Below are 59,223 nucleotides of genomic sequence, written 5' to 3' on the forward strand. Positions count from 1 at the left end.
AAGCACGTACAAACTCCAAAACACTTGCAAACTCCAAAACACTTGCAAACCCCAAAACACATGCAAATTCCAAAACACAACGGAAGTGCTCCAGGACGCTAGGGGCAGTGTTGAGCTTTTGTTACCTAGTAACTACATAAGCCAGGAAGTACCAATGACTGGATTTGGACTGTCTGCAGCCTTTTTTTTCTTTTTTTTAACTTTATTTATCACATTTTAGACATACAGTCAAGTAAAACAGGAATCACATAAAAGATAACATTGTGGTAGACTGTCTGCAGCCTTAAAGGCCGCATTTTAAGGCCAATTACGTCACAGTGACACGACGAAGGCTGTCCCAATTCAAAGGCTGCTCGAAATACGGCCCTCAAATGCGTCCTTAATTTCCCTGAATTTTAAGGATGGGTTGGTGTAGCCTTCATGGCCCAACATATCGCAGATTTCATAGCCCGGCGGTGGTGTGGATAATTTTGTAACTTTCAGAAGTAAGTACTGAATATTATGTCACTTATTTATGCGCGAATGTTTTTATAATGAAGAACATTAAAACATTACTGTTGGCCACATGTCGGGAAAGTTATGTGACTTTAGCGATGTTTGTACTAACTTGGTTTTAAAGCCTTTACTTCAAAAATATATGCCGTTCAATAGTTGACTTTAATCTTACAGAGAATCTGATGATTTTATGGATAATTAAAGTCAGTCATATATCCACAAACACAACAAGCTAAAATTCAGTGATGCTGCTCGGTTTGCAGTCCTGAATATCACAGCACAAGCAGGATTCACTGCACTGTTAATGTTAGCTATATTATATTGCTGCCTCTGTTCGGTGGTGTCGAGCCAAACGGACTTTAACGTGTGTTTGAATGAGCTGATGGTTCACTCGTTAAGCTGAAAGAAAGATGCTTTAATCACAGCAGTCACACATGTGTCCACTGTACCATCTGGGAACTCTTCTTGTTTCATAATAACACAAACACTGAATTCTCTTGTGCTGTTTTGTAGCAGTGTATACACCTGAGACTGTCACCTGTCTGTCTGTCCTGCATTCACTCTCTGTTTCTTTCTCTCTGATTGTGGAATAAAAGTATAAACATGTATTTACAGTGGGGCATGGATTTTTCTTTCACATTCTTTCTCTCACAGTTGAAGTGCAAATTACTGACCTCTGTCATCATTTTAAGTGGGGGAACTTGCACAATCGGTGGCTGACTAAATACTTTTTTGCCCCACTGTATAACTTACACTTGTGTTTGAATTAGAGATGGCACGATACCACTTTTTTATGTCCGATACCGATACCGATATCATAAATTTGGATATCTGCCGATACCGATATGAATCCGATATAGTGTTTTTTAATCAACAAAACTGTTTTTTTTAAATATCTTGCTGCATTTTGTATAAGTTCATACTCAAGTTTAAAACAACAACTACACTAAAGCTATTCTGTTATACCTGTATGCAAAAAAAAATGTTTCATAGTTCAGCAATACTGATCAATCTAATAAACTTAAACCTACACCATCCTCCCTATTCTGGTATTTTAAAGAGTACTTAGCAGAAATATTAAGCAACCTAACTAATAGGGTTCCAACTCCCAGCAACAAAAATAAATAAATAAAAAATAGGGAACCACCCCTCACGCTCCACCTCATGATGCTTAATCGACGTAATCAACCTTAATTTGATGCAGTGTTAAAAAAAATGCACAGAAATCAATTATTTTTCAAGAAATATTAAATAGATTCAACATCTTTCTTCAACAAAATTGCAGACTGCACACATGGTACCTTCCCAAAGGAAAAAGTGCTATAGCTTACTAGGGTATATATATTAGACTTAATAGTCACTATATACAGTAATTGACTTCTATTCATTTTACATCAAATTAAAACTTTGGGTGTCAGATAATTATTTATTAACAGCTTTTATTTATTAGACATTTTAAATGAGAATAAGAAAGAAAAGTATGTCTTTGTGCCCCCTTTTCCCTGTTCATGCCCTATCGGCCCCCCTGGCTAAACTTTGCTAGATCCGCCCCTGCTCAGTTACCAGCCGTCAGCTGCATAGAAAAAGATCCTCGAGTAGAAAGTAATATTAAATACATTCTAACAACAGCTTATCAAGCTTAAACGTGCTGCTGTTGTTCAGCCGCTGGTTTCCTCTTTCTGGTGCAAAGTGGGCCAAAAGCAAACAAGACAGACGGACTCGCGACAGAAAAGCCGATCAGCTGATCATTAAGCAGTTTCATGATTGAAGTAGCAGCAAGAAGAAGCAGTCGCTTGTTAAGCTTAACGCAGGAATGCTTTACAAACATTCAGAGATGGACTTACACACTTGCTTTACTTCTCTCGGGGATAACTTTGTCGGAGATGAAATGCCGGGTTGCTAGCGAAGCTCCAAATGCTATCCAGACCACCGACAGGTCCCGCATGCCACAGCCGCTCTATCACGTGATGCATACTGCTCCGACGTGCTAACGTTCTGAGGTGAGTTACGGCGTGTTGCAAGTTTTGTGAGGTGCTTTCGTGATATTTAATGGATCGGATTACATTTTTTATTTTTCTCCGATATCCGATCCAGTAATTTAGGTCAGTATCGGACCGATACCGATACGTAATATCGGATCGGTCCATCTCTAGTTTGAATCCTGCAGCTTATCACACATTTGATTTCCATGTGTGACAACTGCAAGTGTCCAGAGTGAGGACAGACTGAGGGACCCACTGCTGCACATCATCTGTGAGGCTTTGCACCCCTGATGATCCACCAGGACAAACTCAGCAGTGTGTGAGGAAGAGGAGGAGGAAGAGCCAGCAGCAGCTGACAGATGGAGAGAATAGACAGACTGTTCCCTGTTTGTGAAGGACTGCTAGAAAAGTTTAAAATACCTAATTGTCTGTCCTGAATCAGTCTTATTAGGTAATTTTCAAATAATATTATCATTCCAGTGTTTTCAGTGTGGGAGAAAGTACTCAGGGCCTTCAAGTTACACACTATGAAAGGCAGCAACAAGTTTAATATTCAGAAACCTAAAGTATGTATCAGCAGCAGAATGGACCTAAAAATAAATGTTTGTTTCAGTTCTATGAAGCTTTGAGTATTTTTGATTAGTAGCACTGCTGTGTTTGTTGCATCATATTGCTGTAATTGTTTATATGCTTTATATATTCTGAGGTAAGTTGATCTATAGTGTTACATCATATTCTATAAGGATATTATGTGTTTGTAGACTTTCTGCCCAGTTTGACCCATTTAGCAGAAGCCAGCCTGTTTAAGGCTCTGATATCTATTCTGTATAGACTTAAAGCAGTTATGACATGGTCTGATTTTCTCACCCAATAAAGGAATATTTAATATATCAGTCTACTCTTCATTTTATCAGAAACAGTTATCACAGCTTGTACATTTTCTTTTTATAAATACATGTAAGCAATGAGCCAAATTTAGTAATGCCAACATACTGAAGGAACAACATTTGTCTCTTATATATGATACACCTATATATGCACTGTCAAAGATACTTGTCTTTGAGTGAAGATTTAAGGTGATAAGACATATAAATAGCTGCAACTTGAATCTGTACTGAAGCTCAGTATTTGACACAGAGTCCATGTTCACTGCTGTAATAGCTAATAATGATTAATATAATAACTATAATATTGGCCATATTATATTTACATTACCAAAGTGATATGACTTTAGTCTCATGAACAACATTAGCTAATTGTTATTTACTAACTAATCTTAAATGACTGTTCAGTCCAGAAATGAAGCCCAAAAATCATGTTTTAACAAACAAATGAACAAAATATGTTCTCCTTCATTTCTGTCAAACAAAGCTGTATGACACGTTTCCAGCGGTTAGTATCATGGTTGCTAGGCAACCTGGGAAGACTAGACCGTCCCATACAGACAAACTTGCCGTTTATTTTGCAAATCAAGCTCAACACTGCCCCTAGTGTCCTGGAGCACTTTCGTTGTGTTTTGGAGTTTGTACGTGCTTTGTCTCTAGGGGCCACCGTAAAAAGGACCTTTCGGCTCCCAACTAGTGATGTGCGGATGGATCCTGAAATATTGATTCCTCCAATACCAATTATTTATGTTCTAGAATCGATTCTCACATTAAAATATCGATATTTTAGTCATTTAGAGTAAATTTGTAGTTTATCATTAACAGCAACTAGAGATGGCACGATACCACTTTTTATGTCCGATACCAATATCATAAATTTGGATATCTGCCGATACTGATATGAATCCGATATAGTGTTTTTTAATCAATAAAACTGTTTTTTAATATCTTGCTGCATTTTGTATAAGTTCATACTCAAGTTTAAATAAACAACAACACTAAAGCTATTCAGTTATACCTGTATATGAAAAATACACTGCACCCAAAATATTTCATAGTTCAGCAAAACTGATCAATCTAATAAACTTAAACCTACTCCATCCTCCCTATTCTGGTATTTTAAAGAGTACTTAGCAGAAATATTAAGCAACCTAACTTGCAACTCCCAGCAAAAAAAAAAAGTATGCGAACCACCCCCCCACCCTCCACCTCATGATGCTTAATCGAAGTAATCAACTTTAATTTGATGCAGTGTGAAAAGAAAATGTACAGAAATCAATTGTTTTTCAAGAATAATTAAATAGATTCAACATCTTTCTTCTACAGAATTGCAGACTGCACAGATCGTCCCTTCCCAAAGGAAAAAGTACTATAGCTTGCTAGGGTATATTAGACTTAATAGTTACTATATACAGTAATTGACTTCTATACATTTTACATCAGATTAAAATTTTGGTTGTCAGATTCAGATAATTATTTATTAAAAGCTAGACATTTTAAATGAGAATAAAAAAGAAAAGTATGTCTTTGTGCCCCCTTTTCCCTGTTAATGCCTTATCGCCCCCCTGGCTAAACTTTGCTAGATCCGCCCCTGCACAGTTACCAGCCGTCAGCTACGTAGAAAAGGATCCTGGTGTAGAAAGTAATATTAAATAAATTCTAACAACAGCTTATCAAGGTTAAACGTGCTGCTGTTATTCAGTCGCTGGTTTCCTCTTTCTGGTGCAAAGTGGGCCAAAAACAAACAAGAGAAACGGGAGTCGTGACAGAAAAGTCGATCAGCTGATCATTAAGCAGTTTCATGATTGAAGTAGCAGCAGAAGAGGGAGGGAGAGAGAAAGAGAAGAGGCAGTCGCTCCATATAAGCTTAACGTGGGAATGCTTTACAAACATTCAGAGATGAACTTACACACTTGCTTAACTTCTCTCTGGGATAACTTCCTCTGAGTTTGGTAGCAAGGCTCCAAATACACACAGCCGCTCTATCACGTGAGCACACTGCTCCGAGTGCTACGGTTATGAGCCGAGTTACGCCGTGTCGCAAGTTTTGTGAGGTGCTTTTTTGATATTTAATGGATCGGATTACATTTTTTATTTATCTCCGACATCCGCTCCAGTAATTTAGGTCAGTATCGGACCGATACCGATACGTAATATCGGATCGGTCCATCTCTAACAGGAACACAGTGGAAAGAAACTATGATTGTGTCCAAATTCATGGGCTGCATCCTCCTGAGGACCCGGCCTTCGCGATTGTTAAGAAATCAGTTTTACCCCGGTTCTTTTATTCGTCGAGGCATCCAGAGACGGCACCGGAACTCAGTAGTCATTTCACAAAACCTTTATTCATCTTTATTCATCTTCATTTAAGCATGCACTTCTAGAAGGGAAGACGAGGCCGGTGTGTCCCTCTGCAAAAAATCTTCACCTCTTTGTTCGTTACAGCCAGCTTTATAGAGGCTGGCTGTAACGGTGTGCTGCAAACTCTGTCTGTGTCTATGTGCACGAGCACATGAATGCCTACATGTGCGCATTCCTGCGTGTCTATGTGAGTGCTCGTGTGTGACTGTGCACGCATACCTGTGTGTATGTGTGTGCACATGAGTGAGTGTGCGTGTGGATGTGTGTGCGTGACAGTTAAAACACTGTGGGTGAAGGTAACTCCCTAGGTCATAAAACCCATCTCCCTTCCAGACCACAGTTATCCAGTTACAAATGTTGAGACCCCCACCCAAACATTCTCTGGGGAATTTCCACTCAGCATTAACTCCTCTCTGTTTTACTTTCACAGTTCAAGTGGGGGAGGGGTCTCCTGCAATCTACTCCTAAGTTCACAACACAATGAGGCCTTTATTACATTGAGGGCAGTGTCAGTGTCTCTACAATAGTTCTACATTCTATGTTAACACATTTCTAAACTCTAAAATAAGCTAAACATTCCTACAAATCTCCCTTTTTATCTGCCCTATGGCAGATAAAACTAAACTAAATCGCTCACCATAATGTTTTCATACTGTGACTCCCCATTTCCCAAAAGTGGCATCATGGTGTCTGCCTTTGTATCAGATTCTCCCACAGCACGATTGATGAGTCTTACGAACAAGGCTCTGATACAAGGCACACAACAACACCCACATGTCACTAATACTGCAATAAAAACAAACAAAGAAACCATAATTAACATAATGAAATCTTTCCATTGCCCAAAGACAGAGGTCATCCACACTTCCAGCAGGTCATCTAATCCCGAATGCTCATACATTGTGGTGGACAACATCTTTAGGCCTTCCAGAACTCGGGTCACAGAGCCGTCGGGAACTGTGTTATTTGGAATGAAAGTACAATACATATCCCCAAACATCACGCAAACGCCCCCTTTTTCTCCCAACAACATATCTAACGCCATCTGATTTTGTACTGCCATTAAAGATGTTGGACTCAACTGTTCAGCAAGCCCTTGCATTTAATGACAGCACAAAGATTAAATGTATACGAGATTGTGGACCCTTTAACGTAGTCCAACTCTACACCGCCATAATAATCAAAACACTCATCTGATTTACCTGTTTCACTACGTTTGGTTCGCTTCACCGTGGCCTGTGATGGTGGAGTCGCTGGAATGGATTCAGGTCTGTCTCTGGGCAATTCACTTATAAGAAAAATCACAGTTACAATAACCACAGTCACACCTAACACTACTGTTTCTCTCCAATTCCCCCTCAACCAGCCTAGAGAAGTTGACATGAGTTAAATGTAGATAAAAGGCTCGTCTGTTTACATCTCTCCCTCACAGAAGGCTTCTCTGCAGAGCATCAAATCTGCATGGCAAAGTGACACACTTCAGGTGATCTTCATCCTTGGGAAAAGTGGTGTCAACTATTTCCCAGTCTCCTAGTATTTGTGCCTCACACAGAATCACAATTCTATCGCTGGACTTCCTCTGCGCTGTCACTTTTGGAGCTTGGCACGCTCTCTCCATCCCTCAGGTTCTCATGTTCCAACGCTGCTGAAGATTTAAGGCACAGCACGTCGTACACCTTAGTTGTCTTCCTCAGCGTCAACATTGAATCTCTCATTTTATTTAAGATTTTACTGTGGGAAGTCTCCTCTTGATCTCCTGGAAGCTCAGTAGCACAGCTCTGTGTGCGATGTCTGCTGTGCTGAAGATGATCTCTGATCCTCCTGAAGCCTCTCTCCTGGCCTCAGCTCTCATCTTGTGGACGATCCTCTCAGCCACTCCTTCTCGTCATGGCACCTCACGACATCTACAGATTAAAAATAACACTCCTCTTGCCACATGGCTTTCACCATGTGTCAACTCCCCAATGAGCCATGCACAAGAATGTTGCACATTCTCTCTAAAACAATCTCCAGGGTTTCCCACTTGGAGCAGCCATACTCCAACCTGTAACCCTGTGTAAAAACATTAATCAGCAGTGACATGTTAAGCTTGTTTAACTTGTTTAACCTGGAAGACAAATCTGTTAAATCAAACATCACATTTGCAACCAACTATAGATCATGAGAGTGATAACGTACTCAGCATAACAGACAAGTATCATGTGCAGGTTTTCTCCAATCATTAAATCACTATTATTACCATAATTTGTCCCAAATCATGAATCATCCCAATTTATTCCACAATTTAATCTGTGACTTTCCTTAAACAATGTCACTCCACCCATTTTATCACTATGAGTTCAATAGTGGCAGGCTAATGAGCCCATATTCAACTATTCCATAAACACTGCATCCCTTATTTGTTTTCTCATGTCACTTGTCTGTTTTCTGCTGAATCCTCTACATGCACTCTTAGGAAAACAAACATTAGGAGCACACATGGATTATCCTGGTGGGCAGGCGTCGGCCATCCACATTCCAGAGGTGCCGTAAAAGACCATAAAATTAAGCCTGCTGTAAAAAGAATGACACTGGTTTCAACACAGGAAATTTCTCACGTTATTCACATCGTCAAAGTAACCTTCAACATTTTCCCAACAACACAGTGTAACAGCATCACCAACTCATAACCTGTAGTAGAGAAACAAACACCAACCAATTGTTCTGTTAGAAATCACATCATCAAATCACATAAAGAACTGTAATGCTGTAGAAAAAAGAATGCAAATGTTAGCGCTGCGCAGGTGTGTACACACTTTCTCACAGTAACTTCTGTGAGCAACACACCCCTGGTAGATTCACAAACATAGAAAATGGCATTTAAAAGTTAAATCGTCATGCAACCTCAGATGTTGCTGTCATCTTTCTGCTCCTGTAAAAGAAACACATAAATTCATCCACCCTTTTATCCTGTCTAGGTGGAGGTTAACCTTGAGTCGTGGTCAAGTCTTGTCAGCTTTTACCAGTCAGTCAGTTTGTTTTTATTTCCATTCATTCATTCATCCATTCTTTCTTTCTTTGCTGATAGTGGAACCTGTCGTCGCATTTAGTTTCCACTCTCAGCAAAATGACGTCATTTCAAAAAGAAAAAGAAAAACTTTAGATCGGATTACTTCGCTGAATCCTTTTTAGGGAGGGACTCTCATTTTCTAATTGTCCCAAATAAGTGGCTTTCTCCAGAGCCCATTTTAATGTGGAGAAACTCACTTGCAACAATTTTCCCAATGACGTGTAGCACTTTTAATTCCCGATGTGCAGATCTGCTTAAAGAAAAGAAATTCACAAACAGAAATCAGTGCACTGTTCAAAAAATAAAAATAAAATGAAAAATGATAAATAAAACTGAAAAACAAAAGAAAAAGAAAAAATACAGAAGCCCGGTCTTAAGACTTGTCACAGAATATTCTTTCTCTTATAGGTGAGAAAACACCAAATGTAAAACTTGGTGCCATGGTAAAACCTTCCCCATACTTCAGAAACAAAAACAAAAAACAAAACAAAACAAAAACAAAAAATCTGCTAGTTTCACTCATTTAAACTCTGGCTGCAGGATTCTGTTCACCCCTGCTATCATGTTCCCCAAAATAATACTAATTCAGTCGTCTATGTATCAGTTCTCAACCCACTCAATAAACCAGACAGGATGATGGTAACAGTATTGCCTACTTAAAATTGTGTTTGATCTTCATTACATGTGTGTGTGTCTGTGTGTTAGTCGGGTTAATACATTTTCTGTTTTTATGTATCCTTTTATGTACCTTCCCCCTTTTTTCTGAAACAAAACTCCGTTCACTCCAAATTTTGTTTCAGAAACATCTAAATGAAAAACTCTGTCATAGTCAGGCACAGCTAAACCACAAATGCTTGCAGGTTACCATAGGCAACCACGCTGAGTGTTGTCAAACCCTTCTACAAATACCCTCTTTTAATGTGTAACACTTTGTGTATGATTTTTTGTTATCTCTGGTGCATATTATCTGCATGTGTGGTGTCACCTTTCCATTTTTCTAACAGTACACTTGCATACCTCAGTGCTTGTCTTCCTCCCCCTTTTGTGGTGGTCTGGACACTGTGTCAATCCTCCACTTCCAGGCAGTCGTTTGTCTCCCCGGATTCCTTAACCCAATTTGATTGCCCACACTAAAACAGCAGCCTCAGCCCTCTTCTGCTCCTTTTCTTCTCTCCCACTTTTCAGTCCAATGGCAGTCAGTTTTTTTCAGCTTTGTCCCGTGTCTCTCTTTGTCCCACTGTCTCTTTCATTGCCATCTTGCTCCAAACATGGCAAGTGTCAAACTCAGACAGTCTTCTCAAAAGTCCTTCGCACACAGTGAGGTTGCAGCTTGCTGGAAACGCATCTCCATCCATCCAATCTAGATGGTGGTTCTTCTCTTTCTGATGCCGTTTGCCCACAGCGCTGCTGGACCCCTCTGCTCAGAACTCTGGTATTGTCTCTTGGACTTCTGTCCACTGTTGATGTTCATGCTTATGCTTCTGGAACTGCACTCGGTGTCTTCAGGGAGAGATCAGCTTCCTTAGAGCTTGCTTGTTCAGGATGAGGACAGGAAGCTGCAAAACAATTCAGCCAATAAATTCTGGCTGGGTGTTTCTATTTTTTCTAATGATTTTAACCTATAATTTTCTTCCGACTGCTGCCCATGGAGAATTGATCCAGGTCCGTTCCCCACCTGTAATCGACAGACTGAGAGACTTTCTGTCATGAATCGCTGTGTGGCAGGCAAGCAGGAGTGGTGGACCCAAAATGCAGAACTCAGACACGGAAGTGAAACTTAAGGCGCAGCTTTATTGCTGGAAAAAACCTCGTACAAACTAAACTCACCAAAAGAAAACCAAAAGTCAGAACAGAGGAACCAAGGACTGAAACACTGGAAAGAAACACTAAACTGGAGCAGGAGACCAAACACTGGGAACATAGAAGCAGAACACACAGCTAGTTGAGGGTACGACGCAACAGAGAGCACAGGAAAACACAGGGCTTAAGTACACGGGGAGTAATCAGGGAATGGGCCACAGGAGGGAGACACAGCTGGGAGCAATAAGGCTAACGAGACAGGGGAGAGGTAAAACTGAACACACTGACATGAGACATGAACTTTCAGAATAAAACAGGAAACTGACACAGAGAATCAGACAGGACACTGAACATGACAGGCAGACTCATGAGCAGACACAATAACACCATGGACAGACAGAGGGAACACAGAGAAGTGGGAGCAGGCAGGCAAAGAACAGAAACCTAACAAATGGCAAAATCACAACAGAATACACACTCGGAATGAACAAAAGCATAAGGAAACACAAAACACTGAGTCCTCAGACTCAGGACCATGACACTTTCATTATTCACTGTGACTGCATATGTTTTCATCACTCCTAAAGCAACACATCTCTACTTATTTTGTTTTAAACTCTGACTTTAAACCCCAAAAATGAAATTTTTATTTGTTCTTAACCGCAAACACAAAAATCTTCTTGATGTTGTTAATAATTATTTTCATCCACAACACTCCAAATTATGTTTTCTTTTGTGTCCAGCAGGGGAAGAAGGTGACCTGTTGCATCACTGCTTCCCCCAGTTGGAGACAATTTCCCACTCACACTTCCAAACTTTTTATTTTCTTTGTTTTCATGATTTTCTTTCTCTTTTTTTATTACCCCATTGTTTTACACCCACACATTAACCTGTTAACTCACTCCTCCAACCTCATCTTCCTTTCACCCCAACAGCTCTCATACAGTCAGCAATCAAATTCTCCATTCATCCTTGAGTACTTAATCACCTTTAAATGTCACTGTTAATTTTATCAATTTATTTATCATTACTTTAACACTAATCCACTGTTTATTTTTTAATTACTTTAGTTCATTTTCTCCTATTTGATCACTACGATTTCTTAACTATTATTTTTCACAGAAAATCAACTAATCTACTTTGTCTCCCTTTTTGTCATCAAGCAATTCACACACACTCACAGGCTGGTCACTCGCCCCCACCTTTTCTTTCTCTCTCACACACACGCACATTTTACTCTTCGTTCGTTCCATGTGTGAACCCGCAGTCCCATTCAAACATTCTGCGAGACACTTCTGCTGATTCAGGACAACGCCCTGATCAGCACACAGAGCAGGTGCCGTCCACTTTTATACACCTCAACCTAACTAGGACAATTAGGCTCACGATCTTCAGATCGCGCCACATTTGCCTCACGAATTATTCAAACTGCGCCACGGACTGGATACCGCAGTTTCTCTTCCCCATAAAAAATAAAACCAAATTAAACCCCCCAATTGACTTCACAGTTTGCAACAATTCGCGACACGCCCTCCTGCTGCAATTTCTGCACACCACAAACACACACTTTTAGACACAAATTCTTTTTGTTACTTTAATTGACTCCCGTACTTCAGACGAGACGCCGACTCTAACGGCGCTTTCACACAACTACACAGTCTACACACACTGCAGTCAGTGGGACGAGCCAAGCAGTCGTTCTCTCACTAACAAAGCAACTTGCCCCCACTCTCATGCAGGTTATCAACCGTGACTAGGATCCAACACCTAGCTTTAGTTATTTAGGGCGCCCCCAGTGCCCAGGTCACCACCTCGGCAAATCCCAAGGACGCGTCCGACCAAGGGTGGAGTTGCCAAACTCGGAGCGCACACAGCCCTCAGCCGGCGACGAGGCCTTAAACCCCGCTTTCTAACTAATAGTAACACACGTTTCCTGCTTTAACGCACGGGGACAGATCACACACCGCCACTTTTTCCTAATAACTAAGACGGATCACACACCGTTTCTTTAACATACTGAGTGAATTTACACTGCGATACGTTCAACTTAGTGAACAGATAATTTAGGCTTTAAACAATATGCACGGTTTGAAATTAAACAGGTCATGCCCATCTCCCTTCCAGACCACAGTTATCCAGTTAAAAATGTTGAGACCCCCACCCAAACATTCTCTGGGGAATTTCCACTCAGCATTAACTCCTCTCTGTTTTACTTTCACAGTTCAAGTGGGGGAGGGGTCTCCTACAATCTACTCCTAAGTTCACAACACAATGAGGCCTTTATTACATAGAGGGCAGTGTCAATGTCTCTACAATAGTTCTACATTCTATGTTAACACATTTCTAAACTCTAAAATAAGCTAAACATTCCTACACGATCTACGTGGGCCGGGTCCTCAGAAGGTCGGGTAGGCCGGAAGTAAACGGCTGGGGAAATTGGACGGTCCAGCCTTCTGATTAGCGTCACCGCTACGGTGTACATTTTAGGACATCGTTGGGTTTCAGGAAAAAAGTTGTCAGGTATCAGTCTCAGACGAAAAAATGTCAGGTTTCAGACGAAAAAATGTCATGGAGCCACCTGCAGGAAGATTTTCTCTCTGTCTGATAGCTCGTGTTCTGAGACCTGACATTTTTTCGTCTGAGTCTGAGACCTGACATTTTTTCGTCTGAGACTGATGCCTGACAACTTTTTTCCTGAGACCTGACGATGTCCTAAAATGTACACCGTACTAGAGCCCTGCTCTTGGCCAGATCACTCTTAAAAAACACTTTTTAATGTCAATGACACTTTTTAACTGGATGAATATAAGATATGTAACTTTGGCAAAAGGTGGTTGCAGCTTCTGCCTTGTGACAGGAATGATGTTTGCTGATTCAGTAAAAAGGACTAGATGTTACAGTCCCTGATAATGCATCGATTTAAATGGAGAGACGCTTGAGGGATGGCTGTTATGAGGAAAGGTAGCCCAGAAACTTTCCCAGCAGCACACATCGTTGTGTGCCTCAACTTTCAGTCTTTTACCCAGGCTAATCTGTCATTTTTTCTTCCTTGGATAGGTTTAGGGATTAGAGATCTGATCTAGATTATCATATCGTCAGTAGTGGACCTTGGATTCATCGGGCGTTTCGGCCATTTTCAGCCTCCGCAAGGCTCCTGCCTACGATAGCCGTAATGCTCCGACAATCCATCAAGCGGTGCGGCTTCGTAGCTTAGCAAAGCCGTACTAAAACATTTGACAGATTTTTGAGCGCCGTGTACCACATACAATCGTTTCGAGGTCAGTAAACACAACCAGAATTCATACATAGGGCACACAGGATTATAAGGGGCACTGTCGATTTTCAGAAAAATCAAAGGATTGATTTTAAGTGTGCCGTATTTTCCAAAAAACACGGTAATAACGACAGCCCACTAGCATGCGCTACCAAAAATAGTGTTTTGTTGTGTATCTGACGGACGAAAGCTAAATCAGTTCCACACCACTGAAGTTGCAGCATTTTTCCGAACCAATTTCATTCAACGATCTACTTTCGCTCTTCTCATTCCGCGTCGCCGCCATGTGCGTATGTAAACAAAGGCACTGGTGCATGCGCGTTTTACCCATATTCTATCACGATATTTCATTTTCTTATCATTGCCCAACATTACACCGGTATTATCGAGAACGGTATGATATAGCCCAGCCCTACCCTGGAGTGTGTCACTGGTTTATGTTAAATTGTTATTTCTCTTCTTCTTTCTTCTGTTTATTTTTCTACAGTTTATTTTCTATTCATTGCAACTGAGAAATAATACTTACCTCTTTAGCATTTATGGAGCCTCACTTCTTCAAAGGGATAGAAGGGATGATATCATTCATGAGGAAACATTTGACATATGTTTCATATATTCTATACCAACAAGTCTTACAGTAGAATAAATATGAACAGACAATCACTTTTTGGTACAGCACCGGTCCAGAGTCATTTTGCTATCCAGGCTGGGCTGGATCACCCAAAGGGCATGCTGGACACTTGCCCAGGGGGCCATGCACAGTTGGGGGCTCATCCAAGAGATTAATGACAAAAAGATCAGAATTATCTCAAATATTAGATGTTGAAAAACTATTATCAAAACATAGAGATATACTGTAATGTGTATTCCACATGCACCTTTCTGCCCTTCACTGCTGAGGCTGATGGTCTCCCTCAGAGTCAGCTTGCTAGTGGATATGATATTTCCAACATGAATGAAGCAGCCAAGACAGGAAACGGCAAAAATGGGGATGTGTAACTTTTATAAAACTGCCATTTTTATTCAGTCAATTCAGGATGAAAACATTGACATTGACATTACAGTTTCTGAGATCTTCTGTGTGATGACATGTGAGCTAATCCAGAGGTTAGCAACTCACAATATGACGTCAAAGTCTAACCAAATTTAAATGAAGGAGTCAGGCTGCCCTCATCAGTACACACCCTGCTGCACCTCACTACCATAGAAGCAAAAATCCAGGAAATATTTCTGTTTTACCTGCATTATTAGTTTATTTCTCACTTTTGTTTTTAACAAGAAAAAGGTGCCTTTTATTAGTGGACACATCCCAAATGTACTTTTTTGTGATAAAAGCTTCCTTTGTCCTACTTCATTGTTGTTTAAGCTCTCATCCAAGAGTGGGACTGTGGTACTGTCGGGAGGTGCTGAAATAAGGAAAAAGAGGAGGAAATCGTCAGGAGAGAAGACAGAGAGAGAATGAGAGAAGAAGAAGACGACAACGGCCATGTTCATGTACAAATATGTGCTAAAACTGACATTAAACATTATTTTCATTTTAAAGTACATGAAAAACACAGCGTTAATATTATTTAATATAGGGTACTTTAGAAGTTTTAGTTAAATACTACTGTTATGGTTTCATTTCATTCACGCTATTCTGTGTACATGTATGCACACATTGCAGTATGATATGTCTGATTACTGAAGAAAAAAGCAAAAACAAAAGAGTCTGATCCTCCAAACATGGTGGTTAGGGTTTCCTGTGTTTCTCTGTTTCTTCCTCTCTATGTGTTTGATTATTGTTTGGTTGAAATTGTTCTTAAACTCTGAAATATGAGAGTATATTCTTTAAAGGTGTATACCTTACAGGAGGCTGTAGGGGGAGCTGCTTATTCAGATGTTCTCATATTGCACAAAAGACTTATTGGCAGACATCTCTCCAATTATCACCAGGGGCCTGTTCTTCGTACCTCACTAAGTAAGTTAGCTGGATTTGATTGTTGACGATTTCGCGTGATCTTGGATCGTTCGGTTCCCCGAAGCTCATCCTGGACTTGCTGTCATAGCAACAGATCCGTAAGCGTAAACCTGCTCGGGAGCAGGCTTACTTTATGTAAACAGGATTAGATCGCGGCCACTCAGGTATGTCCGCTCCATTTATACGAAAGCAACAGCGATATTTTACCACTTTTTTACCATAAATAAATATTATCAATATAACTAAAGATAATGCAGTACTTGATCCTTTTATTGATTTCACACAGATACATACAGGTCATTTCCTAAACAAAGGGAAATGTACTATTAACCCTCTTAATGTCCTCCCGATTTCCATACAATTTTGCTCCTCAGGGGTCAAAAATGTCCCCACTTCATTTGACTGTTTTTTAAAGTAAAAAGTATAAATTGTCAATCATTTCAGTGTTACATCTTAGTTTTACTTAAGACCAACACATTAAAACAAAATTTACCCAACATTTTACATTTTAGGGCCACCAGACCTTCTTTACAAAAAATACACCCCGTTTTTTAGCAAAAACAAATTGAGAAAATAAAATATTTAATTGTTTAGATAATTTTGACTATCTGAATAACTAGAGAGTGCTGTATGTTGAACTTTAGTGAGAAAGTTTTTTTTCAAGCGTTTATAAATTTTTAATGGCAGCACATAATCCAACTCATTGCCTGACAGTTTTCTATATTTTGGCATGGTAGGAGGGCATGAGTCTGAGTGAAGGCAAACTTTCATGAGGACAAAGGCGTGTCCATATTTGACCCAAGTGCAGGAGGAAGCTCAGGTTTATTCCTCTGCACTGGTCCCATCATGGACAGCTTTCTTTCTGCAGTTGCAGGCCAAGGGGCATATACAGTAAACAAGCTGTTACAGGTGATTGTTTTCTTTTGGAAACCTGCAATGTTAGGGACAACTCGCGTGTCCTGACTGCAGGACAGACTGTTTGTCATCGCACACTAGCATGTTCCATGTACAGCTGGACCTGCATCACATGCTGCCCATGTTTTTATCTCAAAGTTCCCTGGTTTACTTGGATGTTCTGTTGGAGGGGACAGAGTCCTCTGAAGAGGACTTGGTGCTCATACAGTCACATCAGTACCAGGATCTTATATCACAGCAGGAGAAACACCCACTTGTGTTTCAAGTCAAGTCAACACCAACACACATCATACACCTCAAATGGGAGCACGTTTGTGTCATGAACGATGATCATCTATTGTGTCTTTATCAAGAAATTATATCCTTTTTGTGCTTCTATGATTAATCTTGTGTCACCTTTAAAACTTCTCTACCAGACTCAGGATGTCATAAACTGGCCGTAGCGACTCTACTGGATGCACGGCAGTAAGAATCAACACACCCACATATGCCTACAGCTGCATTCGGTCCATTTTTCTTCCTCTCTCGTTGTCCCTCCTTGTTCGTCATTGAGTTGGCTGTAGAGCAGGTCATCTGCTAATTGGATGGTTGTTGGTTCAATCTCTGTGTGCTCTAGTCTGGAGTTCTTACCAAGGTGTCCTTGGGCAAGTTACTGAAGCCCAACTTGGTCTCTGATGCATCCATCAGCATGTGAACGTTAAAAAGCAGAATACAAGCAGAATACACTGTGTATAATGCTTTCAGTACTCGAGTATAAAAGCCACTGAAGGAGTATGGGACCTGGCACATGTGCTTGGACTGTGGTAGATCATCTTTCTCTGAGGCACATGAGAGAGTCATGCATCGTCTGTCACTGGGAAGGTTAGAAGACCAGATCAGTGTTTCCTCACGTTACTGCAAATATTCCTCTGTCTCAGCTGACTCCTCTTTCCTGGTTGATTCTTTGTCTTCATCATGATTGAAATGGATGATGTGTAGTCCTCTGACACATGTTCTATTTCAGTTTCACATTCTGAAAATTCAAGAAACTTCAAGAAGCCCAGTCACTTTCTTTCCAAGCTCCTCAGACTACCATGTCCTGGATGCCTGAGAACCTACTTGAACATAGTTCAGATTCTTCATCACTTTTCTTCACTTCATAGCCTTCTTCCACTTCTGCAGGTGGCTGATGTGCTTTTTCAGAGAAAGGGTAGCATGTGCTCTAAATATTGACAATATTTTCTATATCTTCTAACCCTGGATCTTCCTGAACATTGATTCTCCCTCCTCATTATACTAGAGGACAATATGTGCTTTGTCCTACTGGTCTTTGCTTTGCACAACATGGTAAAAAAAAAAAAGTATGCTCATCAAGGTATGCAAATCTCCAGTGCAATGGAGGCTTTGGAGCATACTTTCTGTGTATGTATTATTGTAGAGTCTACCTTACAATATGAAGCACTTTGATGCGGCTGTTGTTGTGATTTGGCGCTGTATAAATAAAATTTCATTGAATATAGAGCACCTGCCTCCTCATTTTGCTGCCTGTTGTTGTTGTTGTTGTGGTTGTTATGACCAGTGCTTGACCCCACACATCAGTGATCCAAGATCAAAGATGTTTGAAAGCAGTATGGTGTGAAAATACGGCTCTTTGCAACACTTTGTACTTTGGGGTCATTTTTGTCCACGAGGACCACAAGTGTTATAAAATCCAATAAAAACCCCATAAATAAATCAAATTACTTAAAACTTATTCCAATCATTCATAGTATAGTAATGAATAACTTCTGTTATTTTCAGACCATTTGATGAATAAAAAACACATTTTTGATAGCAAAAGATTTCTTTCGAGGACAAAAATGACCCGTGGACAAATCATTCTATTTCATGTATTTGATTATTTCAGATGTAATTCACAGTTCAGAGTAGTAATTGCAAATTACTTCGTGTAATCAAGATGAGAGACCACGGCTATAAAAGCGAAGGTGGATTTGGGAAGTCTGTCGCAGCCATGTCCTGTCCGTATACGCGAGCCACCCATTGCGGAAGGTGCAAGATTGATAAGGAGAGTTTTCAGAATTCAGCGTATATTGCGGGATAGACAGGATCCTTTAGCTCAGCGCGACAGTGTGCTCATAGAGAGATATCGATTTTCCCGTGAGGGTATTATTTACTTAACCAACTTGTTGACGAGGGGGTGCAGGACCACCACCTGTCTTTTTTTGCTCTGCCCTTTTCTTGGTTGCTGTTATAAACAAACAAACAGATTATTTCAGGCTCTCTTTTCAAGAGACTAAAAGCAATATAAGTGATAAATATTACCATTCTGTAGAATATTCTTATATTTCACTTTTACTTGTTCCCATGTTCTAGTGGGTCCTGTTGTGGCTCTAATGTGAAAGAGGATATAATGTAATATGATATAATAAATCTACCCTACCGCCTACTGGTGTTGGCCAGAGGGGCCGATGGCGCGATATGGCAGCCTCGCTTCTGCCAGTCTGCCCCAGGGCAGCTGTGGCTACAACCGTAGCTGCCTCCACCAGTGTGTGAATGTGAGAGTGAATGAATAGTGGTATTGTAAAGCGCTTTGGGTGCCTTGAAAAGCGCTATATAAATCCAATCCATTATTATTATTATTATTAAATTACTTACGAGTTTAATTTGTCAGCAACTTTCTGCCAGCCCTCTCTCCTTGCTTTTGCAGCCTTTGCAGTGTTCCCTTGCGTTTTAATTAAACTATGAAACTCCTGAAATCCCTCAATCAAGAGTTCTTGCTGCCGAAAAATACCGAGCCGAGCGCGCTCCTTCGACATTTTCGCCGACCAATCAGAGGGTTGACGATCAATGTTTCTACTATCGATGCGTAGCCCCTTTTACGACACCCAGTGATCTCACATTACTTCATCCAGCTGTACTAATCGTCAACAACAGGTGTGTTCGAAGAACCGGGGCCTGTGCTTCGTACGTCGCTTACTACATCCAAGATCAAATGACACATCCAAGACCAAACCATCGCGCTAACCGTGAGCGCGCTAATCCGGTTCCCCGAACACACCTGCTGTTGACGATTAGTACAGCTGGACGCAGTAATGTGAGATCACTGGGTGTCGTAAAAGGGGCTACGCATCGATAGTAGAAACATTGATCGGCAACCCTCTGATTGGTCGGCGAAAATGTCGACGGAGCGCGCTCGGCTCGGTATTTTTCGGCAGCAGAGCAAGAACTCTTGAGTGAGGGATTTCAGGAGTTTCAGAGTTTAATCAGAATGCAAGGGAACACTGCAAAGGCTGCAAAAGCAAGGAGCGAGGGCTGGCAGGAAGTTGCTGACAAATTAAACTCGTAAGTAATTTAATAATAACAATAATAATGGAGTGGATTGATATAGCGCTTTTCAAGGCACCCAAAGCGCTTTACAATGCCACTATTCAGTCACTCTCACATTCACACACTGGTGGAGGCAGCTACGGTTGTAGCCACAGCTGCCCTGGGGCAGACTGACAGAAGCCAGGCTGCCATATCGCGCCATCGGCCCCTCTGGCCAACACCAGTAGGCGGTAGGGTAGATTTATTATATTACACTATATTATCCAATATTATATTACATTATATTATAATATGTTATATTTTATCCTCTTTCACATTAGAGCCACGACAGGACCCACTAGAACATGGGAACAGGTAAAAGTGAAATATAAGAATATTCTACAGAATGGTAATATTTATCACTTATATTGCTTTTAGTCTCTTGGAAAGAGACCCTGGAATAATCTGTTTGTTTATAACAGCAACCAAGAAAAGGGCAGAGCAACAAAAGACAGGTGGTGGTCCTGCACCCCCTCGTCAACAAGTTGGTTAAGTAAATAATACCCTCACGGGAAAATCGATATCTCTCTATGAGCACACTGTCGCGCTGAGCTAAAGGATCCTGTCTGTCCCGCAATATACGCTGAATTCTGAGGACTCTCCTTATCAATCTTGCACCTTCCGCAATGGGTGGCTCGCGTATACGGACAGGACATGGCTGCGACAGACTTCCCAAATCCACCTTCGCTTTTATAGCCGTGGTCTCTCATCTTGATTACACGAAGTAATTTACAATTGCTACTCTGAAATATGAATTAAATCTGTAATAATCACATACATGTAATAGAATGTTAATAGTACATTTCCCTTTTTTAGGAAATGACCTGTGTGAAATCAATAAATGGATCAGGTGCTGCATTGTCTTTAGTTACATTGATGTTATTTATTTATGGTGAAACAGTGGTGGAATATCGCTGTTGCTTTCGTATGAATGACGCGGGCATACCTGCGTGGCCGCGATCTAATCCTGTTTACATAAAGTAAACCTGCTCCCCAGCAGGTTTACGCTTACGGCTCTGTTGCTATGACAGCAAGTCCCGGATGGGCTTCGGGGAACCGAACGATCCAGGATCACGCGAAATCGTCAACAATCTCATCCAGCTAACTCACTTAGCGCGGTACGAAGAACAGGCCCCCGGAATAGCGAGCTCAAAGTTAGCGCGATGATTTGATCTTGGATGTGTCATTTGATCTTGGATGTAGTAAGCGAGGTACGAAGAACGGACCCCAGGATACAAGTTTGCATGTATCACTGGTTGACTTGGCTTCATAAGACAGTGCTGTCTCCTCCCAGCATCCACAGGCGGCTAGGAGGGTTGTAGTACACCAACCAGACGTCCTTCCACCTCCACCTCTTCAATTTGATAGCTTCAGGCTTGAGCCCACCATCTAATACTACGCATCTACAACAAAAGGGGGGATTATTTCTTTTTTACTGTAACATGAAAGTATGAAAATCATTTCCAAAAGGCTGTTAAGTAACCAGTATGCTGAAAGTTATGTCTCAGTGATAAATGTAATGATGAACAGAATCAACCATCTGAGATTTCCCTCATCCCTGGATGATTGATGCACAGGCTCTTTCATGTTCCCTTCTCAGGTTGCATCTGGATTTGTTTGACATCTGACAAAAACAAACCAGAATTATGACTCATTAGTTTTGTGATTTAGAATATTTGTAGACTTTTGAACAAGTGTGCCCTCTAGTGGGCACTTTGGCTGAAGCTGTGTATGTGATGTATAAAAGTCAGATAAACCTGTAAATACCTTTAATTATCTGATACTGATTTTCAGTTGTTAATCAATAATGTAATTAATAATCAAAATTACTTCGTATAAGAAACAGTGAGTCCAGTGTAATTCATCTTTACCATTTGCAATCTGTTCTAAGAATGAGGCCTTGATGAAAATGATTACCTTCACATCATCTATGACAAAACAACAAAGGCATCATCCCTGTGTCTCCTTCACTGTAACAAAAACAGCAAGTAGGAAAGACTGAAGCCACTATCTCATGTATGCCACCTCACACAGATTTCTGTGGTTAGGAAGTTGTGTATTTAATCATCTGTAAATGTGTGGTAAGAGTGTGGTAAGATTAGTGATCACGTCCAAGCATCCGGTTATTTACTACATCAGAGTGCAAAGATTCACTGCTGTTAAGTCACTTCTGTAGTTGGCGTTGATGTCAAACATCTGCATGTGTTGTTGTTTTGATTCAGAAGTCGGGGCCTCTGCTTCTCTCCTCATTGATCTTTGAAGTAATGCATTTTCTGCCTGCATGTTTTTGCATAACATGGATTTTTTTTTTTGAAAAACTTCAAAAACAATTCATGTTTAATTTCATTTAAGTTTTTTTCTTTAAAAAAATGATTATGTCTTGTTTACAGTTTAATTGGTGGATCTGTGGGTGTGTCTTTGGAGCTTCAACGTGCCAGCTCAGTCTTTAAATTGTTAGTCTGTCACCTGCAAATTAATTTTGGTTTTAGGACATTTATTGTCACCTAGTTAATATTTGAAGAAACCCATAACTGCACTCTGTTTAAAAGCTGATTTCTATGTCATGTGAACTAGTCACATGAACTCCTGTTAACTTTATTTGTTGATGCTGAACTGCAGACGCACACTTTGACTCATATTGATACACTTTATTGGTATACTTTCCACTATTGTCGAGCGGCTTTACATAATATTCTTTGCACTACTGTACATGTATGTGTGTCTTTACTTGTATAAAGTTGTGTGTGACCCTAGTTTGTCCCTGTGCTCATGTTGGTTGTGTCTTTTCTTTCTCACCTTCTCTCAAGCTTACTTCTGCACCCTGATGCTCCTCAATCAGCTCTAATGGATCTTCTGGGTGAATGAGGCAAGTTGTGTAAAGCACTTTAAGTGTTTTTAGTAGAAGAACACATGAAAGTTTACACAGCTGTGAGGTTGAGCTCTCCAACCACTTCCTAGAGAACATGACGGATACCATTAAAAAAGAATTTTCAGTGCCATGATTCGACTGTTACTGAGCCCCAAAAACAGAGCCAGATGGTGGGATTCGTGTTTTCAGTATTTGTTTTCAAAGTGCTGCTGGGAAGAGGGGGAGCTGGGTGGGTCTTCTTTGAGATGGGAGAGGTAAGATTTCCAGATGAGTTATATAGTAGCAGGTGTGTAGTTCTACAGAGAAGATAATATACAAAAGTTACTAAAGAGTAAACGCAGAGAAATGAAGACAAGAGACAGAGCCCATTTACTACCATGGCAGGAATACAAACTGGTGGAGATCTATCACCACAGCTCCTAAATGCACAGCCTCTTGATTTCAAACTACCTGCAGATGTGAGTGGATGAGCTAAAGGAAGCAGCTCCACACAGAGGTGGAGACCAGAACAAAGCTGCCTCAGACCGTCCGATCTGGCCCAGTCCCTGACTTTCACTCATTTAGAATTTATACATATGACTCAAAAGTCATGCCAACTTACAGGAGGTGACACCATTAGTCAAGAAAAAGGAAAAGAAGCTTTGTTTTGAAATTAACAGAACTAAATAAAATGAGTGTAGAAGCTTGTTTCTGTTATCAATAAGTCCAAATTTGGGGTTATTAAATAAAAATTTCCAGTGAAATCTGCAAAATTCATCCATCCATCCATTTGCTACCGCTTATCCCTTTCAGGGTCGTGGGGGGTACTGGAGCCAATCCCAGCTGTCATGGGGCGAGGGGCGGGGTACACCCTGGACAGGTCACCAGTCTGTCGCAGGGCTAACACACAAGGACAGACAACCATTCATACTCACATTCACTCGCACATTCACACCTAGTGGCAATTTGGATTATCCAATTAACCTATCCCCACAAACTGCATGTCTTTGGACGGTGGGAGGAAGCCGGAGTACCCGGAGGGAACCCACGCAGACACGGGGAGAACATGCAAACTCCACACAGAAAGACCCCGGCCTTATCACGCTTGTTTAATATACACTGACAATTAAGAATACCAAAAGACATGAAAAATTTCTTCTTCTTAAAATTTTATTCGTGTTGTTTTAAAAATATCTCTAAATTTCCAGTGGAGACAATTTAGAGAATTTTTATGTTTTACAAGAAATTTAATTCAGTCCAAATGAGTTCCAATTGAGGGCCAATTCACAATAACACAGTGCTTAACAAAGTTAGTTGAACATCACCTAATGTAAGAATTTGGGGTGTTCTTATTTCTATGACAGGTGATGTAATAAATTTGTTAAGCACTGTATATGTAGAGTAAAAACCCTACAATATAAGAGAAGAAAAACCCCAACAATCAGATGATCCCCTTTGAGCAAGCACTTGGCAACAGTGGAGAGGAAAAACTCCCTTTTAACAGGAAGAAACCTCTGGCAGAGCCAGACTCAGGGAGGGGCAAGCCCTCTGCCACGGCTGGTTGGGGGTGAGGTGAATCAGACTGCAAACATCTTAATCAGACATGTCTTACCTGGTAGGATGGACATTCGCTTGAGGAAAAAAATGGGTTAAATGGACATTTTTTCCCCTCATACAATATTTAAATATGTGTTGCAGCCTGATTCACTTTCACATTTTTCCTCTCTTTTCTTTTAAAGATGGTTTCATGGGAATTTGGTTGTGCCAGCTTTCTTTGAACTCGAAAGCTGCGTAGACACGAATCCTCGCAATTGCCCCACTTGTTCAGTAGATGCAGCGTGATGTAGCGGATGAAATCTACACTGTGGTCCTGAGAGACAAAAAAAAGATGGTGATTATTATGAGGGAGGATATACAGATAGCAAAGTAAGAAAAGTCTATGTGCATGTGTCTAATGGTAGAGTGTACTCACGGGTATCCTGAATGTCTTGTACCTGCCTGTCCACCGAGTACTACAATTGAGAAGAGACCATTTACGTTTACGTAACAGCTTTATGACAATATTAAACTGGCATTATCTAAATAAATTTTCAGCAAAAAAGTACATTTCATATTATGAGCCTCATATGTTTTTCATACCTCACTCATGAACGGGGTGGAAAAGTCCATTTTCAGCCCTCTAATACTGAAAATCAATCCTGGTGTATGAAGAGAAACACAGAATAAGAAGAGAAGCTTAATCCAGAAGAAAAGCACATAGTACTAGAAAGACTGTAATTGTTTGTGGAAGGAGATCATTCACCAAAACACAAGGCCAGCATGAGGACCAAAAGTCCCAATGCCTTGATGGCTCTAAAGAGACCTCTGCTGCTGCCACTACTGTAGTCAATAAAATCATCAGTGGTGTAGTCCACAGTGTCACAGTCATCATAGTTGTAGTCCACAGTGTCACAGTCATCGTAGTTGTAGTCCACAGTGTCACAGTCATCGTAGTTGTAGTCCACAGTGTCACAGTCATCAGTGTTGTATTCAACTGTGTCTTGGTCGTTATTGTCAGGGACTGGACGGGGCTGTCGCCTTTTAAAAATTCAGAATAGAAAAAACAAAATCATGTAAGAAAAAATGTACATGGAGGAACAAATGGATTATGATTACAAAACATGCATCTATGTCGATCGTGGCTCAAGAGTTGGGAGTTCGCCTTGTAATCGGAAGGTTGCCGGTTCGAGCCCCGGCTTGGACAGTCTCGGTCGTTGTGTCCTTGGGCAAAACACTTCAACCGTTGCCTACTGGTGGTGGTCAGAGGGCCCGGTGGCGCCAGTGTCCGGCAGCCTCGCCTCTGTCAGTGCGCCTCAGGGTGGCTGTGGCTACAATGTAGCTGCCATCACCAGTGTGTGAATGGGTGGATGACTGGATATGTAAAGCACTTTGGGGTCCTTAGGGACTAGTAAAGCGCTATATAAATACAGGCCATTTACCATTTATGTCAGTGGATGACAACAAAGAACATGTAGACCAGCACTAACCCGTGTAAAGTCTCCTTGTAGGAGATTAACGGCTCTCCTTGGCTGCCGTAATAGCCATTAGACTGAAGTCTTTGGCTTCTTCTCAACATGGCTGTAAAATGAAAGGGAAACATGGGGTTAAGTGAGTCTCTAACACAAAGCTTATCAGACTTCATAACTATGATTTGAGCATGTTTCCATCAGAAGCAAATCAGTGCAGATTCTCTTAGATATAAACTTCACGGTGCCAGCTTGTTCTTTTTAATGAACAGAATAATATTTGAATCACACCCATTTATGAAATCCGCTCTTAATACAGAATTTTATTTTCCCAGTGTCTTCAAAAACAAAGCGTGATATTGTTATGATTCATATCATAGCAACAGATCACAACATTTTCTTGCAAAAAAATCTCTTTCACATGTCAGTTTGTTTGTTCACAATGTAGCTGTTAAAATTCAGAAAAAGAGGAAATCACCACAGCAGTAAAGAAAGACTCAAAGCAACTAAATGAATTTGGCCCAAAATCCTGTCAAAGTCTTTAGAGACATTCACACTAGAACTAAAAACTCATTGTTTATAGATAGATAGATAGATAGATAGATAGATAGATAGATAGATAGATAGATAGATAGATATTATAGTTAATATAGAATTTGGCCTAAAATCGTATAAAAGGGTCTTTAAGAATTAAAAACTCTTTGTTTTTATAGTTAATATACAAAAGGAAATCAATTTTTATCAGACAAGCTGCATCTAACAGGTAAGCAGTAAAATCACCTTTACAGTAGAATGTAGCTACTAAAAAGTGCTTTTCTGACATAATCAACTGGATATCATTTTTAAAATGTTCAGATTTGAAACACATATATTAAAAGTAAGATGTGAAGCCAAAACATACTCTGTTTTTGTACTTGCTGATTTTTAGTTTAAAGATTGCACTTACCTTCACTTAAAACGAAAGTTGAAGAAACTGAATCGCTAAGTGTGCTTTTCCGTAAATTTGGACGTTTAGCGCTTCTCACTGAACTCATCTGAACCAGAAAATTTAGGTGCAGAAGAAAAATTTCAAACCGCAGCTTTTTCAGTGACGTTACAAACAGACACATGCACAAATCGAATATGACGCACGCGCGTTCCATAAGAGCAGCACTTCGTGTGCGCACGCGCAAAGGTGTGAGCGTAGATCTGTTTTGTTTTTTTTTTTATGAAATTTGCTCGAAATTTACCTTTCCTTCTCAGTCCCTTTATAAACACCGCATCATATTGTCAAAATTCATATAGCATATATCTTAATGTCACGGACCGGCTCTGGAGGACTCAGGGGTCCGAGAGCAGTTATTATCATTATTACTACTACTATGTGGGGTCTGTGTCGTCTACTGTTCTGTCCACATTTGTATGTAGAGAGTGTGTGTGTGTGTGTGTGTGTGCGCGTGTGTCTGCTTCTCTCTCTCTCTCCCCGGTCCTCGGGGCTGTTGACGGAAGCGCGCGTCGTGAGAGGCGTGTCCGGGCGACTGTCGTCATCGGGAGTCCCTCTTCGCTGTTGCTGGCCCACCTGCAGCTGATTACCTGACCAGCTGGTGGTAATCATCCCTCCCGGCTAGGAAGAGGTATTTAACCTGGACTCGCGGCGACAGTCGACGTGGGATTATTACTCCTGACCGGTATAGTCTGTGCTAGGCGTGTGGCTAATTGTGGATTGTCCTTCTTCCTCCAGGAAAGTCGGGCGAAGAAGCGAGTTGGGGAGCACACACACTAAGGGAGCTACAGCACGGGACGCACTGGGAGCAAGGGATGAGCACCATTGGCAAATTGCATCTCTGAGTTAATTGTTGGACTAACCCGTCTATTCACTTTATTTAAAGTGCACTGTGGCATCGCAGAGTCCTGCGTTTTGGGTCCTACTTTCCTCATCCCCATGGTCTGCCAGCCAGACCGTGACAATTAAATAAAAATTTCCAGTGAAATCTGCTAATTGAGTAAGTTAAAAAACAAGATGCAATATGCTCAATGGTCTACCTCAGGGGTCAGCAACCGCACCCAAAGAGCCAGTTGGACGCGATTTCCACGCAAAAGAAAATACTGGGAGCCGCAAATACTTTATCTTCATTTTAGATGTCAGTCTACACTGAAAAAAATAATCAGTGGGATAAACATAAAAAAAAAAAAATCATTGTAATCAGTTGCACGAAATTAAGTTATGTTTGGTTAACCTTAGTTTTTTTTATGTTATACCTGCACACATTTTTCTGGTAACACGAACATGACTTTATGTTATGTTTTTCATTCCGGTCAAATATTTATAGAAACCACTTGTTTATCAGACATGAACTTTTTGTGTTAATTGTATTGGACTACTATGTGTTATATTGACAAGATTATTTTATGGTAAGCTTATTTTATTTTATAACAAATTTCTAATATATAATATATAATCTAATATATAATTGAGTGTTCAATAAATAAAACTAAATTAAGGCTGATTTTTCTGTATGTACTGTACACTTTCTCTCAATCAAAGAAATAAGCAAAACATTTTTGAACAATGACCTGTATTTTTGAAAATACTACACAGTTGTAACAATGGACTTTCAATTCAGGCTTCCAAAATATACATGAGTCATATTTGTACAATGCATCTCTTGAAAAACATTCCACAACATTCCTCAAAGTTATCTGCTGTAACCTGAATTCAACCTTGTGGGGCCTTATGACATCGCGCTTATGTAAAAAATAGTTTTTTTAAATGTAAGAGCCATAAGGTAATATGGCAACAGGGGTGTAATTATTAAAATGACACAAAGAAGAGACTTAAAATAACATTATAACCCACAGGCACAAAACCAAGAGACCTAAACTGATTAGTATTGGCTTGCTTCTATCATTAAACATCACAATCACTAGACGATGCAATCTGTTTGTAGTGGTGCACCTTGGGAAAAAAAAATTGCAAACTGGTGAAATTGGTGCAAGGCACCATTTCCATTGAGAAAAATGGAAATTCAAAGTTAGAATTTTTTTTAAAAGAGCCATGGCTTGAAAAGTGAAAACTGCAGTAATAAAGGCCCCAAGTTGAAAAGTGCCAGAAAAATAAGTTTCACTATGTACTGCAACTTTACCAGTGCTGGCTTAAAACAAAGGATGGTACATATTCGAAGAGGTAAACATGTTGTTCCCACATCATAACTGGAAAACTGTTCAATCGTACAGTCTGGTCCTGAAAACCTGGGCCTTCTTTGAAAGGCTGTTCCTTTTGAGCTCCATAACCAGTTTCTATAATACCTCAAAGGTATACTTTTCCAGTGGGTAGGTGAGGCTCAAAGTGTACATTAGTCCAAACAGCATTGCAGCTGCTAGGGTATAGTTATCCAAATCCTGCCAGACTCTCTGGCCTTCAAGGACTATCCTGATGTCCTCAGGGCTGCCATTGGCATCTCTTGACTTTATGATGTAAATTCCCATGGTTGTTTCCTTATTAGATCGTTGGATAATGGCTTCATCTGTGGCCTAGAAAATGCAGAATTCCAAAATTTAATTAAACAGAACACTGGTTAAAGAACATTATACCAAATCTTATTTTAATCTGTGTCACTATTCCAAAAAATATTAACATTAACACATTAGATGAAAAAAAAAATGGATTCATTACAGCATGTGATTTGAGTCCTCAGAATGCTTAAAAAGGTAATGCATGAAGTGAAATCTCCATGCAAAGAAGCAGAATACTGTCAGAGCATAGAGAGGTGTTCAACTATGAACTCCACACATAGTTCTAATGCAGGTAAAGGAAAAAAACAAACAAAAAACGAACCCATGGTAAATTGTGAAAATCCCAGGTGATTTTCAACATACTCCTGGCATAGAGTGACAAGCAGCATTTTGTTAAAATTATTATTTTCCCTAAAGTGTATACACAAATTAATTTTTTTCTTACCTGGGCCGTGGGCTCCAGAATGTTCTGAAGTCTTCTTCCTATTTGTCCTCCTCGCCTTTTGAAGACCTTTATTAGTTTGTCAGATAGCACATCTATCTGCGAGAGTAATACGGACTGCAGTGGCATGGTGGTAATGCGCTTAAACTCTGCATTTATCTAAAAAGAGAAGTTGTCACATAAAAATGCTGTCAAAATCTCAAATCTCACAAGGTTACATCCACACAAAGTTGTTATTTTTTGTCATATTACTATTTATTAGCTATGGGTCCCATGTTGCTGAGCAGTTCCATAGTTGCCCTTACTTCCATACCACCCAAAGCCTGTTTGCAACCACAGCAGTTGCCTCCTTCTGGCCATTTTGCAGTTCTGCCAAATGACCCATAAACTACATCTATTATTGTCATATACACATCAAGGTCTTTCATTAATACTTAGTTAAATTAGTTAATTTGACCTTTCCAGAAAATTTACCTTACAGAATGTGAGATAACATATGCAAATCTTCACTAGTAAATAAAATAATGTTATTAAAACATTAACTGTAACACCTCTACATAACAGCGCTAGAGAATTGTTCTGAAGCAACACCAATCTGCCCTTCAGCAGGGATAAGCATCATATATCGATACAGAAAAAATAAATTTAACATATTTATATTGTCATTATTTTTATCTCTTTAAGCCCTCCTCTCAGTCTCTCTATAAATCAGTTAAAATAATTTGTTGGGTTTTTGTGTGTCTGTAACATGTTATCAGTACATTACATTCACTGCCCCAGAACATGAAATAAAGCCCCACGTCACGCAGTTCCTCTCCTAATGAGTACTGCATAGGTGTCATGCCCTAAATAAACCCACTTTAGTGAAGACACCACCCCCCCCCAACACACACAGAGCACACCCCATGGCAAAACTAGCTTATTTAACTGTTTAACTAAAACATTTTAGGTACAACCAGTTAACTAAATGGACACAAGTTTGTTAGTCTGTATTCACTGAGAAAAAACAAGCGAATGTGACTGGGCACACATTGAAAAAAAGCTAATGCACATTAGCAGGGGGAGGGGGGGGGGTGGAGTTTCAACAGAAAACATAACTATTTTCTGTTATTTTGATATGACTGGTTTTAAAAGACTGAACATCCTTCTAAAACAAGTGAAAGGCGTGAGACTTAATTATGTTTAGACCAAAAATATAAATGATTCATGTTGGATATATTTACTGTGTTTTTACTAATTTAACAACCTCATCATTGCATTAGTCGCTTTATGCTATAGCATTGCGCTTACATTAGCTTGAAGCTCAAGGCCGTCATTTTATTTAATTTCTTTTTCTGGGCTTACAAACAGGACACACAACATTTAGATAACCGTTACACTGAATCTTGGGTCTGTGTTGAGTCTTCCAGCTGCTGACTACAGAAGCTAGATTGACCTTTCAGCATGTTTATAGCGGCTGTGGCTATGTGCTGGTAATGTTACCGTGTGTGAGCAGTCACATTGGCAGCAGACATGTTTCAACAAACTAGTCATATCCCAGCCCTACATTAGCTTGTTTAATGGTTAAGACACTGCAGGTACCACCACTTACTACAGACACTGATGCAAGTTTGTAATAGTCTGTTAACTTAGACTGAAAGAATATACAAACAATATTAACTCACATTATATATGTTAATTACTAATTTGCTTATCGCATAATTTCCGTTACCATTAGCTAACTGGAGCTAGCTAACATTGGCCTTTCATGGTTTTCGATAAACAGCCCACATACCTGTAAAATAACAACACCCCAGTAAAAGTCCACATATATAAAGGGTCTACACTCGTTCTCACTGGTGTGTTAGCTTTAAAATCTTATTTACCTTCAAGTGTAAAACTCCAGATGGTAGTAGATTTTCCAAAGCGAGAGACAAAAATGGCGGACAGTGCAGCCGATTTTTCCTTTCCAGGGGGCGGAGCTTGGGGATAAAACACGACTAACTTGTTTCTTTTCAACATGATTTGTTCTAAAAGAATGAATATTCTTAAAGAATATGTGAAAATTAAAAGACAAAAATATGTTTAGATGTGAAATTTAAATTTGTCATGCTGGATATATGAAGTAATTCTATGCAAATTCAACAACCACCCTATTGCATTTTTTTCAGTGTATATATTGCTTTTTTGTCTTTATGCTTTGTGTGAACTAAAGTGTGTTTCTTATGAAATCCATGAACTGCTACAGAGAAAATGTAATTTTCTCTATATTTCTGTCATTGTAGCCGCTAAGACTGGTGGACCTAAATTTTCCCCACCACGTCTGTTCACATACAAGAGGAAGGGGAGTGAGCGGGTCAGCGCTCAGGGCACAGAAACTTAGCTGGCTTCAAACACCATTTATTTCCATAAAAGAAACTCAGCCAGAGTCACAAATACAAGATAAAATTCCCCGTATACAATTTTTTAAAAAAAAGTGTTGCAACCTGCTAAAAACCCTGCCGGCAGAACTAACTATACACTATTAAAACAAGGCTAAAACATGTTTTCCATATGCTAAAATTACCCTCCCACAGTCCCATAATCCCACAGTCCAGCCACACATGGGCGAATGGTCCTTATCTGAAAGGGACAGGAGAGGAACTTCTCTTCCGGTATGATAAAACTCGCCAGCAGCAGACCAGGGAGGAGGCTCCTATCGCAGACCTGTCTCATCCGGACAGCGCGTCGCCGCACAGTCCCGCCCTACTCCACACCTGAACACGGCCTCCCTCGTCTCACCGTCAGATGCAGGCAGAAGGGCATCCCTGCCCTGTTGTGCATTGCGGCCATCACCACCCACTAGTGATGGCCCGCTTGAAGCTGACGCTCCGGAGCGTGTGTCGAAAAAAAACAACACACTGGTTCAGAAGCACTGTGTCGAGGCTTGCTTCGTTTGGCAAAAGTCACGTGACCAGTGACGTCCGAAGCTTCATTACGCACGTAACTGCTTCGGTACCTGATTCAAACGGATATAAGGAAGTGAATCATCCACGGGATTCGTGGAGTGTGTTGATGGTGACAGAGAGCGAGGAGGTGATCATTCCACTGACAGATATGGAGCCAGCGAGGAAGAGAGGACGTTCTGGCGTGTGGGAATATTTTGAGTTGATTTTGCTCAATTCATTTTATCTGCCGAAGTGAAAAACCTGAAATGTCCAAAATCATGTTTTCATAATGTAAATACCATTACAGCATATGACTTTAGGAACACTTCCATGTGAATTAAAGCTAATGAAGACTACAAAAATGTATTTGACACTATACGTAAATTACATTGCTACAGTTTAGAAAATCATTTTGTTTATTGTTTTTAGGTGATAGTCTGCAGGACCCAGGAATACCTGCATATCTACCAGCTTGCAGTGTAGTTCCTGCACTCCACAGCCTCTTCTGCTCCATGCAAGTGAATTTTCTCCAAGGCAGGAGAAACTATTTCTAAGAAAAGAAACAGACTCAGCCAGCGCACAGTAACACTAATCCTCTTTTTAACTGTAAATAACAAAAGGGCTACCTGACATAGATCATGTTTTTACTTTGCAAGTTCTTGATTAGAGGTGGGTTTTGATTATCGCTTTTCTGATTACAATCCATGCTAAATTGAATAAAGTGATATTGATTCATTACAATCCTGTGTCGATTTGTAAATTAACGTTATTATGCCTGAAACGCCAGCATATCAGGTTAAACCTCACAACATGTCGTCAAACACCATACAGCTAAAACAGTACCTGGGAGCAGGTTTACGGATTCTGCATACAAACGTGAACACAGAGCGCGGACCCGACGCGTCAGAATCAGATTTTGATGTGTCATCGGGTCCGCGCTGTGTTTGCCTCCTTTTTCTTCGCTGGCTTCTGCAGCTGCAGGTTTCATAACTCTCTGTTTACATCTCTAATTAAGTCTCACATGTGTCAGCTTTCTTTTAATATATACGAAATTATGGATATATACTGATACATGACCATTGTAATATTTCTGACTGAGGCAAAACTTTCAAGATTCCAATCAAATTGAATCGGATCCTGTATCGCATCAAAATGATTCTACAAATCAGTGACGATGCAGCCGTACTCAGCCCCCTAAGCATTTTCCCTTTCCAGTTCACAATCAATCCCACCCCTAGGTCAAAAATATGTATAGGACAATTGGCCTCATCTAATATTTTGTATGAACCTGTCCAGCTGTCCAGTGATTAAATGACAAGTAGATGGAGGCAGGACTCCACAGTAGGGGCATACTCCATAATGTGCTGTGCCTTATCATATGTATATTGTATATATTGCTCACTTATTGTATTTACCAACATAAAGGAGTTATGAGCAAAGAAAGGCCACACCATAGTGCATGTTTAAATAGGGAAAGTTTATTGATCAAAATGTATTACGCAAATACGCATTACATTTTTTTCAGCCCCCCAATCGAGAAAACAAAACCAATTGCATGTTCAAAGCAATGGAACGGTGGCCCAATATCAGAGAGAACTCCACTCTTGAGTGAGCAGTGATGATTGAGCAGTCCGTTTTATTTTGCAGATTCAAGCTGCTCTTCAAAATATTCGCCACCAGATGTCACCGGAGAGGACTGTGTTGAAAAGCTTCGAGTAATGAACCATTTTTCAATACAAGCTTCAGTGCTTCGGAAAGCTTCATTTGGCCATCACTACCACCCACTGTTGCCGTTGGGACTGGATCGCCGAACGACTCGCGGCACCCCACAGTCAGGCAGCAGTTCGTTCCACACACGTGCGGGCTTGCACGCGTTCCTATTTCTCCTGCTCACCCTTCGTGCGTCGCACCTTTTTTCCTGTCTCTGCGCTTACTATCCCCTTTAACAGGTCAACCTGGCGGCTGATAGGCCACCTTGGGGAACGCCCCCACCTCACAGGTGCCTACAATTGTCTGTTTAGTCCACAGTGGATTAAAGGAACATGGTACAACATTAACACACATAATATAAATATGAGGATAAAACCATGCAGTATAAATATCAATAAACAAACATGCAATATAAATATCACAATAAAATCATGCAAATAAAATCAACACTATGTACCAATACACAGATTGATAAAACATAAAAACACAAATTTCCACTGTGTGACATCATGACATGAATAAAATTGTAATTTTATTTAAATAAAATTTTTATTTTATTTATGTAATTAACACATTTTGAACTCTTAAAGAAATATAAAAGGAAAGAACCCAGTTGAACTAAAATGATCCATGTAGCAAACAAAAACTGTTGTGAGCCGCCACCCTTATATCGTCGTTGGGCTTTTGTAGCCTTGACCTGACTTTTAAAAAATAATTGGAAAAAAAGCACTATGCTGCTAAAAATTAAAAAACAGATATTTGCAAAATTCTGCGTAAATATGTATTTCACCTGGTTAATGTGTGTGGCGGGGCGTGGTCTGCAGCGCTGCTGCAGGAGAGGCGGACGCACCTGAGCGGCACCCGCAATCACGCCTCGCCGCCTTAACGTCTGTGCCATTTATGCTGTTTTGTTGTTGTTGGTGTACGTCGGGCTGTGAGCTGAAAAGCTACAGCCGGCTGTACAGCAACTGTGTGTGAAAAGTGGTCAATAACGAGATGCTGAAAAACATATTCATGGAAACATCGTGGAGTCTGCCGTGGTATGTTTACAATGGGACTTCTGCTCCTGAACCTCTGTGCACAGCGTCTGCAAATCGGGGCTGTACGAAGTCACTTTCATCTTTACGCAGGACTGTAAGCTGTCGTCTGTGAGGCGCAGCGGTGTTTGTTTTTAACATAATTCACGGTGGAGAATAGCTGCTGACATAATGTGGATCCGAAGATCCATAATTGGCCTACCTGGGGTTCATTTCATTTCATTTCATTTATTTGTTCATTTCCAGGCACAACAAATACCTATATTGAACATAAAATGCACAAAACAAAAAACAAAAATTGCCTGAAAAAGGAGTGGGACGAAGAAAACTTATTAAATCCCACCCCTATACTCACTCATCAACCAAAAAACAAAACAAAACAATAAACTTCCCGCAGCTACGCCCATCATTGCATACAGTCCCATCAACAGCCCCGGGCGCATACAAGCATCTAAACTGCAGCTCGCAAACAACAATTAGAGCCTTCATAACTGAATACAGAATATATAAATTATAAATTGCATTACCACAGGTAACAGGCAGTAATAACTACAAGTAACAAACACACACATACATATACATACATATATATCTACACACACATGTACATATATGTACATACATACGCACACTCTTTTTTCTTTTTTCTTTTTTTTGAATCCATACCAGCAATGGTAAGAGAACAGACATTACAGAGGACACTAAAAAACCATCATTGAGTATACTGTGACCAGACCAACTGTTTGTAGAGAAATTTAAATCTATGAATATTTTTGCATTGTTTCAGTTGTAAACTCAGACTGTTCCAGATTTTCACACCACATACAGACACACAAAAACCTTTACGGGTTGTTCGAGTTCTGGGTAATTTGAATTCTCCAAAGCCTCTCACATTATAAACCTTTTCTCGAATTTCAAATCTAGTTTGTAAATTTGCCGGTAAAAGTTTAGTAAAAGCTTTATACAAAATTATGGATGTATTGTAATTAACCAGATCCTGGAATTTAAGTAACTTTGCCTGAAGAAAGAATTTGTGAGTATGATCTAGATAACCAGCCTTGTGAATAATACGCAGTGCTCGTTTCTGTACTGTGACTAATGGATTAGTTGTATTTTTATATGTATTTCCCCACACTTCCACACAATATGGAAGATATGGAAGAACCAGGGTACAGTACAGAGTACGAAGTGCATCTTTATCAAGGAATTGTTTCACTTTGTTCAAAACTGCGAGGCTTCTGGAAATTTTGGTTTTTATGTGTCTGACGTGGGGTTTCCATGAAATTTTATTATCAATTACGACTCCCAAAAATTTGTTTTCACTCACATTATCAATTGGTACACCTTCAATGATAATTGGTAATTCTATATTATATTTAAAATTACCAAAAACATTGCTTTAGTTTTATTTATATTTAATGATCATTTATTTATGTCCATCCATTTTTTTATTAATTGTAGCTCCCTGTTTACAGTCATTACAAGATCAGTATAATCATCGCTACTGAAAAATATGTTGGTGTCATCTGCGAACAGTATGAGTTTAAGTACTTGAGAAACATCAAAAATATCATTTATGTATACATTGAAAAGTTTTGGTCCCAACACTGACCCTTGGGGAACACCACATGTAATACCAAGTTTCTCTGAATAGTAATGCCCTATGCTAACATATTGTTCCCGACCCGTTAGATAACTTTTTAACCAGTTACCAGCTTTCCCTCGAATACCATATCTTTCCAATTTATCCAATAAAATTGAGTGATTAAATGTGTCGAAGGCCTTTTTGAGATCAACAAAAATACCAACTGCATATTTATTTTTGTCCAGTGCATCAGTAATTTCTTCTACTGCCTCAATTATCGCCATTGAAGTGGTTCTTTGCGTTCTGAAACCATACTGACCAACATTTATTATTTGATGTTTTTCAAGGAATTTTTGTAATCTTGAATTAAAAAGTTTTTCTAGAATTTTTGAGAATTGAGGCAGTAGAGAAATAGGCCTATAATTGGTAAAACTATGTTTGTCATTACTTTTATATAGTGGTATTACTTTCGCAATTTTCATTTTTTTTGGAAAACAACCGGACTGAAATGATAAATTACAGATATATGTTAAGGGACTAGCAATATTCAGAATAACCTGTTTAACTACAGACATATTTATGTCATGATAATGCATTGAAGACTTACTTTTACATTCTAATGTGATATTTATTACTTCTTGCTCATTTGTAGCTGAGAGGAACAGTGAAAAGGGATTTGAAAGTCTGGATAAATGCATGGCGTTTAGGCGGGTACACCGGCTTCCGCGAGTGTGACGCTTATTTTGAGTGATCAAAAAATAAAAGAATATAATTTTATGTTTGTATTTCAATATCACAATAATCTTCCAATTTAGAACTACAAGTTAAAAAAGAACTAACATGAATAAAATACACTTCAGCTAATTACTTAAAAAAACAAAAACAAATTTATTTTCCCAAGCCACACGGAGCCGCACTAAAAGGACTAAAGAGCCGCATGAGGCTCCGGAGCCGCAGGTTGCCGACCACTGGTCTATCTGGTGTCCCAACTACAAACACGTGGTTAAACCTGAAGTTACCTCACTGTAGGTTTGCTTATAATAATCAGTCCGCTGTAACTGTATGCCAGGCGTTTATTAGCAGCCAACATGAACGTTGTACACTCGTAACAGGAAGTACACATAACCCCCAGAGAGAACCACAGCGACACCTGCTGGAACTCTCCGTAACAGCAGCAACAGGAGGCAGTATGGACAACCATAACATTGCTGTTATCTACACTCACTAAACCTCAAAGCCTGCATCACAGTGAAGGCTTTTCATATCACAGCACATGCAACATGGACTTTACTTTCTTTACTTTTGGGAGTTTAAATGTTCATTTTCAAAATTTAAATCCTCTGGCCATAGTGTTATCACGCTTGTTTAATATACTCTTACAATTAAGAATACCAAAAGACATGAAAAATATTTTCTTAAAATTTTATTCTTGTTATTTTAAAAATATCTCTAAATTTCCAGTGGAGACAATTTAGAGAATTTTTATGTTTTACAAGAAATTTAATTCAGTCCAAATGAGTTCCATTTGAGGGCCAATTCACAATAACACAGTGCTTAACAAAGTTAGTTGAACATCACCTAATGTAAGAATTTGGGGTGTTCTTATTTCTATGACAGGTGATGTAATAAATTTGTTAAGCACTGTATATGTAGAGTAAAAACCCTACAATATAAGAGAAGAAAAACCCCAACAATCAGATGATCCCCTTTGAGCAAGCACTTGGCAACAGTGGAGAGGAAAAACTCCCTTTTAACAGGAAGAAACCTCTGGCAGAGCCAGGCTCAGGGAGGGGCAAGCCCTCTGCCACGGCTGGTTGGGGGTGAGGTGAATCAGACTGTAAACATCTTAATCAGACATGTCTTACCTGGTAGGATGGACATTCGCTGGAGGAAAAAAATGGGTTAAATTGAAAATTTTTTCCAAGTACAATTATTTAAATATGTGTTGCAGTCTGATTCACTTTCACATTTTTCCTCTCTTTTCTTTTATAGATGGAGTTCGTGGGAAGCTAGTTATGCCAGCTTTCCATGAACTCGGAACTTGTACAGACAGGAATACTCACGATTGCCCCAGTTGTTCAACACATGCAGCGTAATGAAGCGAATGACGTCTACTTTGTCGTCCTGAGAGACAAAACAAAAACCAGATGGGTTAGTTGCATAATAGTTTTCTTGACTCTTGAAAGGATGGTAAATTTAGGAATACTGTGATTATTATGAGGGAGGATATACAGATAGCAAGGGGAGCTAACCTCTAAGTACTCTGGATAGAAAAGTCTATGTGCATGTGTATAATGGCACAGTGTACTCACGGGTATCCTGAATGTTTGGAGTGGATCTCCATTTTCATCATAGACGAATGTTCCCAGGTGGACACCACTGTCGTCTAATGCTCTCTTTCCCTGAAAAGACAGAAATAAATACAGATAAAGTTGTTCTCTATATACACATATGTAAAATGCAACAGTTGAACAGTGGTGCAGTGGAAATCTGTGACTTACAAACACTGAAAACATCCTGGGAGCACTGGAGACCTTTCCAGATGGTGACACCATCTTAGAAATGTGACCCAGTGTCACATGACTGATGGCGATGCTGTGTGACAGCTTAATTGTTAAATGTCCCTGGGAACCCGCAAAACTCCAACACACTGCTGGGAGCATGGGTGCTCGACCCTACAGAGAAAAGGAAACAAAAACAGAGTTCAGTTTGGACCGCTAGTGTTTGACTATTAAATCATGCAGATGTGTGAGATAGTATCTTGTTTTTTTGTGAAAGTAGATTATACCTGAATAACGACTCTTGAGCTTACACAGGGTGGTTTTGCGGGTATCAATGTAAGCCCCCACAGCTTCAATCCACCCTGTTCTGAAAGGTAGGATGCTGAAGACTGTTCTTTAACAATCTTTGCTCCTGTAGACAAAAACACAGAGTGAGAAAGGAATCGCAAAACAACAACAAAGAAATTCTTACGTGAATTCTGATCCGATTTCATGTCTTACCCAGTTCCTCCAGAGCAAAGTTGGGCATCCTGTCCCCAACTGGAAGAAGGAAGTCAATTCTTTTTCTTAAGTCCATTAACTCCCTTTGCAGCTCTTGTACCTTCCTTTCCACCTGTTCATGTCTATTCATTAAGTACTGCAAATGAGAAGAACCATTCGTGTTAAAATATATATATATAATAATAAACTGTCATCTGATTAATTTTCAGGGAATATATTATGAGCTTCATATGTTTTTTATACCTCACTCATGAACGGGGTGGAAAAGTCCATTTTCAGCCCTCCAATACTGAAAATCAATCCTGGTGCATGAAGAGAAACACAGAATAAAAAGAGAAGCTTAATCCAGAAGAAAAGCACATAGTACTAGAAAGACTGTAATTGTTTGTGGAAGGAGATCATTTACCAAAACACAAGGCCAGCATGAGGACCAAAAGTCCCAATGCCTTGATGGCTCTAAAGAGACCTCTGCTGCTGCCACTACTGTAGTCAATAAAATCATCAGTGGTGTAGTCCACAGTGTCACGGTCATCGTAGTTGTAGTCCACAGTGTCACAGTCAACAGTGTTGTATTCAACTGTGTCTTGGTCAATATTGTCAGGGATTGGACGGGGCCGTCGCCTTTTGGAAACTCTGCACAGAAAAAACAAAATCATGTAAGAAAAAATGTACATGGAAGAATAAAATGGATTATGATTACAAAACCTGCATCTATGTCAGTGGATGACAACAAAGAACATGTAGACCAGCACTAACCTGTGTAAAGTCTCCTTGTAGGAGATTAACGGCTCTCCTTGTCCGTAATAGCCGTTAGACTGAAGTCTTTGGCTTCTTCTCAACATGGCTGTAAAATGAAAGGGAAACATGGGGTTAAGTGAGTCTCTAACACAAAGCTTATCAGACTTCATAACTATGATTTGAGCATGTTTCCATCAGAAGCAACTCTGTGCAAATCAGTGCAGATTCTCTTAGATATAAACTTCACGGTGCCAGCTTGTTTTGTTTTTAATGAACAGAATTATATTTGAATCACACCCATATATGAAATCCGCTCTTAATACAGAATTTTATTTTTCCAGCGTCATATTGTTATGATTCATATCATAGCAACAGATCACAACATTTTCTTGTTTTTCTTGCAAAAAATCTCTTTCAAATGTCAGTTTGTTTGTTCACAATGTAGTTTTTAAAATTCAGAAAAAGAGGAAATCACCACAGCGGTAAAGAAAAGCTCAAAGCAACTAAAAGAATTTGGCCTAAAATCGTATAAAAGGGTCTTTAAGAATTAAAAACTCTTTGTTTTTATAGTTAATATACAAAAGGAAATCAATTTTTATCAGACAAGCTGCGTCTAACAGGTAAGCAGTAAAATCACCTTTACAGTAGAATGTAGCTACTAAAAAGTGCTTTTCTGACATAATCAACTGGATATCATTTTTAAAATGTTTAGATTTGAAACACATATATTAAAAGTAAGATGTGAAGCCAAAACATACTCTGTTTTTGTACTTGCTGATTTTTAGTCTAAAGATTGCACTTACCTTCACTTAAAACGAAAGTTGAAGAAACTGAATCGCTAAGTGTGCTTTTCCGTAAATTTGGACGTTTAGCGCTTCTCACTGAACTCATCTGAACCAGAAAATTTAGGTGCAGAAGAAAAATTTCAAACCGCAGCTTTTTCAGCGACGTTACAAACAGACACATGCACAAATCGAATATGACGCACGCGCGTTCCATAAGAGCAGCACTTCGTGTGCGCACGCGCAAAGGTGTGAGCGTAGATCTGTTTTGTTTTTTTTTAATGAAATTTGCTCGAAATTTACCTTTCCTTCTCAGTCCCTTTATAAACACCGCATCATATTGTCAAAATTCATACAGCACAACACATGCGCTCACGAGCCCATGTGCAAAGGTGTGTTGCAGTGAATGAAGGAAACTTTTCCATATTCACTGTCACTAATTTGTTTGATTTTGCTGTGAGAAAATTGTGACGTATATGAGAATGAGGGAAGACCACGGTCATTTAAATACGGTATTAAAGTGTAATGAAACTGTTTCTCAGAGGGAAAGCGTGGTTTTAGGAGACTCGAGCCAAACATTAGCGGGCATCATTCTAGCTTATAATCAACAACGGATCCAAAGGATCCGGGCTAGATGAGCTGGGAAGCGACCGATCCAAATCGGGTCCAGTCATGATCTGTTCCAAACTCGCTGTGCAAGTGGACTCCGATCCGGACCCGGGTCGCGGATCCGTTACAGAGCCTGTAATGTCTTATTTATTTTGGTAAAATACGTTACTTCTTTTAGGCCATCTAAAACATCTTTATTGTTGCAATTTCTGCTATCCTCTTTGCCAGATTACTCTTAAAAAACACTTTTTCTCATGGTTCTCCCTGTTTAGTTATAAGATTTTATGTTTCAAATTACCATAAAATCACAGCAGACAAAGGGTGAAAAAACAACAACATCTAAGCAAAGAGAAAGACTGCTTAGTCAGTCCAAATCAAAAGTTCAAGAGAAATGCTAGAGTCTAAAGCAAATAATCTTCTGTGTGAAGTTAGACAGGGAGTTCACTGAGCCCAGAAGATATGGGGAACAAGTCCAGGAAGGAATCAGTATCCGGCAGAGGTGTAGTTTCACATAAACACAAAGTGCAGTCAAATGGGTTACAGATTATGTTGAATCACTGTTAATATGATTGAGGAAAGGGTCAGAGATTTCAACAAATTCAAAAGTGTCAGCCAGATGATAGCGAACCTCTTCAATACACAAACGTGCAATCCTGTCACATAGCCAAACCCTAAACAAGGGGAGAGATGGTGATTGCAGGCTCTTTTAGCTACAATCATGCTGGCTTTCTGAAGGGGACGATGTTGTTATGTTTTAAAGAAATTTAATTCAGCCCAATTGAATTCATTTTAAGTAGGGGCAATTCACAATAACACTGTGCTTAACAAAATTAGCTTCATATGTTTTTCATACCTCACTCATGAACGGGGTGGGAAAGTCCATTTTCAGCCCTCCAGTACTGAAAATCAATCCTGGTGGATGAAGAGAAACACAGAATAAGAGATGAATAAGAGAATATGAGATGCTTAATCCAGAAGAAAGTGTTGTAGTCAACTGTGTCGGGGCCAGAAAGGGGCCAGAGATGTCACCTTTTGAAAATATACATGTGTATTGCAGTTGTTGAAGAAAACTTTTCTACAATCATTCCTGTGTCCCAAGTTAAGTGTGTTTCAAATATTAATAAATATTGTTCTTTTCATAAAATGTGGTTATATTTGTTCAAATATTTAGGGTACTTATATTAAAGATGATTACCCTACCACCCAGTCACCACTAAAGCATGGTGTTTAGCATTATTACCTCACAGCAAGAACGTCCTGGGTCAAATCCACCATCTAGCCAGAGCATTTCCGTGTGGTAAGCATATTCTTTGTACTCCAGGGTCCACAGTCCAAAGACATGCGGTTACTGGAATTAATGTTAATTTGTGAATGGTTCTGTGTTGGCCCTGAATTGCAATAGCAGAAGAAAATGGAAGAATTAATCGCGTCATCTAATTAGGCACATTCCTCAATCCTTCTTTATGGTGTTAGAATAAAAATCTGATTTTGGACATGTGGGTCTAACAGGACAAAGATGGTAGAAAGACGTAATAACTGCTGATGTAACTGCATCTAAACACCTTGAACCCATTTTGCTTAACCCCACAGCTACAATGAGCAAGAAAATCAAGATGAACCGCTTCTTCTCTAACTGTCCACTAGATGTCACTCTAGTCCAGAGTTTGAAACTGGCTTTAGAGAAAGTAGGGTGACAAAATGAAGCTTTTCCTGTAAAATCAAGAACTTTAAGAGCCAGGAAAGCTCATGTGCTCTCAGCAGCAAGAGCCGGACACTTAGAGAGCTGTATTCAAAAGTAGTAGTTTGTTTAGAAAGCTGATGGTAGAATTTCATGTTTTCATGTATGAAAACCTGAAATCTATGTTTCATGCTACATAACATTTATGTAAAACAAAATTTAGTGCAACATTATCTCAACTGGTCTTGATACTGTACATTATGTGCATCATATTTCTGAATCTTTGTGCTCTCTCTCAGATGTTGCTTATTCCCAAGAAACTTTATGACAACGGTTCTTTTCAGCAGCACAGGTTGATCTGAATCAGCAGTCTCTCCTATGAACAGTTTGTGTGTCAAACAAAATTCATTATCTGAGATAACAGACCAATTACATCTTCTTCTAAGACTATGTGCAATAGTGTCAGTGGTCGTCCTCTGAAGTAATAATGGAGGGTGGACTGAAATATGGATACAGCCTTCGGCATGCTTCGAGACTACATCAAAGAGGTCTTTGGTCCTAAGCTGAAATCAGTGCAGCGTTTGGGCTTATGTTGGTACATCATTTATATTGAATTCCTGCTTAATTCTACTTTTAGTCTGGTAGTGAACACACCAAGACCCCAGGCACAAATAAACTGTCTCATTTTGGAACCAATTCAAGGATCGTTCATCAATGTAGACCTTTCCTGTTTTGCTTCAATTTCTTAACTGGGGAGGTCTGTAGATAACTTTAAATTCTGCAGAGTCCAGAGGAGAAAGTTCTTCTATGACAAGAAATCTACAAACTACAGCCACAAGCACCACTCATTTGAACAATGCTTTTAATGAAATCATATTTTTTAAACATCAAATTTACATATAATAATTACAAGACATATTTAAATATATTAAAGTTACATTACATAGGCTTCCTGCAGATGAATCCAGCTCTTATGAAACTACAAAAGCTGTTGAACTTATTTTGTGAGTGCAGCTTTTGAGCCAACATCAACAAGAGGCCATTAATAAGCAAAAAACAGGAAAAACAAGTGCTTGGGCAGAAGCCTCGGGTCAAACTGTTTACAGTTATCGTAGCTTTTTGTAATCATGCCACTTACTTTATGTGACAGATTAAATAAAGTGTTATTAATACTGTTGAGCTCCATGTAAACATAATGGAGTCAGAGGGCTGTTGTAGATGTCATAATAACTTGTTCATAAAAACAACTTGTCTGCTGCTGGTTCTCAATGATGGGGTATGAAAACCACTGGAGCATGCGGTCCCAGCTAAGCATACTGCTTGCACATATAAAAATAAGTTTTATCCTGGCCTTTCTGAATGTTGTCAGAGATATCAAAACATTTTTAACTTACAATACTTAAAGCAGTGTGTGAGCTGCAAAGGCATTAGAGCAGGTGATCACAACATTCACCATTCATTCACCTGCACGATGCCTAAGGCAAATCTTGTAAGACATAATATTTTGTTTGCGTAGCGTTAATAAAATAAAAGGGTTTTTAAAAAAAATATTGCTTCCCTTTTATGTTTGAAAGATGATTAGCGTACACCGTTTTACAGGTCTACTGGAAGTTAAACAAGCATCTAAATATGCTGCTTTCTCTGCTTGGGATCAGTTGTAAAATCAGCGATACAAGCTGAAGGCAGGGGTGCTTCCAGACTTTTTTAAATTGGGCGGCATGGAAGAAGCAACAGAAATGGGGGTGAGGGAGTAGCAAATCAGAATATTTCATAAGAAATAAGATGGATTATTATTCTGCAAAGTGGAAATAGTATTTAGACTTATACTTGAAACATAAAATGTACAATTCTACTTAAGTAGCTTAATAATGCACAAGTTGTACATTCAAAATAGATTTAAAGTACTTAACGTAAACACACTCATTATACAGAATGACACTTTTTATCTTAAATGGTGCTATATGCGATTGATTGATCTGTAATCATGCAATTAATGTGCAAAAAGAATAAGCGACTAAAGCTTTAAAATAAATAAGGGGGGCATAAGGGTGTAAAAGCAGAAAGTAGCAAAACAGAAATAATTAAACTATGCACAAAGTACTGCTGAGTTGATGTACTCATTTCCATTCATACTGGCCCTACCCATGCTCTCATCCAACGGTGTTGGGCATCGTAAGATTAACAGTGTTATAGTCCAATCACACTGACGGGGTGGGGGTGGAAGGGTGTAGAGTTTTTCCTGATTATCACTACCCCTTCAAGGGTTAAAAAAATAACCGTGTGAAAGCACCAAAAACTCAGTTTTTTTTTTTTTATAAAGCACTTTGTGATCTTTGTCTTGAAAGTTGCTATATAAATAAAACTTACTTACTTACTTTAAAAAAACTCAAAAAAGGCAGTCCCTGCAGACTTTTATGTTAAAACAGCAAACTTTAGAGCCAAATACACATGTTTACAGCCTGGTACAAATTGCACTTTTAAGTCTCTGTGCCAAATTCTCTACCTCAGATAACAGTATCAAGGTCTGAGTTGCATTAAGGCTTAAAATTTGCATTATTGGAGCCCTTGCCACTGACAAGTGCTGGACTCAACTGGACTGCTTCACTGTGTTTTTCATTTTGCTGCCTTTGGGCTTGTTATTATTATTTATTTTTTATGTATTGTAACTAAATATGTCAAATATACTAATTTGTGCTAACAGACAGTCTAAGAAGTCTGTACTGCAGCTTTGGTGTTACTTTGCAACAGCTGGCAAGTCTGAGCCTGTACCATGCACACTTGCAGCAAATCAAGCCTTCCAATGTTAACTGTTAGTATGCTTTACGCTTTCTTTCAAATACAGCCAGGCTTGGCTTCAACAAATCGAATCTGCCTCGGTGCTAAAATCGAGGCTTCAGAATGCAAGCCTACAGGCCAGTAGGGGTTTAAAAGATGACTATACTGATCTTTATACACTCTAGGAGATTTCTGTATTTTACTCTGCTTCTTGACTTCTTGTTGCTTATCTTGGGTGGAAAACACTTGCAAAAAGGGTTTATCTCAAGTCATTCGCTCCCAGTTAAACAAAGAACAAGTAGAAAATAGAAGAAAAAAAAACTTGTTGCTTCAGAGATTAAGATCGGTGTTAAACAAATAAACTGTGTCACTTTGCACCCCTGCTAGAATATCACAGATAGATATGAATCTAGGAAGTCGAGGCTTACATGCAGACCTTAAAAGCAGCATTCTGTTTTTTCAGAGCTTTCCGCCGAACAGTTAATGTCTCTGTTGGCCATCCTTTTCCTTCTCCTCCCACACAGCCAAACCAATATAAACATTTCTGTACAGTGAGGATACTCCCCAACTATCCTTCCTTGTTAGGTCGCCTAAAAGCGACACAGACAGACTGAGAGAGACAGAAGGGGGAGAGAGTGAGAGAGATGGCACTAACCGACAGCCAAAGTTCAACTTTTCCTGAGATAGTGGAGCTAAACGTGGGCGGCCAGGTGTATGTGACCCGTCTTGAAACTCTCACTGCGGTGCCCAACTCTCTCTTGTGGACCAAGTTCACTCAGAGCTCCCCGGCCGCCCTGCCGAAAGACAGCAAGGGCCGCTTCTTCTTCGACCGGGACGGCTTTCTCTTCCGGTACATTTTGGATTATCTACGGGACTCCGAGCTTTCCCTGCCGGAGTTTTTCAAAGAGAGGCGGAGGCTGCAGAAAGAAGCGGACTTTTTCCAGCTGCCCGAGCTGTCGAGGCGCCTGGCGACGGTGAGCAAAGACAGCTCGTACACGGAGGACAGCGGGGAGCCGGAGGAGGCTGAGCTCTGCAGCCCGGTCACCTCTTCTTCCTCGGACCGAACCCTGCGGTCCCCCGGAGCCACTTCCGGCTACATAACCATCGGCTACAGAGGCAGCTACACCATCGGGAGAGACATCCAGGCGGACGCCAAGTTCCGCAGGGTGGCCAGAATAACCGTGTGCAGCAAAATTTCGCTGGCTAAGGAGGTGTTTGGGGAAACCCTGAACGAAAGCCGCGACCCGGACAGACCACCTGACAAGTACACCTCCAGGTATTACCTCAAGTACAACTTTCTGGAGCAGGCGTTTGACCGGCTGGCCGAGGCTGGTTTCCACATGGTGGCCTGTAACTCCACCGGGACCTGCTCATACGGCAGTAATGACCCCGGAGAGGACAAGCTGTGGACCAGCTACACCGAGTATATCTTCTCCCGGTGAACTGGCAGGAGTGCGTACGGTTGACCCGGGGAGAAATGAATAGGTTACAAGGTTACAGTAGTTGCATTTCCATCCAAAAACTGTCGATTTGTCAACTTCGGTTTCTGTGTTCTCTGTTTCTGTGGCTCTCTGCTCTGTGCAGTTGGGTCAGGGTGCAGCTAGAATGAACTTTCTGCTATTTTCTTTGCTGGCTGCTTAACAAACAAAGACAGCGACCTTTCTGATGGCCCTGGGTCTTGGTTAGGGTATTTTTATGCTCCAGTTTGGCCTTCCTGATTTTCACAAAGCCTGCGTTGTTCTTAAGTAAATGTCATAAATTGCTCCATGGGACTGCAGACATGTTAGGAGCTCCTGTTTTTTCTCATCTTTAGTGATCTGGGCTGATATATTCTCGCTACTAGGCTATACTGCTGAACACCTTAACCATGCACATGCGCTGTAAATACTCTAATGCACCTCTTCTTGTGTTCTTCCTGTAACTCTCATGTCTATTTCGTGCATTGACAGTGAATTCCTTTCATGGGGTTTTTGTTTTTACTGGTTATGCTGAATTCCTTCAGACTGACTGTGCATACATTGCTGTAGATGTTTTCTCTGGTGCATCCAATAAAGTCTGACAGTGTAACAAGATTGAACTCCTCATCCTGTTAACTTAAGTGTATTACGTCTTCCAACCAAGGTTTCTTTCTCATCGGATCCACAGTATCAAAATAAATTGATAATTTTATCCAGCATCCTAATCATCTATAACATTACTTGCGAATACTTTTACAAGTGTGGGCACATCAAAGACCAAACACACCTCCCCTGCTGAGCGGGTGCTGACCTCGGTAGCCTGATACAAGAGGTTTGATGAAAACCGGACCCGAATAAGGTTGCAGCAGTATTGTTATTAACATTAAATGTGACGTGAACAAAGCAAACTTTCAAAGGTCACTAAATGGAGAAGAGAGCGATGAGCTGTTGCACACTGCAGAATATCAGACGTAATCTCCCTCCGAGTCGTGTTTCCTGGAAAAGGCTGACATCACCGAACACGCGAGATGTGCTAAAATACAAAGATGGTGTCTTGATTTCAAACCCCATTATGAGTTATCTGATTTATGCAAACAAAACGCAATTTCAGCCCAATCGAATGATGCCACATTCTCATTTTTAAAGAGGTCCGTCAAGCACACCTCTATAAATAATTTACTCTATGTTTAAGATTTCAGCTCCCTGGCTTCTCCTTTAGTGTTTAGTTTTGCTAAATGTGAATGAACCAGAACGAGAGCTTGTTCGCTGATCAGGCAGACCACAGCGTCCTTTCCAACACAGATGAGGTCTGTTATCTCCCCTAGGCAGGATGGGGGGGGGGGGGGGGGGTGGTTCTGTTTGGCTGACAAGTACAGTAATCAAATGTCTGTTCCCTTGTGGGATCCTGAGGCACAAATCCAAGCTATCCCAGGATCCAGTCTAATACAAAAAAATCATTGTGTGGGCTGTATGAGAGTGTACTTGAATACAAATGTACTAAAAAAGGAAAAAACAGCAAAGCGAATCATCTGTCAGATGCCCACAAACATCGGAAACGGTTTACTGTACCTTATAATGGGTTTGTTCCTTAAATCTCCCTAAGCAAATATACATTAACACAAATAGGCACAAATTCTCTCTCTCTTTCATAAACACACACTCTCGCTTCTCCAACCTCCCACGCACTATTCTGCAACCAAGAAGCTTCATAAGAGCTCTAAGGATTGACAAGAAAGCTCGTATCTGTCGTCAGCTGATGCTGCCATCTGGACAGGAAAAGGGAAGGATAGACCGCGACTCTTCCTCTGGTGCTATCCCCAGAAACAGGACGTAGGACTCACTGTCCTCAAGCAAAATGAAACAAACACACAGCTTAGGATAATCAGACCCACATGTCTGCCCTTAAATTTGTTATTATGCAGAAACAATATGCTTGAAAAATGCTCTGAGAGGCAAATTACATCCTCTGCTTTGGACTGAAATCATATGAAAGAGTGAAAGCACGTACGCACACACACACACACACACGTACGTTTAAAAGACTTGAATTTAAGCCATCTTTTTATGTTCTGAGACAATGGCGAGTTTCTTTGCCTAACAATTATTTCTGTTACTGAACTCTCGTTCTGTGTGTGTGTGTGTGTGGTCTGTGTCCTTGGTGATAAAACACCTCCAAAACACATTTCCCTCGACGCACACTAATTTGTCTCAGTAAGAAAACTTGGTCACCACACGCTAAAAATGTGCACGCACACTTATGAATACACACGGCGCAGGAGGGAGAAGCCAGCCAAATTAGCCAATTTGAGGAGCTGGAGATACAACAGGCATGCTGGCTTTTTTTCATATCAGCCTCTATGTGCTAAATCTTTCACACTTTATCACAGTGTCTACTTCTAGCTCGCTGTGACCTGCTCGTCTTTAATACTGCTTTCAGCTCCTCTGATATAGACACATCACACTGCTCGCACAGAGAGAACAACACATAAATTATTAATTCAAGCTGTGTTTGTCTTTGTTTAGATCTGGTGTGAGAACTTGTATAAAAAATGATCGCCCTCAGGTGCGTGTAAGACTATTTTCCTTTCATTCTCTGTGTTATCTGAAACGTTTATTTTAGAGCTCCTTCGCTGCTAGTTTTCACATTAACGGCTGCTCTGTTGCTTTTATATATATCAATACTGTGACATATACTATAGGCGCTTAAGCTCATGCTAAAGTAATACCTAAATGAGAAATGTAACATTAAACCTAAATGATTTTTCATTTAACAATAACAAAAGAAAACCCCATTAAACAACAGGAAGAAGTAATCATATAATTTTTCTGCATTTATTTTCTGAAGGTTGAAACAAGTAGCATGGCCACTACTAAAAACCAGCACACTGCAAAATGCTCCACAATCCTTAAGACATTTTGACAATAGCAATAAAAAGAAAAGCAACAGATCTGCATAAATATGTGACCACATCTCTGAAACAAACAAACAAAACTGTTTGCAGAATGGACATATTCTGTTCATATACTGATGTATTACAAGATCTATATTACTATACCAGGTGTTTGACATCAATTAGTTTTCTATCGTCTAACTGTATTTTTCTGTCTTAGACTTTTTAATATTACTTTGAAAGGTACACCCATTCAACTGCTTGTTAACACAAATATCTAATCAGCCAATCACATGGTAGCAACTCAGTGCATTTGGGTATGCAGACACGGTCAGGACGACCTGGTGAAGTTCAAACTGAACATCAGGGGTTTTCAGAAAATGGTCTAAAAAGATAACCTATTCCTGCTGACCATGGTCATCTGTTTATCACCATACACTGCAGTGATAAAGGGATGTAGCATGATGGCTGTACCGTGTCACAAAGCTTAAATAGTCTCAAACTGCTTTCTTGAACATAACAGTGAGTTTGCTGTACTCAGATGGCCTCCATAGTCACCAAATCTCAGTCCAATAGAGGATTTTGAGGATGTGCTGGAATGAAATATCACAGCTGCTAAATCTGTAGCAACTGTGTGATGCTATCATGTTAACATGGACCAAAATGAGGAAGGTGCTAAGGAATGGTTCCAACACCTTGTTAAATCTATGCCATGAAGAAATAAGACAGTTCTGGAGGAAACATGGAGTCCAACTTGGTGCTAGTGCCTAATAAAGTGGCCGGTTTTAAACGTGAAGCTAACGCCTGCAACAGGTTAGCTTAGCACAGAGTAGAAATGGAAAGAAAGGAGAACTGTTAGCTTTGCTCACAATAACTTAATTAAAACAAACATATCGACTGTTTTACTTAAGTTTCTGTAGCTGCAGGTTTCACAAATAAATAACTGGTTAATTAGTTAAATATCTTGTTCAGCTGTGGCTGTAGCTTAACAAAAGTCAATTTGATACTGTCATCCTCCCTCAACACATCTACAGGTAAGTGTGTTTGTCAGTACGAAGAACTCCTTTTATGGTCTCCTGCAGGTGAACTGACTGATATTGAATAGAACTTTTCTTATTAATTTACCCTAAAAAAAAAAAAAGCAAATATATTAAACAGCAACATAGAGACCCTGCAAGTTCATTTATAAACAGTTCAATTATAAACTTGGGCAATTTATGACATAGTTCCTTCTCAGCTTCAAAACACATAGTCAAGGGCAATTACCCAGAAAAACACTGCTTAATTCCATAGTCCTTAGGATGGGTCAGTGCCCTTTAAAAGTGCTTATTTTGAGCAAGGCACTGTTGACCCAAAAGTCCACAGTGAGTCACAAAACAAATTCAGCATTTGTAATGGTATAAAGGTCAAAACCTCCATCCACCCATGCAGTTCAAGGTCACAGCATAGCTATATAACTACATAAAGCGGTGTAGGCCATTTTTAACTCAGATTAAAAGTAGCCAGTTCAGCATGAGACAATCCTCTTCTTTTTTCTTAAGATACATACCACCTTGGACCTATAAACAATAACAAACTAGTTTATTTCCATACTCAAAAAGTTTGTATGCAAGTTTTTTTTTGTCATAGCCACAGGGGGACAAGTCTAGTATGACACTGTTTTTCAGTGGTGTTCTCCATTGGATTTTTCCTTTAGTCTGACAGTAGTCTTAATCCAAACCTGCTACATGAGTCTGCATGAAATCCAAGACTCCTTAACCATGTTTATTTAAAAGTTGTAATTTATTTAAAAGTTTTAATTCCATTCTTGACTTTAGAAACAGCAGTTGAGCAAACAACTTAAGCTCCACTTTTTCTGCAACTTTATCTTAGCCATTTAATCTCTTCACTAATCTTGGTAGTAGAATAAATACTTGACTGTTTGAATAAGCCTAAGGAGGCTTTCCATCACTGATGGCTAATGTAACAGATCAGCAGAGTCTTGCTTCACTACAGACATTTAGTGTTTGCTAACCCCCTAACAGCATAATTAACACCATTAAGTGTTTGTGTTACTAAGGAACGAATCCATTTAAGGTCCTCGCATTCCTTAAATCCCCAACATTTAGAATTTGGCTCTCTCTACGTGCAGTTGTGTTTCATTATACGTATATGTATAAGTGAACTTTTCTGTTAGTACGCTGGTGCTTTCATAGGAAAACAAACACTCCTTTTCACAAATCCCTCCCCGGAGCAGTAGTGTGGCAGAAGCAATAAAACACTGCCACAATCCATCATCTGAAAGCTGTACTACGCTCTCGAATTGCGCAACTCTAATCCACAACAATTTAATACTGATATCTTTCATTTTGTACTGCCGTGCAGTTTTACAATGCGACATTTGGATTGCAGCTTTTTTTTTTTTAACCGATTTTCTCTTCAGTTGTGATAGATTAGCTGGGCAGTACATGTTTGTGCTCAAGTACACTATAAATTTCAGATACACCACAAGAAAGGTAAGATGCAGGAAATGAAAGGAATAATACATTCCAGTCAGAACTCGGCTCTGACTCTACAAGCCTGACATAAGCCTGTTTCAGCTTACAAACTCCCAGCAGTAAGATGTACTTATGGAACCTGGAGACAAGCTTTTGTTCTTCTATGCCATTAGATGCAAATATGAGCACGGTAACACAATAATAATAATGTTTAAAAAAAAACAAAACAATTACACAAAAACTCAAAAGAACTTTTTTGCTGGACTTGTTGTATTTGGCTGTAAAATTACAAAATAATTCTCATCTGTCAGGAACAATCGGAATTCTCCGATAGTCCATCAGCGTAACTTTGTGCTGAACATTGTGGGAATCAAGATCTCTGTCTAAATAAATAAATAAATCTGCGTAAATTCCCAGATGATTAAACATGCAACTATTTTGCTGGTAATACCTGAAAGGAGTAAAGTCATAACCCCCCTAAACCCGCTGGAAATTACACCCCTGCTGTAGTCCAAAGTTATGCTATCATATGATAATCTGAATGCTTTGTTCTAATGTGATAAACATCCCCATAAAGCCCGTTTTCTCTTCTTTCCTAAACTGCTTGAATTGTTTTACAGCCAGCTATGATGTGCAAGAGGCCATTTAAAACTGTGTGCTGCTCCCCTTCCTAGTTTTGTAGTTTTGTTTAGTGTTGATTTCTCACATTTGTCACACCTACATGTTTCACATCATCAAACAAGTTTTAATATTAGACAAAAACAACAGGGTTTAATATGTGACAAAGTAATTTTTGAGACTGTGGTAGGTTTGAATAACTTTTTCCTTTACTCGTGTTATCTTTCCCCAATATTAAAATGTGTTTGATGATCTGAAACATTTTATTGTGACAAATATGCAAAAAGCTAAGAATGGCTTTAATGTCTCTTGGTTATAAGCAATTACAGACGCTTCTCTAGGTGCACTCGGGTGACAAACACAACTCAAAACTGCAGCTAGGTAACATGGAAGCTGGCCTTCATCAAATCGAGAGTCTGGAGGAGGATAAAAGCCAGGTATAGCTACAGACAGAGAGATTAAAATCTGTGATCCTCCAGTGGCCATGTTATGTGTCTTCAAGGACATTACCCCCCTATCTCTGACTACAAAGCTTTTTCTCCTCATCTGCTCTGAGTTCTTTTTTTGGGAGTGTGGCGGGGGGAGTAAATGTCGCCAGTCTCCGCTGAGCTGCTCTCAGCACCCAGCAGCAGACCGGAGATTGGTGCAGCTCCCAGTGACAAAGCTGATCCTTGCACTGTGCCGGTAAACTAAAAGGTAAAAGGCTGCCAGCATCAATCAGCTGCAGGGTATAGAGAGGAAGAGAGGGCGCATCCTCCTCCCCTGCTGTTGCTGCAGTGTGTTTCCTTTCACAAGAAGTGCAGCTCCCCTCTCCCTCCCTCTCTCTCAGGGGCTATTGGAAAGGGCAAGACGTGAAAGGAGCTGATTCAAAGTCCATCACTGAACTGTCTTATTCTCAGTGTGTCTAAGACTTTTACAAAGGTCACTTTAATTTAAACCTTTATGCCGCCATTTCAGTTGCAAGATAGTGCTTTTTTATTTATTTTTTTACTTGGTGTAATGTGTTTCAACAAAAAAATTTTTTCCTGTCAGTAACTGATTCTGAGGGGATTCCTGGGTGTTTCACTTGGCTCATATCAATCTTTCTATTTACAGGCTGGTTTTGTACTATTGTACATATTTCAGTCTAGTTCAGTACATGCAAGCAAAGCTGGCTGGCTGTCAGAGTGCTATATTACTAAAGTTGACTGGAAGGGAAAATGAGAGGAATGACTGCAACCTTGGGAGGATTGTTAAGAAGAGTTGACTGAAAAACTTGGAAGATCTTCACAAGGACTGCTAGTGCACCAAGAGCAGGCACGGACAGGAAAGGAGCTGCAACTGTCACATTCCTGGCTCCATATTGTCACATACGGAGCCACTATTGAACCAGAGAAAACACTTCCCTACTCAAAGTGTCAGCTCCCTCCACAGATTTCCTATAGGACTGAAGTCTGGGGACCTTGTGGGTGCTGCAAGATTTCAGTCCATTACTGATAGTGTGTTACCAATGGTGTTCTTGGTGACTGTGGTCTCTCCCCATTGTATAAGCCACAATTGTCAAAATTAAAATAAAAGGCTTGAAATATTTCTGCCTTTTCATGATATTCTGCTTTATTTAAATGCACCGATATATATTTTCAGAAAGTATTAGCTCGTTCATCCTCTTTGTGAAGTGTGTGCCTGCCGGTTCGACCAACACTTCAGTCCAAAGTGAACTTGGTCATTAATAATAAAAAGCCTGCCATGAAAATTACATGTTTATGGTAACCAGGGGATGATTCCCAGACCTTTTTTTTTTTTAAATCAACATACAAGAATTTTTCCACTACTTTGACGTACTTTGATTAAATTAATTGAATAACGCAGCCTTTGGTAGGTTGCCAGGTTTGTATTGTAAATACAGCGCAAGCAATACATGCTCAGCATCAGCAGAGGATTGCCATAAGTATAGTAGCATTTAGCTTTAAGAACAACTGTTCTTAAATCTTAAGTGCAGTTTAAAAAAAGTATGAAACAAAAAATTTTATGACGGTCCTTAATTACATGCGAGGAAATGTAACCTTCATAAATGTTCATCATCTGAATAAATGTACTAGAATCACAGCTGAAAAACAGTCATGATCAGAGATGAAATGAGGATTGTCAAAACAGATTCCAGATCAGCCTGGAGGCCGTCTGTTTAGCTTGATTTCTGTGCCTGTCTGTTGGGGCTCTGGATAATGTTACAGCACGCTTCACTCATAGGATGCTTCAATATCTGCAAGGCGTCGGCCCGCCCACTTCTTCCTCCTGGGTGCTTCCTGTGTTGCCCAGATAGGCAGCCAAATATGGGGTCATAGTGTAACAGATGATCTGCATGTAGACAAGGAGGTGGTTTTGTGGCATATTTGTAGCTTAAATTTCCTCGTGTCAGCATCTTTCCTGTGAGATTGCACAAACACTGGCTGTTCAGTGCAGCAGGCTGGCAATGTTTAACGGTCAAGCTGTTTGCTGTGTTATTATAAAAACATCAGCAGTTATGAGACAGGTGCTATATCTCAGAAAGACCAGTTTTTGTGTTGTAAAACATCACAAAGCTCAGAGATTAAGCGATGGTCTTTTAACTTTACCATTTGCAGAGATGAAAACAAATGACCCCATTTCTTCTGGTCCTATGCCTTGGGATAGTTTTGCATATTTGTCAGACGGGGAATTTGAGTACAAAACTGTGTGGGAAGAAGATGCCAATCTAACAAAGAGAGTAGTAGTAGTCTGCACGCTATGATTAAATGTGTCCAGCTGAACAAATAAGCACTCTGAAATTTTGTGGGAAGAGTTTTGCATGAAAAACCCTGTCCTCCGAAACCACCGGCAGAAGCAATTTTAAATTAGTACCATAAATAACAGCCTTAGGACATCTCGAGGTACTTTCCCTTTACCCAAAGGAAGCAATAAGCCTTAAGAATTCTTAAGATTTCTTGACAAAGACCAGGGTCACGATTTTCCACTTGGCCACTCTGAAATCCTGTTTTTAAGAAAGAAAAACTGCAGCTGTAGCCCTTGTCATACACTATAGTGATGTTCAGCAGATTTTTCCCATCATGCATCCTTAGGTTAATTATGGCCACTTAAAGATTTGTCAGATTTAAAAACATAAAAGCTTTTTAGTTTAAAAATAATTCCACATCATTCAGCTGTCTACTTGTGGTCCAGAATTCTTCCTGGTACATGCTACACTGGTGACTGAATGCGGCCTTTTGTTAAAGCCTCACAGGTTTTGCTTATTTGACGCTCCAAACATCATGGCAAAAAGGGGAAAAAAAGAGAGACATACAGCAGACTCCTGCTGCATTCCCAGTTTTATTGGTGACTGGGAAAGCGTTAACATCTTGACACGTAAAGAATTCAAGTCTCAGCGACAGTTCAGTCATTATGGTGAGAGATGTGTTTTGGCATAACGTCTCTGTAAACATTGTCCTACTTCTGTTTAGTCTTTTAGCTCGTGGTAAATATGTTAAGGCTGCACATTGTGTTTGGTTCTCCGCTGTCCTCATCTTACTGTACTTCTGGTATTTAAATAGGTCACAGCGGAGCCACAACTGTCATGCTCAACAGATGGAGCATGTCAAACTGAAAAAATGTCTTTGGGGAGCTGACCTCGCTCTTCCGAAAGACCAGATCACAGTAAAACATTTTTTAAAAAATCCCTTCTCTTAAGCCCAGAGCTCCGAATGACCAGTGTTCAACATGTCAGAGCGAGTGTGTATTCCTAGAGAGCTCAGTGATCCAGCTACCTCTGACAACGCTGTTGCCGTATTCTCATTTTATTCATCCAGTGCAAAACAAAACATATCAGGCAACGTTGTCTTTGTGTTGTGAATAACAACACAGTTGCATTGGCGCACAACTTCCTCCTACGAATGAAATGCTGCCTTTGTTTTGCCCCAGTATTTGCATAATGGCCATATTCATGCAAGTAGCTTTCCTCATGTTTCAAAGAAACGGTCACCAGTAACCCCGAACCGACCTTTAATGCCCATATTAAGCTGGAGGTAACATTACAGCCTCTTAAAGCTCGATGACAGACAATCTACCACTGGACAGCACTTCCCCATTGAAAGGTTAGAGGACAGTAAACTTTCTCTTCCTTGTTGCTGCTTTAAGCTTGCTTCATCAGCTTCCTGTAAAACAGTTCACTCAAATGACACACGGACATTTTCTCTCTTACGCCAGCATTTTGGAGGCGAGAGAAGTTTTGTCTGTCACTGCTCATTTCAACAGAGGACATTTCCTTTTTACAAGCTTTGAGGGGATTGGTATTTGGTCCATAAATGGACAAAGTGTCCACTAATGTTTTGACATTCTTCAAAACTCCTTAAAAAGCAAAAAGTACTCCCTTCACACTTGGAAGGCAAAAAAAAAAATATTGCACCTTACACTGCACTGCAGCAACTTTGCCAAAAATGACTGCCATACAAGTCCTTTATGCTTAACCAGTGCTATCATTTTGTCATTGCTACTGCATGCAAGTGTAGCAGAGGCTAAGATTCAATAGCCTGTAAAACCACCTTCAGCAGCAATAACTTGAAGTTATCATTTTGTATGTGACTATCAGTCGCTCGTGTCGCTGTGGAGGAATTTGGCTCACTCTTCTTTACAAAGTTGCTGCAGTTCATTAAGATTTGCTGGCATTTCAGGTCGAGGTCTGGACTTTGGGCCATTGTAACATCCTGATTCTTTTCTTTTTTAGCCACTGTGTATATTTACTCTGGTGTTTGGGATCATTACCCTGCTACATGACTCAGTTTGGTTGAAGCTTTAGCTGTCGGACAGAAGGCCTCATCTTTGAGTCCTAGAATACTTTGGTATGTAATTGTTCATGGTTGAACTGCCCCCAAGGTGTCCATGGTGGCTGAAAAACAAGCCCAGATCATCACCCCTCCCCTCGCTGTGCTTTACAGTTGGTATGAGGCATTTGTGCTCACCAGTTGTGCACAACTGCCAAACAGCTCCACTTTGGTCTTGTCTGTCCAAAGGACATAGTTTCAGAAGTCTTGTGGTTTTGTTCAGATGCAACTTTGCAAACCTAAGCTGCGCTGCCATGTTTTTAGAAGAGGCTTCATCCTGGCAACTCTTCCAGACAAG

General features: G+C 39.9%; 4 protein-coding genes across 5 annotated transcripts; 1 reads left to right on the forward strand and 3 right to left on the reverse strand.

Moving 5' to 3' along the window:
* Positions 1-24,658: 24,658 nt before the first annotated feature.
* Positions 24,659-27,487, reverse strand: LOC146678787 (uncharacterized). The gene is made up of 6 exons (XM_085403073.1): positions 26,865-27,487; positions 25,940-26,030; positions 25,216-25,490; positions 25,053-25,111; positions 24,886-24,925; positions 24,659-24,783 (listed from the first exon to the last, which is right to left on the reverse strand). Exons 1-6 carry the CDS (start codon positions 27,058-27,060, stop codon positions 24,659-24,661), a joined length of 786 nt encoding a protein of 261 aa, XP_085259199.1. The 5' UTR covers positions 27,061-27,487.
* Positions 27,488-28,437: 950 nt separating this feature from the next.
* On the reverse strand, positions 28,438-33,105 carry LOC146678788 (uncharacterized). Its single transcript, XM_085411441.1, has 3 exons — positions 31,718-33,105; positions 29,856-30,001; positions 28,438-29,428 (listed from the first exon to the last, which is right to left on the reverse strand). The coding sequence occupies exons 1-3, from the start codon at positions 31,851-31,853 to the stop codon at positions 29,195-29,197; spliced, it is 516 nt and encodes a 171-aa protein (XP_085267567.1). The 5' UTR covers positions 31,854-33,105; the 3' UTR covers positions 28,438-29,194.
* Positions 33,106-38,564: 5,459 nt separating this feature from the next.
* LOC146678789 (SUN domain-containing protein 3-like) lies at positions 38,565-49,791 on the reverse strand. 2 transcript variants are annotated; one of them, XM_085403049.1, is made up of 10 exons: positions 49,701-49,791; positions 43,075-43,133; positions 40,849-40,936; positions 40,499-40,725; positions 40,336-40,394; positions 40,093-40,228; positions 39,879-40,003; positions 39,592-39,765; positions 39,403-39,492; positions 38,565-39,214 (listed from the first exon to the last, which is right to left on the reverse strand). In XM_085403049.1, the coding sequence occupies exons 3-10, from the start codon at positions 40,932-40,934 to the stop codon at positions 39,104-39,106; spliced, it is 1,008 nt and encodes a 335-aa protein (XP_085259175.1). In that variant the 5' UTR covers positions 40,935-40,936; positions 43,075-43,133; positions 49,701-49,791; the 3' UTR covers positions 38,565-39,103. The 2 variants fall into 2 exon arrangements, with proteins under 2 accessions (XP_085259175.1, XP_085259166.1); XM_085403040.1 differs by lacking the exon at positions 49,701-49,791 and adding an exon at positions 43,462-43,603.
* LOC146678790 (BTB/POZ domain-containing protein KCTD12-like) lies at positions 47,166-48,744 on the forward strand. The gene has a single exon (XM_085403061.1). It carries the CDS (start codon positions 47,319-47,321, stop codon positions 48,114-48,116), a length of 798 nt encoding a protein of 265 aa, XP_085259187.1. The 5' UTR covers positions 47,166-47,318; the 3' UTR covers positions 48,117-48,744.
* Positions 49,792-59,223: the final 9,432 nt, after the last annotated feature.

The sequence above is a fragment of the Rhamphochromis longiceps genome, linkage group LG1, assembly GCF_057381845.1.
Source record: "Rhamphochromis longiceps isolate RC_006_pf linkage group LG1, R_longiceps_female_GT1.1, whole genome shotgun sequence".
NCBI lineage: Eukaryota > Metazoa > Chordata > Actinopteri > Cichliformes > Cichlidae > Rhamphochromis > Rhamphochromis longiceps.

Bases quoted from the DNA above. Each gene is read 5' to 3' on its own strand.
- LOC146678787 (XM_085403073.1), bottom strand. From the start codon at position 27,060: ATGGAACGCGCGTGCGTCATATTCGATTTGTGCATGTGTCTGTTTGTA. The intron at 26,031-26,864 runs GTAAGTGCAATC...TTCATTTTACAG, and splicing joins AACTTTCGTTTTAAGTGAAG to CCATGTTGAGAAGAAGCCAA. The intron at 24,784-24,885 runs GTGAGTACACTC...TTTGTCTCTCAG, and splicing joins ACAAGACATTCAGGATACCC to GACCACAGTGTAGATTTCAT.
- LOC146678788 (XM_085411441.1), bottom strand. From the start codon at position 31,853: ATGTTGAAAAGAAACAAGTTAGTCGTGTTTTATCCCCAAGCTCCGCCC. The intron at 30,002-31,717 runs GTAAATAAGATT...AGATAAATGCAG, and splicing joins CTGGAGTTTTACACTTGAAG to AGTTTAAGCGCATTACCACC. The intron at 29,429-29,855 runs GTAAGAAAAAAA...TGCATTTTCTAG, and splicing joins TTCTGGAGCCCACGGCCCAG to GCCACAGATGAAGCCATTAT.
- LOC146678789 (XM_085403049.1), bottom strand. From the start codon at position 40,934: ATGTTGAGAAGAAGCCAAAGACTTCAGTCTAACGGCTATTACGGACAA. The intron at 40,004-40,092 runs GTAAGACATGAA...TTTTGTCTACAG, and splicing joins CTTTGCTCTGGAGGAACTGG to GAGCAAAGATTGTTAAAGAA. The intron at 39,766-39,878 runs GTATAATCTACT...TTTTCTCTGTAG, and splicing joins GCTCAAGAGTCGTTATTCAG to GGTCGAGCACCCATGCTCCC.
- LOC146678790 (XM_085403061.1), top strand. From the start codon at position 47,319: ATGGCACTAACCGACAGCCAAAGTTCAACTTTTCCTGAGATAGTGGAG.